We start from the raw sequence: 72,089 nt of genomic DNA on the forward strand, positions 1-72,089 counted from the left end.
CAGACATACCATCGAGGCCGGGAGCGTTGTCCCTTGGCATGGACATGACGGCACTTCTAACTTCCTCCAATGAAGGGTAACTCATCAAGAATTCGTTATCTGAATTAGATATAGAAGGCAGGATGGAATCAAAGATGCTGTCCAGAATCGATGTAGGCTCCGACTGAAATAGGGAGGAGAAAAACCGAATTGCTTCCTGTTGAATCTGCTTGGGATCAGAATTTTTTTCACCAGATTGCAGCTGAATTTCATCAATTTGAGCTCTCCTTATCTTATCAGTTGTAAACATGTGAAAAAATTTAGTATTTCGATTGCCTTCAATTAACTAATTATTCCAGGACTTTTGTTTCCAGAAAACTCTTCGGCCAGTTCCAAACGATCAAGGCGTTTCCTGGCTTCAACCAACTCCTCTTGGCTGAAATCCTGCAACTTTGAGCCTGTTCCTCCATTTAGGCAATGAATTGTTCCGCTGATTTGATTTGCTGGAAAATGTTGCCAAAAACCGATTTGTTCCATTCTTTCAGATGATTCCTAACCTTCCGCAATTTGAGCATAAAGTTAATGATTGGTTGATCAGAGAGATCTGCCCTCCAGGCCTGCAACATGACAGTTGGATACTCCTAATGTAAGGTCCACATTTGCTGAAAATGAAAAGGCTTCGGAGAGGATTGCATTGCTGGGGGAAAAAGAAGTAGGAAAGGACAATGATCGGAGTTAACACGTGGGAGATGCTTGACTTGGAAACGAGGAAAAACATTAATCGAAGAGCCGTTGCATAAGACCCTATCCAGGCGAGCCCAAACCCGGGAATTTCCTGCTCTATTGTTAGTCCAAGTAAACCTATTCCCGCTGAAGCCTGCATCCATCAAACCCGCAGATTCCATAACATCTACGAATTCTGTGTAGCTGTCCAAATCTTGATTCCTATTACTCAGCCTTTCTGCGGTGGATAGGACAGTGTTGAAGTCGCCGCCCACTGCCCAAGGGCTCGGAATGCGCGTGGCAATGGATAAGAGATCCGCCCACTGCGATTTCCTCTACATTCTAGAGTATTTTGCATATACAATAGAAAGATGGAAAAGAAAATTTGAATTTAGAAGTTGCAATTGGACAGTTATCACCTGATTGGATTTGTGAATAACTGAGACGCTAAGGTTGTTGTTGTGAAAGAACCAGATCTTCCCATCTTCATCCACATTAGATAGAGATGAATGAAAACCCAGTTTGAGCCCCACAGAGGTTTGTTTATGTTCTCTAGCCATAGGCTCCAAAATCGCTAGACATAGAGGTTTATGAAAACATAACCAGAGGCTCCAAAATCGCCAGGCAAAGAGGTTTATGAAGTCTCACAAACCTAGCCACTGATCTAAGGGTAGCAGAATTCGCTACCCCACGAGCATTCCAAATGATTGTACTATCCATCAAGAATTTTTTCAGCTGAACTGATGTCCCTCTTCTTAAGTCATCTTAGTCTCTCTCCCCATTGTTCTTGCATGTGGCCTGTTCTTGGTTTGACTATTTTCCTGACGACCAATCTTTTTCTTCCTCTCTTAGGTGGGGGGTTTGACTGTTTTCCTGACGACCAATCTCTCTCCCCACTTGAATGTATGTTGTGTTGCATGAAAGTAGGCCAACTTAGTATTGTTGTTACATCACTTCATCGCTTCTCGAGCAATTTCAGCTATAAGGGTCTCTTCTGCATATTGCTGTAGTGCATTGGCTGAATCTCTCTCTAACCATGGATGTATGTTGATCGTTACCATTATTAGCCGCAAGCCCATCAAGTAGTGGACTCTATTACGGGAGCAATATATGTGACACACATTGCTATGACAACCACTAGTCAGCCTTATTTTTATTAGGCTAGCTACTCATGACTTTTCAAAGTCTAATGAAATTTCACCATTAGAGCAATAAAAGAGATCTTCGTGTTTCATATACATAGCTGTCAAACAACATCGTGTCAATAGATCTGATACGGTTAAACTACGTATAAACAATTCTAACGGTTGGAAATGGGTTTTGTCACTGGCCTGTTTCATTCTTCTGGCGATAATCACGGTGAGGTTAAGTGATCCAGAGGCTGATTGACTGGAACTTGTCTATAACTTTGGGTTCTTCAGTACGGTATAATATGGACGGCAGAAGCCAAAGGCTATGGACGAACGAATTGTGCCGAGCAGCTGCACAGGTTAGTCACACGCAGATTTTTCCCACACAGGATCGACCTTGTTTTCAACGCCAAGGGGACACATATGAAAAGGTCAAAATGACGGTGGGCTCATCTGGTTTCCACTCGAGGGGATCACGGTACCTTTTGCAAGCAAACAAGAAATTCAGATGGTCCCATGCACCTGCTAAAAATTCTCTGCACGTGTGCACAGTGGAGATGATTGGAACCACACTTATGGTGTAGCCTGCGGACTCGGTTTGGCTAGTGACCTTAAAACAAGTCAACTAGCTAGCTGGTGTTAAAAAGCTCTAAGCCCCACCATGATGTATGTGTTTTATCCAAGCCATTTATCAATTTCTTTAGCTCGTTTTAGGGTATGAGCCCAAAAATTGAGGCAGATAAAAATTCTAAGATGGACCACATCACAGGAAATAGTGGGGATTGAATGCTTACCATTGAAAATTTTTTTGGAGTCTTCAAAAGTTTTAGATTAATTAAGTTGATATTTGATCATTCAGGTATGTGTAACCTTATCAATAGACTAGATGCCAGATAAACATTACAGTTGTTGGTAGGAAGTTTTTAAGTATAAATGTTCATTCAACAATGTTTTCCTACGGCACGGTCTACCTAGGATTTCGATCCGCCTCCTTTTTGGAATCGTCCTCTAAGGTGAGTGAGGAAAATGGATGGATGCGGGGGATAAAACACGTAAACATGGTGGGCCCACAGCGATTTGACATGGAGCTAGCTGGCCGGTGTTGGGTCACTGGCCAAACCCGTCCGCCTGCCATATACTGACTATACATTTATTCTTTTGTCAATTGTCCGGCCGGCAATGTCATTTTCATCATAAGCAGCTGTCGATTTAGGATGCGGATTAGCCGGGAAACGGATTGGGTACTCCCCTGCCACCAGCTCCGTGCTGGTGATCGGTGTTGTGTGGGCCCCACCATGATACATGTGTTTCATCCATTCTGTTTATCCATTTTTAAAGATCATGATATGGTTTGATATCAAAAATGAGAGGAATATAAATCTCAGGTGGACCACACTACATGAAAACAATAGCAATTGGATATCCACCATTAAAATCCTCTTAAGGCTCACTATACTGTTTATTTGACATCCAATATGTTGATTAGGTTATACAGTCACAGATGAAGAGAAAAAAGCAAAGATCATCTTGATCCAAAACTTTTATGGCCCCCAAAATATTTTTAATGGTCTACCCTCATTCAACACTGTTTCCTGTAATGTGGTCCACTTGAGATTTGGATATTTCTAATTTTTGTATTCATAGTGTAAAATGATCTGAAAAAATAGATGGACGGCATAGATGACACCGACCACCAGCCATTGGCTGTAAGGGGGAGTAGCCAATCCGTTCCCGATTAGCGGGTGTACCACACACCAGCAACGTAGCTGGTGTGGGTACGTGATGTGGGAAGTCATGCGCCGATACTCCTCGAGCTCCGAGTTGTACAAACGGTTCAAAGGAGATCAAAGTTACATCGGCACCACAATGATGTATTTATCATATCTACACCGTTCATACATTTGGAAAGATAACTGTAGATCTTTATCTCAAAAATGAGTCATATCCAAAACTCAAGTGGACCACACCACAAATAGCAGCAGGGACAATGATTCTCACTGTTAAAATATTTGTAGGGCCCAACATAATATTTATTTTCCATCCAATCTGTTCATAAGGCCACCAAGACCTGGATGAAGAGGAAAAACAAATATCATATTGATCCAAATTTTCTATGACCCCAAAAAGGGTTTTGATGGTATACATTCAATCTCCCACTACTTTTTACAATGTGGTTCACTTGGTATTTTGTATGTCTTATTTTTGGGAACGGATTGGCTACTCGCCCTGACACCAGCCCCGTAGCTGGTGGTCGGTGATCTGTGGGCCCCACCATGATGTATGAATTTCATCCATTCCGTTCATCCATATTTAAATATGATTTTAGAGCTTTATTCCAAAGATTAGAGGGATATAAATCTCAGGTTGACCACACCACAGGAAAACAATAGTGATTGGATATCCATCATTTAAATCCTACTAAGGCCCACTGTACTGTTTATTTGACATCCAATCTGTTGATTAGGTCATAAAGACCCAGATGAAGGGAAAAGAGAAAGATCAGCTTGATCCAATACTTTTATGGGCCCCAAAAAGTTTTTAATGGTTGACATTCATTCAACATTGTTTCCTATAATGTGGTCCACTTGAGATTGGTATATACCTCATTTTTGTATAATACCATAAAATGATCTAGAGAAATATATGGACGGCATTGATGAAATACATACGTCATGGTGGGGCCCACAGAGCACCAACCACCAGCCATTGGCTGGTGGCAGGGGGAGTAGCCAATCCGCTTCCTCATTTTTCGGCTCCAGCCTTAAGGTGAGCTCTCTAAGTGGAGTAGATGGACGGTTTGAATATAACTCATACCTCATGATGGGACCCACAGAACTTGGTGACGTCAACACACCCGCTGGGTAGGTGGTTTGTGGTCCAGAAGCCCATCCGCTTCAGTTGATTTACATGTGAAAAAATAAAAAATAAAAAGAGACGCCTTTCGCATTGATTTGCATGTGAAAAAAATGGACGCAGGCGGAGTAAACCTATGTAGAGCCCACGGTGATGTTTTTGAAAAATTCACTCCCTCTGGCTGTTTTGTGAGCTTATTTTAAGACTGGAAACTAAAAGTGAAAAAGATCCCAGACTTAAGTGGGCCACGGTGAAGGAAAAGATAGGTAGGGAAATTTTCACCGTTGTAACCTTCCTAGAATCGCCTAGAATCGGCAGTGATATTTACATGCCATTCATACCATGCATAAGGCTCTGTTGAAATGAACTGTAAGCACAAATATTAGACTGAATCAAAACTTCTGTGGTCCCAAGAATATTTCAATAGTGGAAGTTCAATCTTTACAATTTCAGCCCACTTGAGTAATGGATTCGGCTCTTTTTGGCGATATGCCTTAAAATGAGCTAAAAGTATGGTTGGACGGAGTGAATTTCTCACGAACATCACATTGGGCCCCACCTACGTAGTCAGCTATGGAAATTACTGCAGAAGCCTTTTGCAGGAAATCCATGACTTAGACTAGCTAAGGGTAGAACGCAGCCACGCCCCTTAGTACTGTGTTAACGTGGCAAACTTCTGTCGGCCACCATCGAGAGTGGATTACATGAAATCCGGCCTTACCCAAGACGGTGAGGCCCTTACCGTGCATGGGGCCCACCTTGATGTATGTATTACTTATCCACGCTGTCTATCCATTTTTCCACATCACGTTAGGGCATTATCTCAAAAAGATCCAATTATGAGGTAGATCCTACCATAAGAAACAGTGGTGATTGACTGTCATATCATTAAAACGTTCTTAGGTCACACCTTAATGTTTTAAGAAGAAGGGGAAAAATAAATATTAGCTTGATCCAAAACTTGTGTGGCCCATTAATGGTCAATCACCACAATTCCTTATGGTATTATCCATCTAAAAATTGGATGTGCTTCATTTTTGGAATAATGCCTTAAAATGATTTGGAAAACTGGATGAACGTGCAAATACATAGAATGCATAATACATACATTAAGGTCACCCCACAGTAAAGGCAACACTGGCTTATGTGAGGCCGATGTCTCACTTAATCGGCTTTCGCCACCTTGATACATGTGCTATATCACATGTCCTATCTATTTTTTTTCATATCATTTTAAGGCCTCAGCTAATAAATGTGACAGATCTAAGCTGAAGATCAAAGTGGGTCACAGCACAAAGTAAAGGAACAGAGACACCAACCATTGGGCCTACTAAAAATGTTTATTTCAAAATATCATCTTCATTCAAAACTCCGTCTGAATGGCAAGCATTCCATCTTCACTATTTCCCCATTGTAGGCATGCACTTGAGCTTTGAATCTGTCCTATTTTTGTGCTCGTGCCCTAAACTAATATGAAAAAAATGGATGAATGGCATGGATATAATACATACATCATGGTAGGACCCACGTAGCTTTGCCATGTAAATACATTATGGACCTGGTTCAGCTGGGGTGACCACGCATCATCTAATGCTTGGCCCTACGATCCAAAACTCAGTGAGGATCACCGTAGGAAATAGTGTAAATTGGATGTAGATCGCGTGGTCACCGCAACACCAGGTAGTTTAATGGTGTCTGGACTCTGTTAGCCTACGGTGGTATATGTGTTTTGTCCAAGCCCTCTATCCATTTCTCTTACTCAGTTTTAGAGAATAAGCTTAGAATTGAAGCATATCTAAATTTTAAGTGAACCACGCTACAAGAAATAGTGAGGATTGAATTTCTATCATTGAAAACTCTTCTTGGGCAACAAAAGTTTTGAATCGAAGTTGATATCTGTATTTTCTCTTCATTTAGATTTGTGTGACGTCACAAGCTAGTTGAATAACAAATAAACATTAATGTGGGCCTTAGGAAAGTTTCAACAGCCTACATCATCATTTCTACTGCTTCTTATAGTGTGGTCCACTTAAGCAAAATGGATCAACAGCGAAGATAAAAACATGCACATCAAAGTGGGCCCCACAGTCCTGAACCCTTAGCCGTGTTGAGGTCACCACGCAATCCGCGTCCATGTGAAATTACGGCTAGACCCTGGTTTGTCCTACCTCTGTTTCAGGAGGGCATGATTTTTGTCAAGTCCATTCGTCCTGTTGATTGATGTGAAGATTGGATGGCATGTGGTGGGTTCCAAGCTGAACTCTTGGTGGACATCCTGTCCTGACTCTTTCGTACCGTGTGGTCCACCTAAGTTGTGGACCGTCCTAATTTGTGGGTTCGAAAGTCAATATGAGGTAACGACTCGATGGACGGGTGGATTTGATGCATGTCGTGTCGTTATTCCCCCACACGCCGCTTGCAGTTCTTCAGAAATGGTAGTTTGCTACGGAAGCGAATTGCCTGTGGCACACGACACACCGACACCTGAGCGGGTTAGATGCGGCCCGATAGCCAGGCGCTTTTTCTTGGCCCACATTGATGTATTTATTCTATATCCAAACTGTCCATCCGTTTTGCCAAATCATTTTAGAGCATGACCCCAAAATTGAACCACACCAATTAATAAACAGTGGTTATTGACTATTAATGGGCCATAAAAGTTTGGATCAAGCTGTTATCTGTTTTATCCCTTCATTAATGTTTATGTGACCTTACCAACAGTTTAGATGAAAATAAACATGATTACAGAATATTATAGTGGGCACTAGGAAGTTTTTAATGGTATGTCATTCAATCACCAGTGTTTCATATGGTATTGTCCACATGAGAACTAGATCTGCTTCATTTTTGGGCTCATGCCGGAAAATGATTTGAAAAAACGGAAAAACTGCGTTTGCCATAGCAAGGGTCTCACCGTTTTGGCTTAATCCGCTCCCTACTGCGGGTCATGTGACATGACGTGGCAAAACCCCTAGGAGCCTACAGTGACGTATGTATTTATCCACACCGTCCATCCATTTTCCCAATTAATTTTAAGCCATAAGCAGAAAAATGATGTAGATCCAAAGCTCAACTGGACGTAACCACAGAAAATAGTGAGGATTGAATGCTAACCATTGAAAACCTCCTGCGGCCACAGAAGTTCTGGACATGTTATTTGGCAAATAAAACATCACAGTGGGACCAAGGAAGTTTTCAACGGGAAGGTGGTGCACATGTGCAACATTCGAGCAATCCATCGTTTGGGCCTCATCGTCTATATAGGTGTCAACTAGTGGGCTGGGCCAGGTCCAATAGGACCTGTCCCAGGACTGATCGGGTTCTATTCTTGCCAAGATTCGGTCGTGTTTCTTAAGACTCGATCAAGGTTCGAGCACCACGAGTACCCATCAAGCCTTTTCATCTTACTTTCGAGTTAGACTCACGTCAGGTCATGATTAAATAGGCACGTTTATATGGTGGAGCCCAGCTATTGGATGCATTAGATCTCACACACGTCTGCTACTTCGACATGTGCATGATTTATAAATAGGGTGTTAGATATCTTACACGCAGGAAGCTTACAAGAACCGAGAACCGAACCTAGCTAGACCCGGTTTTTAACCAAGCCAAAAATGTTGGACCCGGACCCAGACCCAGCCTGATTTTGAAGCTCGTTTGGGTATCAGACCTGAATCCATTATCGGTTCGGGTCCAGCCAGTATCCATTAAATTCATCAAGTAAGAAAATTAAATAAATAAAAAAAGTGACCCTGAACATCACACCGATCCAAAGGTCATGTGGGCCTAATCGTAGGAAACTGTATAAACTCATGCCTAAAGCTTCCAAATGCCCGTGGCATGGCCCACCTACGTTTCAAGACGGAGTGATTTTTGGAATGTCGATTCACCCTGGTTATCCAGATCAGATGAACGGATTGGACGGCATATATAAACCACGGTCAGCCACACACTCAGCTGATGGTTGGCGTCCCATCCTACCTCTTCCCTAAGTGTGGCCTATTTGAGTTTTGGACTGGGTTGCTTCTGGGTTCCGAATGAATACGAGGCAAAGCACCTGATGGATAGGGTCTGCTTAGGATTGCCTTGTCCCCACAATCACCATTGTTGGACAACCACAGCGCTATGGTATTAAGAGTGGGGATTTTGACAAAAATAACCTCCTGGTATGCCCAAACACAGTAAATGGCCTCTCTTACAAAGCTTTACCTTTTTTAGTCTTTAGACGGTAATTGAAAATTTTAAGGGACAAGACTTGTCCGTGTGCATTGAGCCCGGCAATTGTCAGGGCATGATATGGGCCAAATCATTTTATGACATGAGCCCATAAATTCAAAGATCACATGAGCCATGCAACAGAAAATAGTGGAGATCATAACCCTATAGTGGAAACATCTATGGCAGCTGTAGAAGCTTTGCATCAGGCTGATATTTTTATTCTTTTAGTTCATCCCAATGGTAAGAACCTTATGAGAAATATTTACGTGACTTTATGAACAGTTTGGATTGCATATAAATATCATGGTGGAGCCAAGAAAGGTTTAAGTGATAGGTAACCCCTTCTAGTGTTTCCATTCGTGTGGGTCAGTTGAGTTTTAGATCTATTTAATTTTTTGTCTCATGTCTTAGAATGATCTTCCAAAACGAATGGACGAAGTGGATTTCCTACAAGCATCATGGTGGCCCAATATAACTTCCAGTGCCATAAAAAATATACTATATCTAAGCCCAGCCACATAGAAATCCTTAAATAGGCAACTAATTGTCTAATTTATAAAAATAAATCATATTAGGCTAGTTGTCTAATGTACAATAATAAGCCAAGTAATAAGCAATGTAATCCATAATTCATAAAAATAAACAAATACTTGTCTAATTCATGAAAATAAACCGTATAAGGCTAACTATCTAATGCACAACGGGTTAGGGGAATAAGTGTTTAGGTTTAGGGTTTAGGGTTTAAAGATTAGGTTTAGGGTTTAGGTATAGGGTTTATGGATTAGGTTTAAGGTTTAGGTTTACGGTTTAGGGTTTAGGTTTAGGGTTTGGGTTTTAGGTTTTGGATTTAGGTTTGGGTTTTGGGTTTAGGGTTTAGGTTTAATTTTTAGGGATTAGGTTTATGATTTAACATTTAGGTTTAGGGTTTACGGTTTAGGATTTAGGGATTAGGATTTTTAGGGTTTAGGGTTTAAGGTTTAGGGATTAGGATTTAGGTTTAGGGTTTATAGTTTAGAAATGGCTTAGCCTGAGCCAACCCAACTGCACCCAAGTTGTCCCGGACACACCATAGCCAACTCAACCGCACTCAAACCAGCATGGACACACCATAGCCAACTGGACACACCCAAGCCAGCCGGGACACACCACAACTATCCTGGACTCACCTGAGCTAGCCGAGACCAAACAAGCACTTAAGCCATTCTAATTTGTCCATTCAATCCTATCAAACCCCAATTTCACAAAAACCCCCCAAATTAGAATAAATAAAAATCATGATATAAAATAATAGAAGTCTTTTCGAACACAAAATTACATTGATTAGTTGATTTGGAGAGTTGTATGGCTATCGAGAGTCGATAGCGAGCGGGTGGGCCAGGTGGGTCCGGATGAATAGCTTAGTCAATACGAGTAGCCAAGCTGTGGTGCCTGTCAAGTGGGACAATCGGGTGCAACCGTGCGGGAGATGAGAGAGAGAGAGAGAGAGAGAGAGAGAGAGAGAGAGAGAGAGTGGCATGGTGGTGGTGGGTGGCTGTCAGGCTTGACGGAGGAGGAACAGAGAGAGGTCGGGTTGGGTGCGAGCGTGTGGTGGGTAGGTTTTATATATATATAAGCACACGCACGCGCGCGCACACACACACACAAACACACACACACACACACACACACACACACACACACACACACACACACACACACACTACCTGAACCTGAGTCGAATTGGGTTTTGGATCGAGTTAAGTTGATACGAGTTGGATTTCGGGTCGAGTCGAGTTACTAGGTGAGCCAGACTCGACTCGGTTTGAGTTTAGATTGGGCAGAGTCTACTTGGTTCGGATTGACTCACCCACTTAGTTCAGGTCAAGTCGGGTCTGAATGAGTCGAACGAGTCAAATTTGTCGAGTCGAGTCATCCCGTGTCCAGCTCTAATCATTAATATCACATTGCAATCTTACATGCATACCAGCCCAAGCACTTGATGCTTCTAAGAAAGGTTTGCATGGATAGGAACAATCAAGATCTTATTTGTCATTGATATACTCATATGCGCACAACTTGATACAGTATCCATGAGGGACTTTAATCATGATTTCAAGCAAACTATAATTTGTTGATTTCAATCAAACTATAATTTGTTGGCGCATCAAAGTGGGGTGTGAAAGTGGATCTATTTGTTTGCATATTGGGGTTAGTTTATTAACATGCTAGCAAGGGATTATCAAATCTCATGAAGATGTTAGACTCTATGCGGAATTGCAAGGACCTTGTTGTGCATCGGATATGGATATCAAAAGGACTGAATAGCATACCTTGTTGAGATGCCATTACTGTAAACCGGATGCCACAGTCTTCCTCTCCTTACACCCTTAGAGAAGCTTTTATGAGATTCTTTCTTTTGTCGATTGTGTTGGATTAGGGACCCAAATTAGTTTTATAGTTATTGAGGGCAGATGAGTTTGAAACCCATTGAAACTCCTCTCCCTATAGCTCCACATAAATCGGCAATCCCAGTTCTACTTAGATAATGTTTGTGTTATAGTTCTAACATCTCACCCCTTATATGAATTTTAAATGCGTCACAACTTAGTGGGGTCCACAAGTACACCCGATCACATTATCCAACCCGTAGGATAATCCTGACCGTTGATCAAGCCATTAGTATTTTTCACTCTAGCATCCTTGCAATCCACAACACACAAAGCTATTAAATTCGATTCCTAATTTCCCAATTCATTGTCATCATCATTTAAGTGTTATTCCAATTAATTGAGATCAATTGCACAGATCTTAAAATGTTTATAATCTATTACTTAAGTTATTGGTCATTTCGTCAAAGTTGATCCTATAAAATTATAGGAAGTAAAATTAATTTTGCCTATATATGTCTGGAAGTAAATGCAAAAAAAGGGATATTATCAAGGGAGTAAAACTAGTTTCCTTTTTTTTGTATTTTTAATAGGGTTTTTGTGGATCCCGCATCAATAATAAGGTATTTGCAAACATACATGTAAAAATATATCATTTGTATACAACCACATTGTTAATTCATAATTATTGTGACTACTTGCATTTCGTTAGCTTTTCATGACTTCCGATAGCAACTGTTAGAAAAATGACAAAATTGCATATATGGTACATACCATAATTCTTTCTTCAAGGGAACATAAATCATTTAATTCCCCTCCTTAAAAAACACACCACAAAATAATGTTAATTGAGAATTTTAAAGTTATATAGATAGAAAAAGAGGTTTTAGAGTAGGTGTAGTTTTATCTTCTTCTCTTTTTCTTTTTTTCCTTTTTTTTTTTCTCAAAATATGTCTTTAAAAAATAAAAATTTAACAACCATTAAAAAAAAAAAAAAACTAACCAAAAGTTGGTATATATGTTCAATAACCACAAATAAACAATGTGCTTATATATATATATATATATATATATATATATATATATATATATATATATATATATAGACACACACAACTTTTATGTGGCCATTTGTAAATACCCAATTATTTAGCTAGTTATTTACAAAACTCATTTTTAATATTTTATATTTTTTTAGACAAAATTGCTTGTCTACTGGGTCATTAATTTGCTTGCAAAATCAAATGCATGAGATAATATGACCACTGCACATGATGATTGAGTTTCATTCCACCTGCAAATGAACCAGATCACCTGGTCTTATGTGGCCATTTGCAATTGGCTACAAACAAGACAGACCAATTCCATATTTCTCTGTGTTTCTTATATTTTTTTAATGTATTTTTGTAGAGTCACCGGTCAACTAGTATAGGCTGTCAATCCATGCAACCAGCCAAGATTTCAAGCGATTGAAGTTTCATTCCACCTGCAAATGAACCAGATCACCTGGTCTTATGTGGCCATTTGCAATTGGCTACAAACAAGACAGACCAATTCCATGTTTCTCTGTGTTTCTTATATTTTTTTAATGTATTTTTGTAGAGTCACCAGTCAACTAGTATGGGCTGTCAATCCATGCAACCAGCCAAGATTTCAAGCGATTGAAGTTTTCGAGTTTTTAAACACTAGTATAAAAGCCTTACCATCTCCTCCAAATAATGTTAAGAAATCACAAGACTCAAGGCTCACAGCCAACTAGAAATGCTCAAGATTGGCAAAGAGAGTTTTAAACTAAGCACTTTGATGTCCTGGAAGAGTATATGTGCATGCGCCCAGAAATTCAACATCTGGCATATAATGAAATCAATGACCTTAACTAAAATAGAAAATTATACGGCTTGGATTTACCAATTGGCTAATTAGTGATGGAACCAATCAACGGTCCACATTTAATGAGCAAATGCACATTAATCAACCAACTCACTCTAGCCGAGTATCAAAAGCTGCCTTTTACCTTTATGCCACCATGGCACACGTGTGATAACAATGGCCATTCATCAAGTGGGCCCACTGAAATGACTAGTGTGAAAATCAATCGAGCTGCTCCAATGTTTTTTTTTTTTTGTTTTTTTGTTTTTACCAACCATTCACTTTTCTCGAAAGGTTGACCTGGCTGGCTAGTGGATGGTCCGATTTTTGAGGCAGGGGATTTTTCAAAGTGCGCCCTGCCTTGTGAGTGACCCCAATGTCTGTCCTGTTGTAATGGCCTGAATGTCTCAAACACGTTTCATGCCAACACGTGTGTCATGGTTTCACCCGCCCAGCTCAGCGAGCGTGGATTGTCTTATCTGCTACATGCGGGCCCAGCCTGGCGTGAATAGCTCACCAATGCTTGCCTGGAAACGGATTGCGTCCTGCCCCGCCTGTATGATAATCCGTACCGGAAGGACTCTGTGGGGCCCACCATGATGTATGGGTTTTATCCACGCCATCTAACCATTTTGCCAGATCACCATATCTAACCATTTTGCCAGATCGTTACAGGGAATAAACCGAAAAACGAGGCAAATCCAAGGCTCAAGTGGACCACACAGTGGGTATTGAACGCCCATCATTATAAACTTATTGGGAGCGGCATAAGTTTTAGTTCACGCTGATATTTGTGTTTTCCCTTTATCCATGTCTATATGACCTTATGAACTAGTTGGATGGTAAATAAACATAATGGTGGCCCTAGGAAGTTTTCAATGGTGGGTTCCCTTAGCACCGCTAGTTCATGCAGTGTGGTCCACTTGAGCCTTGGATTTATCTCATTTTTGGGTTCCTATACTTTAAATGATCTGGCAAAATGGATGGACGACATGGTTAAAACACATATATCAGATGGGCCTCACAGAGCCCTGCCAGGGCAGGACCTGCTTGCCCAGCCCGCAAAATGATTACTAATACCCGTAGTTAGGGTTCCAATGGACGGCATTGGGCTGGAATACTGGTCCCGAGGGCTGGACCCAGGCCTAACTACGTCCATTTAATTACCACGCTGGGTTCAGGCTTTGTTTAAGAGCCCATTAGCCCGCCATTACCAGACCACGCAATCTAGTTTAAGACTTCAAGGGCATTTTTGTCATATATCATGCATGATGATTGATGGGGCATGATCAATGAAGAGCCCAGATATTGCACAAAAAATGGGTCATCTGGATCGGGCATGGGCCGACTTGGACTCAAGCTGTGTACTACTATGTTTGGGCCTACTTGTTTTTGCTCGTTACCGGCTCAGGACTAAGTTCTACTATGTAGGCTGGGCTCGGACAGACAGACTACAAGTTGACAGTTAGAGCTGTACACAAGTTGAACTGAGTCAATCTCGGTTCAGCCATTAGCTAACCCTAACTCGAACTTGGCTTGGCTCAGTCGTCAAGCCTGACTGACCAGCTCGGCTCAATTCGATCAGCAGCTCAGGCTAGTTGGAGCCTGCGTGACATTTTCTAAAACACATTGAGTGCATCCATCTTCAATTTCTCACCAAATGCAAAACAGTAACAGCTAACAGGTATTTCATCAAACACTCCACCAGCAACATCAAACTCAAGATTTGAAGGTAGTTTTATAACGTAAAGTTTTTTGTTTTTTTTTGTGGTCATTTGTTTCATATCCATTCCTTCCTCAACATTAGCCGATACCGGGGAGAATGTATGCACCCGAAACAACACTATTTCATCAAACACTCCGCGAGCAGCATCAATATCAAAATAATGGAGTCACCACGTCGATTCGTATTGAGGTTCGATCCGAGTCGAGTCGAGCTCGGGTAAGCTCAAACTCCGCTGAAAAATTTTCAAGCTCCAAAAACTAGCTCAACTCGGTCCGAATCCAATCTTGAGCCCAAGCGAGTAGAGCTTTTCCGAGTCTAGTCGAGCAAGCTGACGGAGCTAACTTGAGTAGTGTATAATGACAGCCCTAACAATAATGTTAAAGACGTTGGGCTAGACGGGCCTTTCATGTTGGGCTTCGGCCATTTCAAAGAGCAAGACCGGGTCTCAAACTCATGCCCAAGCGAGCACGCCGGCTTTTAGCCTTGCCACAGAACACGCTCTACATGAGTTAAGGCCTTCTCCCAACCCAGCACACTTTTCACCCTACTTTTAATCATGAAGAAAACGAGATCGCCCTTAACATTTGCTTAATTTACCATTTGTACCACAAATTCAACTTCACTATTTCTACAAAGAACATTAAAAAGAAATAAGAAATAAACTTAAGAAAAAGAAAGAACCAATTCTACAGTTTCTCTTTGGAACAAAGAGGGAAACAGAAACATTCATTGCGCAAATCCACACAGAAGGCGAAGCTAGCCCTGCGTCTATCGCCGTCGTTCTGGGGTCCACTTAGGGCAAGCTAGGCTAAAATGCGTAGAGAGAACTCTCGAGTCAAGAAGCTCAGTGATTGGTGTGAAGTTCACGCACCTCGGAACCTTGTACTGGTTAATCGATGCACCCCTCGAAATGGCGTAGTCCATCAGCTCTTCAAAGGTGCCATTTTTCACCACCCTTATCTCCAAAGGCCCAATTGAGTTGTCTGCAACCCGGCACTGCCGGTAGACCGAATTCATCGACTCTTCCATGATCAAGCAACACTGATTCAACACTTCTTGACTCGGTCCCTTGGAGGGGTCCTTCACGAGCAATTCCCAATAGATCACGTAGTGCCCTGGGATCGTCTTAGTGTCTGCATAGCTCGTGTACTCCACCACACTCGTGTCGAACTCACGCAGGAGCTCCGATGCATTCTCCACTGCTTTCTGCAGCTCAGACTCGTCGGTCTTATCAGAGTCTATGCTCAGGAGCACGTTCTTGCGCCTAATGAATTTGAATTGTGGTGCTGAATTGTGGAACCCAGTGACTCGGAGTATGTCACCGACTCGGTAGCGGCAGAGTCCTGCATAGGTTGTTATCACAAGCTCATACTGCTTGCCGACTTCTACATCGGCAAGATCAACAAGACGGGGAGTTGAATTGCGTATCTGATCGGATGATGATTCGTGAGGGAGGAATTCAAAGTAGCCCATGTTGGGCATGATGGTGTAGGAGACATCTGAGGGCTTCGACATGGGATTGAGGTTAAGCCCAAAGTAGCACTCCGAAGAGGCATACATGGTGCAAGCCATTGGCAGACTTCCACTATAGTATTCGAGGGTGGGAATGTACTGAGCCATGGCACCTGTTACAATAACATCAAGATACTTGGTGTTGGGCCAAATTCTCTTGATAATCCCATCCAAATTCCCACCTGAGCACTCATTGGTGATGAGCTGCGCAAGTTGGTGATTGGGTTTGAGGAGACCTGACACAGCTTCTCGAATCGAAGAGTCTGTGATCTTGTGGCTGAGAGTCCCAGTAGCAATGTCATGGGCCAATTCTTCCCAGTGTATCTGAAGGAACCGAATGGCTCGGAGGAGGCCTGATGCGAACACAGCCCCAACTCGAAGTACTTCCATCCTTTGATAGAGGCCACATAACATTTGAGTGTACATGCTTTGGAAAGAGTCAGGGCAGAGAATGGCCTCGTTGGGGCTAGTGTAGACATTGTAAGGATCATATGGTCTGGTCTTGAAGTGGTCACTCTTGTAGTAGCTAGTTAGGACTGGCCGTGCCAGCAGCCCTCCTGGCGTCTTAGTCTCTGATTTGATGAACAAGAAGTACAGACCCTTCCCCATATTAAGGCCCGGCACATACCTGTAACGTAACGGGCAAAAAGGATCAAACACGGGTTCCATGTCGTAGAATGGAATAAAATAATACACCCAAAAGAAAGAGAATTCACTTACAGATTCATTACAGGCATGAGAAGGCTGTAGAGGAGTTGGCGACGATCAAGCTCTGCTCGAATAGTCGGCATCAGTTTCCTTTCACCGGCCGATGTTCCAGAGCTGCATGATCAGTGATATGGGTGTCATTTCTAAGTCATTACAAGAAAACCCAAATATGGAAATTTCAAATAGAGAGAGATGCAAACCTTGTGAGGAATTCTGATATGGGATGAGCCGATAGGATCGGTGAGCGGTCGCCGTTGGCGATGCGTTGGATATCGGGCTGAAGATCTTCGTAGGTGACTACCGGAATCTTTGATTTGAACGTGTCCCGGTCGGTGGCCCCGTCGAGCTCGTATCGTTGAAGGTACTCGGTTTCGGCGTTTTGGCTCAGGATTTCGGCCAGCACCTTCTCTTGAACCATGTCGGTGTTTCGTGTCATCTCCTCGATGAATTGAAGCGCCTTCGCATCTTTCTCGCAGGCCGCTGGACCAAGAGAAGATGGGTTGCAGGATTCAATGGCCATGATGGGAGAGATTAGAGAGAGAGAGAGAGAGAGAGAGAAGACGAGGTATTTGTGGCAGAGGATGAGGAGTGTGTGCACTGAGAGTGAGAATTTATAGGGGGATTTGCCGCGGTATTTTACTCGAGTCCACGTCGACGTGGGGCCCACTTAGGATGTAAGGATGAAAGTGCTGGGCTGGTGCAGGTGATTGGAGAGGGACGTTCCTAATTGCCGTGCGTGTAAAATGTTGTCTTTTGCAGGAAATGTAGGGACGGGATCCGGCAAGGCCTGGCCCAGCTTGCGACGTCTCTCACTTTCCGCCCCGGCAAGCGGGTCCCAGCTGCATGCCAAGTTGGCAGATTGGATGAACGGGATTTTGTCCGGTACTGAACGTCGTTCCGTCCAACGCGGCTGCTTTTAGTACACGTTGTTGGTCCGAGACAATGATGTGCGGCCGGCGCGTCGGCAGGTTCACTACTGGCTGACGTGGCAGATAGGAGAGCCGCTTAAATAAGAGAGACAAACGAGTAAAGACGGCAAAAGCCTAGCCATCTATTGTACGATGCTCGGCCTGAAATAGTTCAGCTGTGGAACACTGAGATGTCTCCTATCAGTTTGTTCGGATCAGGGAGATTTTTTGGTCTCTTCCTTGTCACCGTGGGACCCATCGAATGGACGGCTTCGGTAACAGTATTACCTCTAATGCTTCTCTTTAAATATGCATCATTTGCAGACTTGTCGGACGGTCCCAACTGTTTCTCTTCCGTCTACAACTGTGATTGGGACATGATGCATTGGTAATGCCGAAAGGATCATACCGACCGTTGATTTCTGATGTAGAGTGGGTGAAAGAAATTCCCTGGCAAAGATGTACAGAGAAGGTCGGCGGAAATGATTGATCGTCGGAACCTTAAAACATTCTTAGTTCACAAAGTGGATGAGTTTTTTTTTTTTTTTTTTTTTTCCAATGTATCATGTATGATTTTGGGGGAAACGGATTGGCTACTCCCCTTGCCACCAGCCAATGGCTGGTGGTCGGTGCTCTGTGGGCTCCACCATGATGTATGTGTTTCATCAATGCCATCCATCTATTTTTCTAGATCATTTAATGGTATGAGACCAAAAATGAGGTATATCTCAGTCTCAAGTGGACCACATTACAGGAAACAGGGTTGAATGAACGGAGACCATTAAAAAAATTTTGTGGGCCATAAAAGTTTTGGATCAAGTTGATCTTTGTTTTTTCCCTTCATCTGGGTCTGTATGACCTAATCAACGGATTGGATGTCAAATAAACAGTACAGTGGGCCATAGAAGGATTTTAATGGTGGATATCCAATTACTATTGTTTTCCTGTGGTGTGATCCACCTGAGATTTATATCCCTCTCATTTTTGGTATTAAGCCCTAAAATGATCTGTAAAAAAGGATGAACGTAATGGATGAAACACATACACCATGGTGGGGCGCACAGAGCACCGACCACCAGCCACCGGGCTGGTGTCCGGGGAGTAGCCAATCCGTTTCCGATTTTGGGTAAGAGAAGCTACTTTAGCTAACCAACCCCGTTCCACCAGCTGTCCACGTCGGATTTGCCGGATTCGATAGATCAACTGTCAAACCTTTTATTTTCGTCTTTATTGTAAATGGTAATTTTTAGTTGGATTATAACTTTTGATCCCTGGGAGTTTTTAACAGGAGTGTCTTACATAAAAAAGGCTTAGAAAGATTATAAGAATAACATGGTTAGGCCTAATTGAACACTTACAATTTTTTGCCCAAAACCATAAAATCTAGGAGTGATGACTATCCATAAATAGCAAGTTTACTATATATAATTTATATTAAGTTTGGTTTCAGGATGTTTGTGTTAGAGTTTGAGTCTAAAATTTCGTCCTAGGTTTGAGCTCATTATTTAAAGGATTGAAATTTCATTTTTTATCAGCGATTTATTTATTTCAAATTTATTAGAAATAAATTATTTCTAATTTTATCCCTCATTTCTGGCTTTCGGCAAAAAATAATAAGTGTTCAATTTGGCCTGACCATAAATAGTAAGTTTACTATTTATATTTTAAATTAAGTTTGGTTTCTGGGGTGTTTGAATTAGAGTTTGAGTCTAAAACTCCATCTTAGATTTGAGCTCATCATTTAAAGGATTGAAATTTCATTTTTTATCAGCAATCAATTTATTTCTAATTTATTAGAAATAAATTATTTCTAATTTTATCCCAAGTAAAATCGAGGAAGCTCTGTGACGAGTCCAAAGAACTCCGTGGATTCGGAGTAGTTATTTCCTGAGTAAGTCAATGATCGACCTCATCACGTTCTTACATGTGTTAATTGATATCAAAGCGAAGACTCATCTTAAACCGATGACAACTAACAATGGAATGTGTAAGTGCTATGTTAGTGCCAAAACCTCTTGGAATCTGTATCTTGTTTAGTGCGTTTTCAAGTTCAAAAAGTTCCATTTTAATATTCAAGTACAAGTTCAGGATGATTCATTTCAAGATTCAAGCATCACAAGTATAAGAGTTCAAGTAAAACATCAGTTGATAGTTTAAGCTTTCAAAACTTCATCTAAGTCAAAGACAATATACTCTCATTGGTACTTAAAGCTCAAAGTGAAAAACAACTCAAGTACTTCAAGTTCAAGCTACAAATTCAAGTTTCAAAGTATCACAAGTTCAAGCTTTAAAAGTACCTCACGTTCAAGATTCAAAGTACGTCAAGTTACCAAGCTTCGTGTACTTCAAGATCAACAATCAACCAAAGCAAAAAATGTTTCAATGTTCAAGCATCGCTTATAAGATATGAATGACCCTAGATTGACCATAGGTTAGGTCATTGTTGATTGCATACTTTAATTGGGTCATTACATAAGTGTATAGACTGTTTCTCGACTAGTCTTAGACTATGTTCGACTAGTCCTAGTACTGGCTTGACCAGTTTAAGAAATTCCTCGACCAATTTAAGGTTTGTTACTAATTTTCAGGATTTTCTGTTATTGCTTCGACCAGTCCTGGAGACTGCTCGACCAGTCGAATGAACAGTGCGCTCGACCAGTCGAGCAGGCTCGACTCAAAGTTCAGCAACTAAATTGGGTCCCACACGACCAATCATGAGCAGGTCTCAACTGATCGTGGAAGCCACTCGACCGGTCGTGGAACGGCCTGATCTTAGCGCGCCCAAATTTTTAAAAGTTTGTTGGTCCTTCGACCAGTCGAGCTAACCTCTGGGCCAGTCGAATGGGTAGTTTCTGCACTTATAAATAGAGCACGATTTTCAGAGTTTGATATTCAATTCAAGAAAAATCAAGACACCACTCTTAGAGATGAGTTAGTGATATTCTTAAGCTATTTAGTGCTAATTTAATATTATCTTTTATTAGTTTTTTTGCATTTGATTTTTTATCCTACATTCCAATCTTATTTGAAGAAGGGATTGAAGTTTTCCCAATTCTTGGAATCAAAATCAAATCAAGCTAGCCCAAAGTGATTTAATCTAAAAAAATTCATTTAGAACTTAGAACCATTATACAAGTGTGGACATTGAACATCTACGCTGAACTTCTACTCCGAATTGGTTCTACTGGGCTGCATCAAAGGAGAATATCCAGATAAGTATTTTACAATTCAGTAAATCTATTCTTTTGGTTTCTTTGAGATTGTGACAGAAAAATCTCTTTCTTTTTGGTTTGTCTAAGGTGATCCAGAAAACTCAAAGTGTGAGTTTTTTTTTTTTCGAATTGTGTAAGCCCACTTGAAAGACACAATTATGAGGGTTTTAGGTGAACCTTGAAAAACTTATTTTATAGTGAACGCCAATATCCACTGTGTGAGGATATTGGGAGTGGAGTAGTTGTGTGGCTGTTTTCTAAACAGTTGGTGTACACACAAGCGAACCACTATAATTTCTAGCCTTGTGGTGAATGATTGATTGTAACATAATTTCCTTTTTAAGCATTTGTGGAGAATGTTGTAATCTTTTTAAGCAAGTGTGGGAATACTGTAACAACTTAATTTTATTTTTTGTTATTTTATTCTTTATTCCTCTGTATCAGTTTGGGATTTTGATACACAAACTGTTCTAGAAATCAGGTTGTCCTACCATAAGCCATTAGTTTTTGGTGTAAGGTTGTCCTTAGAACAACATTTGTATCAACCTCTCAATACTTGTACGTTTGAGGTTGTTATTTATTTCTGCTTTATAAGATTGTTTAAGTGCTATCTGTATTTATAATTATTTATTTCCACATTTAATTTTTAATTTGGCATAGTCCTATTCACACCCCCCCCCCCCCCCCCCGACTCTTAGCTCGGCCTTTTCAGAATGAACCAAAATCTCATATACGGTAATTTAGGGATTTGTCACTTATTGGAAAGAATGGAAACTTTCCATCAGGAGAGTCAATTGACCATGCAAGGGTTGCAGGCCTCGACCGTATTGCAGATGCACTAATTCAGCCCTGACTCCGAGGCGATGCTCAGCCACTCGTGGTCATTGTACGGCATAACTCCGATTTCCGTAGAATACTTCTGGAGGTGAATCGTAAGGCTACCCCAGATGAGTCGAGCTCTAGCAATGAGGACATAGGTGGCGTTGTTGTTTAAAAACTTGTCTATGGAGACAATTGACCAGATCGTGTTGAAAGAGACTATCGAGATAAGGCCGAACTTTTCAATTTTAATGACTTATTATGTATAGAAGACTTCCTCGATTAATTAACTAAAGTAAAGCGGTATTTTAATTACATGGACGTATATGGACATAAGAAAGTGAAATTGATTACTTTTAAATTGAAATCTGGTTCTTCTGCATGGTAGGAACAATTACAACTCTCACTTGCCGGACAGAAAAAGGCGCCCATTCGATCACGACAGCGAATGAGACGCCTTCTTCGATCTCGATTCTTCCTCAATGATTATGAGAAAGTAATGTTCCAGTAATACCAAAATTGCTGGCAAGGGAACCGAACCGTCACATATTACCCCAAAAAATTCTAACGGTTGTGAACGTGGAATAATTTGTCTAAGACGGAATCGCAGAAGGTAACACGGTTTGTATGCAATTTACGACCAATAATTGAAGACCAAGTTCAGATGCACCCTGTCAAGATTATGGATGAAGCGATTCAGTTGGCAGGTAGGGCAAAAATGAAGCTTATAAAAGGAAAGGAACCAGATGCACCCTACTCGGCCTTATCCTCTAACCCCCCCCCCGATGGGTCCCCACGTAGGATTCAACGATAGCCAAAGGAAAGGAACCAGTATGAGGACATCCTTAAACTCCTATAACCGCAAATCATGACATAGGGAGCTGTCCATCTAGGCCCCAACATGCAACACCCACAACAACAGGTTCGAGTAGGATTCCAAATCTTTATGTTCGACCAAGGCCGAACAATTGTTACCATTATGCCCAACCAGGCCACTTATTAAACACCTACCATCAGCGCCAAGTAGCCCACTTGGCCATTAACGAAGGGGGCACTAAAGGTGAGGTAGCGAAAGAAGGTCGTGGACTTGATGAAGATGAACAAGCCACTGAAGGAGCTGGTGACGAAAAATGGTTAACCGAGAATCATGGTGAATCCTTAGTCGTGAGGCGATTATTATGCACTCCAAGGAATGAAGTGCACCAATAGCGACACAATATATTCCACGTGCGGTGTATCGTCAACGGTAAGGCCTGTGATATAATTATAGACAATAGCAATAGCGAGAACATCGTCTCAAAAGTAATGGTGGACAAGTTGAGGCTACCTATAACAAAGCATCCTTCCCCTTACTCAATTAGGTGGATAAAAAAGGAGAACGAGACCAAGGTAACTGAAAAATACACTGTCTCATTTTCAATTGGAAAGAATTATAACGATAAATACCTTGTGACGTGGTTGACATGTAAGCATGTCATATGTTACTCGGTCGACTATGGCAATTAGACCATGATGCAACCCACCGAGGATGAGACGATATTTACGTCTTTGTCAAGGACGGTTGAAAAATGATCATTGCCCTTATGACACCAGATAACCACCCTAAAGCTTCTAAAGTAGATGGGATTTTTCTCCTGACCATTCGAGATTTCATGGAGGAATCCAAGGAAACCGGTGAGGTATATGTCGTGGTGGTAAAAGGGCGAGGAATCGGAGTCATTAGACATTCATCCAAGTTTAAGGTTGTTACTGAATGAATTCAAAAAAATCTGGCCTGAAGAGTTACCTGATTGATTGTCCCACATGCGAGACATCTAACATCATATAAACGTCGTACATGGGGCAAGCTTGCCCAACCACCCTCACTATTGAATGAGTCTGAAAGACTATGAGATACTTCGAAGTAGGTGGAGGAATTGATCTGTAAGGGTCTTTTGAGAGAGAGCATGAGCTCATGTGTCGTGCCAGCTTTATTAACGCCAAAGAAATATAGGAGCTAGCGCATGTGTGTCGACAATCGAGCAATTAACAAGATTACCATTAAATATCGATTTTCGATACCGTAGTTGGATGACATACTTGATATACTAGAAGGTGCCAAAGTGTTCTCTAAACTTGATCTAAGGAGTCAGTACCATCAGATTCATATCCGGCTCGGTGATTAATAGAAAACAGCATTTAAGACCAGGGAAGGGTTGTATGAGTGGTTGGTCATGCCCTTCGGTCTATCGAACGCACCAAGCACTTTTATGCGTCTGATGAATCAAGTAATGAAACCATTTATTAGCCAGTTTGTAGTAGTATATTTTAATGACATCCTGATATATAGCCAAGGTGAGACGGAGCACATGGAACATCTTAGGCACGTGCTACATGTCCTAACAATTAATAAGTGGTACTTCAACTTGAAAAAATACAGTTTTTTAATGGAAAATATATTGTTCTTAGGATTTGTTTTGACGTTCACGAGTATTCATGTAGACAATGAAAATGTGCAAGCCATCAGGTAATGGCCAATCCCGACGAACATTCATGAAGAAGTTTCCATGGGTTGTGACCTTCTATCATCAATTCGTGAGGAATTTTAGCACTATAGTCGCACCCATTACAGATTGTATGAAAAAATGCATGTTTCGGTGGACCAATGAGGCTGACAAAAGCTTTGTTGAAATCAAGAATCAATTGTTTACAACACCGATCTTAATTCTTTCTAATTTTAACAAGCCGTTTGAGTTTGAGTATGACGCTTCATATGTAGGAATTAGAGGAGTCATATCACATGAAGGCAAGCCAATAGCCTTCTACATTGAGAAGCTCATCGAAGCCCAAATGAAGTGGTCGACATATGAGCTTGAGATGTACGCAATGGTTCAAGCACTACGATATTAACGGCATTATCTGATTTAGAGAGAGTTTGTTCTTTACACTGATTATTAATCCTTGAAATTTATTAATAATCAGGCTAACGTGAATCGTATGCATGCTAGATGGGTCGCATTTTTATAGAAATTCACATTTGTTCTGAAGCATAAGTTATGGCAGCAGAATAAAGTGTCTGATGCACTTAGCAGTCTTACATCACTATTTGTAATCATAAGAAATAAGGTGGTCGGTTTTGACTATCTCAAAGAGTTGTATGCCAATGATGAGGATGCATGGGTGAGGCGCCAAGAGGGTCATCACAATGACCTACATATACAAGATGGTTTCTAGTTCAAAGGGAATCAACTGTGTATCCTCTAAAGTTCCATAAGGGAGTAGATTTATCCAACAGTTATATAGAGGTGGCCTTGGTGGACACCTTGGGTGAGACAAGATGTGGGCTTTTGTTAAGGAGCGATAATACTGGTCGCAATTGATACGTGATGTGGATAAAGCAGTGCACAGCGCTGTTATGTTTGTCAGACCTACAAGGGGCAGTCTTAAAAAATGTGCTTCTACACCCCATTACATGTGCATGATGGCCGTTGGAAGGATTTTTCTATGGATTTCGTGCTTAGTTTCCCACGAACGCTGCACGACATGGATTTGGTGTTCGTGGTACTAGATTGTTTCTCAAAGATGACGCACTTTATCCAATGTAAGAAGACCCTCAATGCAACACACATGTCGAATATATTTTTCTAAGAGATCGTGTGACTACACGGGGTTTCTAAGACTATTACTTCTGACCGCGACAGGAAGTTCATTAGCCACTTCTGACGAACTTTGTGGAATCGGCTCAGTAGGCAACTTTAGTTTGGTAATGCCTACCATCCACAGACCAATGGGTATACTAAAGTTATGAATCACACATTGGGAAACCTCTTTCGATATATTTCAAGTGACAAACTGAAGTGGTGGGATTTGGACTTGTCTTAAGCGGAGTTTTCACTCAACAATAGGGTGAACCGTTTAACAAGAAAGTCCCCATTTCAGATTGTTAAAGGTCAAATGCCCCGCCACACACTTGACTTGGTCCCTTTGCCCAAGCTTCCGGGCATGAACATTGGAGCAAAACATATGGAGGACTGGATTATGGGCATTCATGCGGATGTGCAAGCATGTTACAAGCTTCGAACGACGAGTACAAGGAGCGAGCTGACAAGCATTGGCAACAAAAGGTGCTCGAGGTGGGTGACCATGTTATGGTGCATCTACGCAAGGAGAGATTTCTGACTGAGACCTACCATAAGTTGAATAACAACAAGATTGGATCAGTACCAATCCTCCAAAAGATCAATGGTAATAGTTACGTTGTTGATCTTCCGGATGATATAAAGATCTTGCATACTTTCAACACTGTGGGCCTGACCAAGTATCATGAACTAAAGCTAGACAAAAACTCGAGGTTGAGTTCTTTTGAAGTAAAGGGGACTGATGTAGAGCGGGTCGCAGATAGTTTCATGGCAAAGATGGACCAGAAAAGGCCCGATCGGTGGCGAAAATAATTTGGACTGTCAGAACCTTAAAACAATTATATCTCACAAACCAGGATGAGTTTTTCGACATATCATATATGATTTTAGGGTAGGAGAAGCTACTTTAGACAACCAGCACCCTATTATGTTGGGTTATCCATGTCAGATTTGCGAGATTCCATCAAATTGACGGTCAAAAGTCCTTTTTATGTTCGTTTTTGCCATAGATAGTAAGCTTTATTTCGATTATAACTTTTGATCTTTGAGTTTTAGGAGTCATGCCCAAAATGAAAAGGCTTAGAAAAATTAAGAGAATAACATGGTTAGGAAAAATTTAACACTTACTATTTTTGCCCGAAAACCATGAAGCCTAGTAGCAATGATGACCAGCTATAAATAGTAAGTTAGTAAGTCACCTTTTTAAGGTATTTGAGTTGGAGTTTAAGTCTAAAACTATGTGTGAGCCCATTATTTAAACGGTTATAATTTCATTTTTTATTATTAATTAATTTATTTCAATTTTATTAGAAATTATTTTTATTTTTATCACTCATGAATTCGAGGAAGCTCTATAATAAGTCCAAAGAGCTCCATGCATTCAGAATAGTTATTTCCTGGCAAAGATGACGATAGATCTCATCACGACGTCCTTACCTGTGTCAATTTCTAAATTGGATTTTAATGTTATTTTTGTTTTCATCTACACGCATTCAATTACACATATCAACGGATAGAACCTTCAACGTGAGTTCTAAAATGTTGACCATAAATAATAGCGCCTAGAATATCAATAGTCCCTATAATTTGTCTATCTCACGTGGGTCCCTTGGGGTGAGGAATGTTCGTTGAACATCAGTTGCCATAACATTTCTAAAAAAAATATAATTTTTTAACATTTTAGATAACTATTGATTAATAGATGAGGAGGATCTTGGGTCTTGTTTCAGTGATCCAAACCGTTTATCGTGTGGGGCTCACTTGATTGGAACACCATCGAAAAAGTTCCCATATTGCAAAGGTTCGATCTTTTAATCTTTTAACTCGTTTTCTTTTAACATAGGTCATCTCCTTAGTCTTTTTGTTTTTTTGTTTGAACCACTGATCAAAAGTTTACGATCTTCCAACCATCAAGATTTCTTGAGCTGCCAACAGCATCCATGTATAATGTCAAACCAATGGTCTAGATCATCGAACAGGAGCCAGCCGTAGGCCAGACGAATCCAACAACAAATTGGATATATTATGCACATTAACACGTAGGCCACCACGTGTACGGTGATCTAGATGTGAAGAATGACGACTTCATTGTGGATGGGCCATGGCCCGAAAGTTGCATCCATGGGATGGTTGTTACCATGGTATCTGTGGTTTTCCAGCATATGGATTTCAATTCTTTTTAATTGTCCCTACTGCACGCTAATTAAAAAACAGACAAGATGATCTGATCCTTCCTATTCTTGGATTATGATTAATACACATTGAGCCTTATATTTAAATAGCAAGATGAGTGCCCATGTGTTCCATGCGAACCTCATACCACATTATCTCTCCAGGGACGTGGATTGCATACTCGCTATTGGATGGTGCTCTGTGGATCCCACCGTGATGTATACTCTAATCCACCCCGTCTATCCATTTTTCCAGTTCATTTTAGTGCATGGACTCAAAAACTTGGCAGATATAAATATCAGGTAGACGACATGACAGGAAATAGTGGTGATTGAACACCCACCATTAAAAACTTCTTCGAGCCACAAAAGTTTTGGATTAAGCTAAAAGTTTTGGATTAAGCTGATATTTGTGTTTATCCTTCATCCAGATCCATGTGACTTAATCAACAGGTTGGATGGCAAATAAACATCACAGTGGGCCCTGTGAAGTTTTTAATGGTAGGCGTTCACCCACAACAGTTTTCCTGTGGTGTAGTCCACCTGAGATTTGGTTCTGCCATATTTTTGAGATAGTGCCATAAAACAATGACCCAAAATGGATAAACGGTGTGGATCAAGCATATGCATCATCGTGGGATCAGTATGCAATGCGGGTACTTTCCCCTGGGAGAATCTAGTGCTAATATTATCAGTTAGTTATCAAACATTTAATATTGCTTCATGCGGTTCACATGTAAACGACACGTAAACTCGGATGTTTCCTTTACCTTAGATAGAGTTACAATTTAATATTCGCACAAGCACCTACACACGTGTAATGAATAGCCTTAATTCGGTTATATATGTATGAGTATGAAAGTATCGCACATGCGAGAATACGACTTAAAATTAACATAACACGTTGTGACCTCATGCATTAATATAGACTAATTAAGACCTAATCTATACTAATCAATCATATATTCATTATTCATTCAACGATTTGTAAGGAGATCAGACCATTTGCAAATGGGAGGATAAATTCTTTGGATGATTTTTTTATTTTTATTTTTATTTTTATTTTTATTTTTAACATTAAAGATTAAAAAAAAAAAATCTACGGCAATAATGGCTTGGTGGCGTTCATCAACAAAAGTAATATGAAAATGGAAAACAAAATACAAAGGCTACTTGTCAATTTTATTAATTTAGATGTAGGTGTGGTAAAATTGGCAACTAAAATAAAGAAAACAAAATAGATTATGATGGCAGTTCAAGCTGGCTAGACGATTGTAGTGTTGATGGTCTTCGAAGCCCAGATATTCATAAGGAATCGTGAGAAATGTTGTTGGTCATGGTATTTAGTCAACAAGTCATGACTAGAGAATCATAAAAGTGAAGACTTTAGGATCGAGGATATCCCACAGTCGTAGATGTTTAACGTAAACTAAATTCGCTTGCTGCAATGATGCACTGGACAGAAGCGGGAACTAAACCTAAACTAAGCTAAACAATCTAAAACTTGTTGTAACATAGAGCTGGACAGAAGCAAAGAGGTTTGAACCAATCTAATTGAGCTATGCGTCCATGAAGGACAGAAAATAGGCAATGTTGAGCTAAGGGAATTGTATTATTTGTTTTGGTACGAGGCTTAAAGCTCTTCTTTTTATTCTGTTTTTATGGATTTGGGTAAAGCGATGGGTATGAATAAAATTTTGTATCTTTCACATATGGTCTTTGTCACGCCTCAAACTCAGAAACTGGGCTCACAAAATTTCTGATCGCCGAATCCGTTACCGACAGCCTTCTTAATATCTCATTCTCGGCTCCCAGCGCGCATACGTCAGGTTCCGATCCTGAGATCCTATAAGGAGGATTTTCTAACATACATTAATCTCGTAAAAAGCATAACCACAAGTATACCCAAATCACAAAGGCAACATCATCATCACATATCCACTAATATCGAAAGTTGAGTACAATACATAAAAGGAAAATACAAGATAAATGTCAAAAGCTCCAGAAGCTCTGCCACACGTTCCTACCTTAGCTCAATTGCATCATATTGTTACCTACACGCATCTATCGTGCATAAGCTTATAGAAAACTTAGAGGGTGGTGTGAATATGTGAGCAGTATATGCGTGCTTAGAATGTAATATCAGAGTAAACGGAAATGCTGGTAAGTCTACGAACCATATAATATCAGAGTGAGCAGAAATACTGATAAGTCCATAAATCATACAATATCAGAGTAAACGGAAATACTGGCAAGCCTATGAATATCATAAGCCAATATCATATACTGAGGATACAATGCAATATGTAAATCCTAACGAGTCCACGAATACCGTCAACGTCATCTAGGCCATAAAAATGCAGAAATATAGTAACCCAAAATGCCATATGATGCGGATGTAATGCACTATGCAATATGTGGTGCAAATGAAATGACCAAGCTATAGTATGAAGTTGGGATGATAATACGTGGTATCGCAGGCTATGGGGTCTATCACAAAGGACTTCTATCCAAACCAGTCCCGTACCTAAATTTGGATAGTCAGACTCAATGTGGTAAACTCCTGATCTCAGGTTAGTCACACGCCCCAACCGAAATCATGGTCATTGCGAAGGTACACGTAACAAATAGTTACGCACCACCAGTCCGAGTGGATAGTGAATGAATAAATGAATGAGTATGCAACTTCTGCTCCACAAATTAGTACTGTATATCTCTTGGATCATCACCGGGGTCTAGTACATTTTACATGCAATCGCCACTTACTGGATATGCAATCATGCAAGTGGAAGAGACCTCACTATCCATCTGGCCAGTAGTCAGCCAATATCTACTCGGCACATCACTAGGGGACCGAATCACAAGTTGGTCAAACTCAGCCTAGAACGACCACGACATAGTGAGGGACGTGGCCTACTGGTATTCGGCACTCGGGCGCTCATGTATCTACTCGGTCTCGATGTTGGGGCGTCTCTTGGCCTTAGAGGTTTAGTGATTTTCACCCAGGGTTATCTATGACAACCTGATACTAATAACATATTTTCGGTGTCTCATCTGACCATCCACAATATACATGTGGAGGCTATGGCCCTGATGTCGCTAGGGCGTACGGTAATCACAACACACAATGCAAGATGCATGAGTCATACAATCTAGTCATGCATCAATCCTACGCATACCGTGTGCTCATGTAAGATAACCTCCGCCTATCAGGGAGTCTCATATCAACCTGCCCAATGACATATGGGTCAACCACATCTCATAACAAACACGCAGATGATACGTATAGGCATCTATCATGATGCTATGCTGTCACATACTTATAATCGATATCAACAATCGGTCTTGATAATCAGTATCGGCCGCAATAATCGGAATCGGCATCGACAATCGGAATCGGCCTCAACAAATCGACATCGATAATCGGCCTCGATGATCGGCCTATCAAAGGGGCCTAAGGAAATGTCACAATGTGGACATTTAACCATCATTGCCAATTAATGTGGACATTTAACCAACATTGCTCCCAATGAGTGGCCCACATAGAGCCAAAGTCAAACATAAGTAGGCCCATGGCCTCACATAAGTGCCTAATGTATATCACCATGAGCCTTAAATACGTTACATCGGGCCCCAACAATGGCCACAAATACATCACAACAAGCCCCATACAATCACGATGGGCCACATACAATCTCAATGGGCCACATATACATCACATCAAGCCTTGCCCATGGGCCTCAAATACATCACATTGGGCCTCGCCCATGGGCCTTGAATACATCGCAAGTGGGCCTCAAATATACTTCACAGGTGGGCCACATACATGGGCCTACTACACATCACTATGGGCTACATCACATGGGCCTAACACACATCACTATGGATCGCTTAAATGGGCCTAATACACATCACTATGGGTCGCTCAAATGAGCCTAACACACATCACTATGGGCCGCTCACACGGGCCTAATACACGTCACGGTGGGCTGCATCACATGGGTGTAATACGCATCATGATGGGCCACAACCCATGGGCCTCAAATACAGCAAGTGGGCTGCATCAATGGGCTGCACCAATGGACCTTATATACACAACAGGTGGGCCCTGCTCATGGGCCTCAAATACATAACATGTGAGCCTTACACAGGGATCTCGTATGCATCAAATGGGCCACGTATCTAGGTCTCGAATACATCAAATGGGTCACGCGTCATGGGCCCAATACATATCACAATGGGCCTTGCCCATAGGCCACGAATACATCACAATGGGCATTGTCCATAGACCTTGAATACATCACAATGGGCCTTGTCCATAGGCCTTGAATACATCACAATGGGCCTTGCCCATGGGCCTCAGATTCAAGCAGGTGGGCCCCATCATATAGGCCTTAAATACAAGGTAGGTGGGCCCTATCACAAGGGCCTCAAATATACATCATGATGGGCTTCATGGATGGGCTGCACCAATGGGCCTCAAGTGGGCTTGGACCACATCAAAAATCATTTCAATAGTTGTAGGTGTAATATGTGTATCACTGTACACTATTATTGCAAATGGTGGGGTCCACTTGAACTATGGATCTGACTCATTCTATCTCTCATGCCATAAATGATCTCTCAAAATGGTTAGATGGTATGGATACAATGCATGCATCATGGTGGGTCCCACCGTCCAGGGCCTGGACAGTGTGGATCCACATAGCAAGTGTTGCTGCTACACGTGTAGCAACAGTTGGAAGTGGCTGCTGGCCCACATCACACGAATAGACAGTGGAGATAAATATATACATCAAAGGTGGGCCCCCAACCCACACGTGTTACACGTGTGGGTGGGTCCCACTTGCCAGAAACGGACGAGCGGTTTAGATGAGGTCCATGCAGCAGCTGGCCCCACGCTACTACTGCTTTAACGCAATGGGTGGGTCCCACGTAGGGCCCACCATCATAAATATTATAATATATTATATTATAATAATATTTTATTTTATTATATTTTTTTTGTTTGTTAGCTGTTTAATACACCCCATTGCCAGTTCACACTTCACTGTATAGACACGTCCAGCGTCCCTGGACGCTGGACGGTATGGATATGCATGTGGGTCCCACGTGTGGGGCCCACGGCTGGTGGGTCCCATGAGGATGTGGCCCACTTGATTTAGATTAACATCACATTTGTGTTTTCCCATCACCATTAAGGTAGGGCCCACATGGCACCATCCAACACATCCATCAGGTGGGTCTCACACACTCCAAACTGCTGGATGGTGTGGATGTAATATATTATCAAGGTGGGCCATCAAAATAGGGAGAAGAAAGAGGGAAAAGAGAGAGAAAGAGGACGGATGGAGGAGAGACCCTTCCACTATGGGCCCCTCTAGACGATACAAACCGTACATCAAATCGGTCCCACCACAAGTGGGCCCTCAAATCATCAAATCTAAGCAAAAGAAACAATTCTAATCCTAAAAAAAATACCCACCTTTAGATCTTGGACTCCTCCTTCCACCAATGCGATCTAGAGCTCCATGGAATGCATTTCAACGGTCGAGATGATCTTTGGAGGGTAGGATTGGGTGGTAGGAAGGTACGCCACACAAGCTCTATCCATGGAGCTTGGAGCTTGGACGTTTGGCTTTCATGGGTTGCTTGAGAATTGGTTTGAAAGAGAGAGAGAGAGAGAGAGAGAGAGAGGTGATGTAGTAAATGGAGGGTATGGTGCTTGTTGACTTGTTAGTAAGAAAGGAATGGGATGAGTATGGGTGTTGTTAACTTTGGGTGAGAGAGAGATGGGTAGGGTATGGGTTGTATTTAACTTGATTGATTGATGAATTGATGTGATGGGTTATAAAAATTCTCTCGAAATTCACAACGCACGGTGTTTTTCTGAAATATGTACAAACCCACAACTCCTGGCCTAGGTATTGCCTCGGCGCCGAGACGTGGCATCAGAACCGCGGCAATGACGCGGTCGCAAAGAGACAAGTTTCGAGTCGAGCCGACTCTGATATATGGGACATGACTTAGGATTGCACACAAATGTCAATAACAGATCATGGGTGGCCGAAATTCGACCGGGAGGATCTAACGAAGTAGGAGGTCGGTCATGACAATGATAATGTGAGCTTGAAAGTATGGCCGAAGTCGTCATGAGGAGACAACTAAGACTAGGGCCACCTTCTCCAGAGGCAAATATCTGGTTTCTGCCAATAGTAATGCTTTGCTAACGTAATACACCGACAATTATTTTCCTTCATGCTCGCGTATTAGAGCCGAGCTTACGGCTGCGTCGGAGACCGCCAAATATAATAGCAAGGCTTCCCCAGGTTCGGGTTTTGATAGGAGAGGTGGAGATTTGAGATACGACTTCAAATGCTGGAACTCTACTTCATACTCTTTTGTCCAATCTTCCGTCTGTCGTCCCTTCAATTGTTTGAAGAACGAGAGGCATTTATCGGTAGCTCGGGAAAGCAAGCGGTTAAGTGCGGCTACTCGTCCAGTTAGTCTTTCTATGTCTTTGATCGTTTTTGGGGATTCCATGTCGAACAATTCTTTGATTTTCTTCAGATTTGCTTATATTTCTCGCTGGTTGACCAGAAATCTGAGAAATTTACCCGAGCTTACCCCAAAGGCACACTTGCTCGAGTTCAACTTCATCTGGTATTTACGAAGGGTAAGAAACATCTCTTCTAAGTCGGCAATATGATCGGTCGTGTGTATACTTTTGACGAGCATGTTATCAATGTATACTTCCATGGTCCGACCGATCTGCCGAGTAAACATTTTATTTACTAATCGTTGGTAGGTTGCTCATACATTCTTTAAACCAAATGGCATCACACGGTAACAGTAAAGACCTTTGTCAGTGACAAAGGTAGTTTTATTATCTGAATGATACATTATAATTTGATTGTATCCAGAATAAGCATCCATAAAACTAAGAAGCTCATGTCCTGTCGTGCTGTCCACCAGCTGATCGATCCTCGGAAGAAGAAAGTTGTCCTTTTGGGCAAGCTTTGTTTAAGTCGATATAATCAATACAGACTCGCCACTTCCCATTGGCTTTTTTAACGAGTACAACATTTGCTACCCATTCCCGATAATATATCTCTTCGATGAACTTAGCCTTGAGGAGCTTGCTGACCTCTTCTTCAATGATGGCGTACCTTTCAAGCCCAAGCGGTCGTCGTTTCTGTCAGTTCGGTCGGTAGGTTGGATCGATGTTGAGGCGATGAGTCATCACCGAGGGATCGATTCCATGCATATCTTCATGGCTCCATGCAAACACGTTGGCGTACCGTCAGAGGAGAGAAATCAGCTTGTCTCTCAAGGGTGACTGGAGAGACGAGCCAATCCGGACCGTTTTGAGTTCGTCTGTCTCGGTCAACGGTATCAGAACAAGGTCTAATGATTCAATTGTGGTTACCTCAGCAGGGACTCTAACGGTCGTCACATGACAGCGTCTTGCATTGTGTTGATCACCCTTGACGACTCCTACTCCCGACTCAGTCGGGAATTTCATGGAGAGGTGATAAATTGACACAACAGCTTGGAGAAGACACAGAGAAGGCCGACCGAGGATGGCGTTATAAACTGAATGTTGGTCGACTATCAGAAAGTCGACCATAACTGTCGTCTGATGCGGGGCATTTCCGCTAGTGAGAGGCAGCAAGATAATTCCTTCGGGATGAACTTGTCCACCTGAGAATCCGATTAATGGGGTCTAAAATGGTCGTAATGCCGATCGTTCGATGCCCATTTTATCGAATGCTTCAACGAATAGCACGTCTACAGATGATCCTGTATCGATGAGAATACGGAACACTTTGTGGTTTGCTACAATGAGGGTGACAACTAAGGCATCATCATGCGGATAATGAATACCTCGAGCGTCCTCATCAATAAACAATATACAACACTTTTCCTTTTTTCTCTCTTTTAGAGGCCGAGCTAGAATTAGGATCTCGGATTCGGGCCGACTGATGCTCCTCGTGTGATTTTTCTGAGCATTGTTTGAGTTGCCTCCGCCTTGGGGACCACCAACAATAGTTCGGATTTCTTCTGTAAGTCAGTTGTCACCTGAGCGTTCTTCCATCGTCCCGGTTTTTTCGACATGCTCTTTGAGATGACCTTCTTGGATGAGCCTCTCGATTTCCTATTTCAAGTGGTAGCAATTACTCGTATTGTGCCCATGATCGCAATGATAATGACAGTACTTGTCTTTGTTCCGTCAGTTGTAATTACCGCGAAGCTTGTCGGGCCAATTCATGAACCTTTCATTCTTTATTTCCATAAGGACTTGCTCTCGTGACTTATTGAGCAGAGTATAGGTTGAAAACTTGTTATCGGGCCGCTTACTTGTCTTGCGATCGTCACGGGACTGATCTTCCTCACGCTTCTTACCACCAACCGAGTCAACTTCCTTTTTTGCTAGCTCTTTGGCTGGGGTTTTTGCGTTTTGAGCGGATCCGAATTTCTTCGACGTCCGCATATTTATCCGACCGAGCCATGAATTCAGCCAAAGTAGTGGGCGGATTCTTATCCAAAGACGCAAGAAAGGGCCTATCTCTAACGCCTTGCATGATCGAATTAAGGGCTGTCTCGTCCAAATGTTTCCGGACTTGAAGTTATTCGAAGTTGAAGCGTTTGATATAATCCTTGAGTACCTCTCCCTCCTTTTGGATTATATTGTTCAAGTGCACGGACGGCTTCAACTTTTTCTTCCCGCCGATGAAATTGGTGAGAAAAGCGTTGTCGAGCTCTGCAAACGAGCTGATAGACTTAGGTTTTAACTATTTGAACCAAAGCCGAGCCACGCCGGCTAACGTGAGGGAGAAGGCCCGACACATCACAGCGTCCGAGGCATTGTGCAATTCCATGTACATTCAGAAGGACTCAATATGCTCGGTCGGGTCAGTTTTACCGGTGAAAGGAGTGATTTGTGGGATGCGAAATCATTCCGATAACCGAGCTTGCATGATCTCTTCCGTGAATGGGAATGCTTTTGCCTCGGGCCTGGTCTGATTTACGTAGCGATTTTGTTTCATATCTGCGATCTCTTTTCACATTCCTTCCGAAGGTCCTGTAGTTCAGCTTTCCAGGGTTCGTCGCTGTCAGCTGTACCCTTGTCCGGGAATCTGTTGCGCCTCCTCTAATCTATTTCGTGTCGAAGATCGGTGGTAGGCAGTAGGGCAGTTACGAAAATATAAGAAGGTGTTGGCTCAGTTGGACCTTGGTGCTGACTGTTCTGAGGAACAAAGCGTGGAGTGATGGGCGGAGGATCACGTGGAGTGTTTGTCCAACCATCACCCTACTGGGGCAGTTGAACCTACTGGCAATGGATCTGTTCCAGCATTTGCTTCATATAGTTCATGTCGGACCTAAGTTCCTGAACTTCCTTATCTAACCGTCCGTTTCCACGATTCCTTTGAGTGTTTCTGGTTGAAACAGAGGTCGCTGGTCGGGCCGCAGAACTTTGTCGATTCTCGGGTTGGTTCTGAGCCCCTTGGGCTCCATTCGTGCCCGTTGGGCCTTCTGTCACCGGTAGTCCAATGACGGGGACCTCATTGGGCTCGCTCTGGATGGTTCTCCTTGTTCTTGCCATCAGAACTGCTCAATACCCGTGGAGAACGACTTTTTATATCGCTTCCCACAGACGGCGCCAATTTGTTGATGCAAAAATCCGGTTCGTTCCTCCTACGACCTTTCACCTACACAAGAAGGAGACAATGGAGACCCTAGCTTGAGCCGGGGACCCTCCGATGCTAAAGTCAAGGACAGGATCATTTAGAAGGGTTTTTAGGGAGAGTTTTTGCGTACCTTTCACCTTGGAGGTCTCCGGTATTTATAGGAAGGGGAGGATCCCATCGTGCCAGGATTCACATCCTGATCTCTTGGAGATTTGACATCAATCCGTTTTAGGACTCCAGCAGATTCCGAGATCTTCGTGATCGGGGGTCCTTTTACTAGATTTTTGGGAAAGGTATTTTACTTTATACCGTCTCTACCTTGCTTGGATTGAGCTCGGCCGACTCTACTGGCGAGTGAGTCTCGGCTGACTATAAAGGGTGGAGCTACTTGCCTTCTGTTAGATGAGAAGGAACTAATTCGTAATCAATGTACTTCATTAATCCGATAACAGACCTTATAATTGACCTAAAGATGAGTCGGTTTTATGGTCGGTCAAGTGACTTTTGAGCTTCGGGCCTTAATCGGCATCTTTGGACATTACTACCTCATTTTCCGAGTCCACTTCATGCGTCTCACAGATTCTGCCTTATGGCTCTGGGCTTTATCAGTCTTGGTTGAGATTCATTTCCTACAATCCAAGCTAAGTCACTCCTTTAGGCATTTGATATTCTTGCGTCGGCCGGGCTTGTTGCCTCGGTATCCCGGGTGATGTCAGTAGACTTGGTCCATTCCATATCTAACTCCTTGGACTTGTACTATTTTTTCCCAACAAATATTATTATAATACTTTAATTAAATACTTAAGGGTACTAAACCTGGAACCTGTATCGGTCAAACACCTATCACATAAGGCAGACAGCGGGGGCCGTTAGGGATCTGGTTACGCGTATATTCCTGACCGCCTAAAGACGTGTGTCTTTTGTCCGTAGGTTTCATGCGAGTCCGTCCACACAGGGTCCCATCTCGCTTGTTAGTTTTGGCTGGACAGGTGTTCCAATACCTAGTGTCATCTCACTCACTAGTTATGGCCACGTCAGGCCAAGTGTAAACAGAGGGAGCACACCCAAAATATCAAAATATCGCTGGAGGAAACGGATTGGCTACTCCCCCTGCCACCGGTGCTCTGTGGGCCAACCATGATGTATATGTTTCATCCATTCTATCCATGTATCTTTGTAGATCATTTTATGGTATGAGACCAAAAATGAGGTATATCGAAATCTTAAGTGGACCACATTACATGAAACAGTTTTGAATGAACATGGACCATTAAAAACTTTTTGAGGGCCATAGAAGTTGTGGATCAATCTGATCTTTGTTTTTTTTCCCTTCATCTGTCTTTATGGCCTAATCAATAGACTGGATGTCAAATAAACAGTACAGTGGGCCTTAGGAGGATTTTAATGGTCGATATCCAATCAATATTGTTTTCCTGTGGTGTGGTCCACCTGAGATTTGTATACCTCTCTCACTTTCAGTATCAAGCCCTGAATTGATCTGTAAAAATGGATGAACTGCATGGATGTAACACATACATCATGGTGGGGGCCACATAACACCAACCACCAGCCTCCCGGCTAGTGGCGGGGGAGTAGCCAATCCGTTTCCATCATGGGAGCCTTGGGGTCGTTTGGCACCTTGGATTGGACGGGATTGGAGGGGATTAGAGGGGGTTTCAAATCCCCTTCGTTGTTTGGTAGCATAAAGCAACTGGGATTGCCAATCCAGGGGGTTCCCAATCCCTTCTTTGAGGGGGTTTGTAATCCAAAGTGAGAGCTTGGATTACACCTAAAATCATTTCAATAGTTGCAGGTATAAATGTATGTCACTGTATACTATCATTCTACTGGGCACATGGCCTACTAACGATGATCAGCACCGTCCAAACATTGTTCATGTAGATCAGCACCGTCCAAATATTATCCAGCACCATCCGAACATTGTCCATATTAATCAACGATTAAAAATCGTTGGTTAGTCACTCGGACATGATCTTGTGCTTGCGGTCCATCTGAGACTTGGAATTTCATCATTTTTAGGCAAAGCATATATTTTAGCAGGCTTATCACAACCATAGTGTCAAAATTTATATATCTCACTAATTGGGGATATTAAAGTTGATTTAGTAATTAAATTCAAACCCCCGTAAATATACCATGTATAGGTATTTTTGAATTAAAGTTGATTCACACTTCAGGGTGCCAAACACATCGAGAGGGTTGCCAATCCAGGGGGTTTCCAATCCTGGGGGTTGTGAATCCAGGGGGTTCTAAATCCACACTCCCAAACAGGCCTTATCGTTTCTATTTGTTTCCAAACCTCAACAGGCGTGTATTCAGCCATGTTGAACCTCTGTACCTACACGTTGCATGAAACTCAAATCTAAACCGTCCAAGTGGCATGGCATACAGTGGATTGCTTTCCCAAAAAATGACACTGAGAGCACGGCCATAACTTATCTACTGATGGACATCTAATGGACAGTAAAAGTGGAGGAAGTAGACGGTTCAAATTCAAAAATAAAAATAAAAAAGGCCCCATTAGGCTAGGATCGTTAACTATCTGATTTAGAGTACGTAACAAATCTTCAGTGGGCCCACTTTTTGTGCTGCTTGGAGTTTCGAGTACGGACGTGTCGCATATATGTTAGGCCTCCTGTTTATTTTTAACATACCACGTTTTATTTCTCGCTGATGTGTCAGTTCAGTGGAGCATCCCAGCCGCGAATTGGTGGACCATAACACGGAGATCACCTGGAATCAGATTGGAATAATCCAATTCATCAAGGGGCCCACACACACATTGACTCGGGCGCACTGATTGGGTACTACTCCCACCAGGACATAGCTTGAAAGGGACAGTCATCGCAGGGATTGTGGGACCACTATGATGTATTTGTTTTATCCCCACCCTCCATTCATTTTGATAGATCATTTTAGAGCCTTAGCCCAAAAAGTAGGAAGCTAAGTGGCCAGGCTAATCCTACAGTAATTAGGAGGGATGGGATCGCGATATCTTGGGATATGCACGCCGAGCCAAACAGAACCGGTGAACTTGTCCCAGGATATAAGCAATCCCATGGATCTTAAAACAATCCACTAACATCACCATCATTACCTTAAAATTGATCCCATCCATTAGTTGGACGGATTAGAAGGTAAAATTTGAGAATATACCAGGCGTGCCAAACAAACCCAATGAACTTGTCTCGGAATATAGCAATTTCATGGATCTTAAACCAATCCACTGACACCACCATCATTACCTTAGGGTACGTTTGGATGGGCCGATTCCATAGGATTAGATTGTACCAGGGTGGATGGCAGCCATTTCAAGGTAATGATGGTTGCATCAGTGGATTGCTAGGGATTACTATATCCATGGATTTCACCACTGAGTTTGTTTGGCATGCTTAGCCAATCCGGGGATTATGCCCGGCCAATCCTTTCCAATCCATCCAACCAAACACTTTCCTGGCAAGATAGACAGGATTAGGAGGGATTGGGTGGATTTCAAGGTAATGACGGTGATGTCAGTGGATTGCTGGTTGCTATATCCAGCAGAAGTTCAACGTGCCTATTTGGCACGCCCGGCCAATCCCAGGATCGCACCTTCCAATTCCTTCCAATACAATCCAATCCCTTTCAATCCACCTGTCCAAACACGCCCTTAAAATCCATCCCATCCCTCCTCGTCCCATGGGATTCACAAGGCCAAACAGGCTGTAAGGCTCAAGTTGACCACACTCCGTGAAACAGTGCAGATTATATTTCTGTCCTAAAGCCCACCGTGAGGTTTACTTGCCCTCCGACGTATTTATAAAGTCCTATGGAACTTTATGGACCGGAAAACATAAATATCAGTTTGACCCGAGAAGTTTTCAGGAGTTAGCTTTTAATTGCCTCTGCTTCCTAACTTGAGCATTCAATCGACCTCCTTTTTGAACTCTAACCTAAAATGAGAAGTAAAAAAATGGATAGACTGCGTGTTTTATATAAAACATATACGGGCTTACATAGATGCGGTCTCTAGTCCCAAATGGGCAGTTCTGTGGGTGGACCCATCATGATGTATCTGTAGATCCAAGCTGTCCATTTTTTTTCTCAAATCATTTTAAGTCATGAGAAAAAAAATGAGACAGATCCAATAGCCAAATAGACAACACCACACCATGGATGACTCTTGCATTAAATGCAAATGGTGTTTAATGCAACCAAGCTTATTATGGAAGCGGATTGGCTAGTGCACCGGACACCACCGATATAACTAGTGTATTGATGTCAGCAAGTTCTATGGTCCCATCATGAGGTATGTATTATGTTGGGGACAAAAGATACAGAGTTCGGAGACTCGGACCTAATGCCTCGGGTCGCCAAAGGATGTGTCAGATCCGAGGCATGGTTCACTAAACCGAGACAGAAGTTAAGTCGGTTCGGACGACACATCAGCGATCCGGGCATGCATCGGGCCGATCTTCCTATCAGATCGGCCAGCGCAAGATAAAGCCTCATCCCGAATATCTTGGGATAAGATCCTCGACTCCGAAGCTCACGGGATCGGATGAAGACTGAAGATGGACACGATCCTATCTCCGTGATACCAGGAGAGGATCCCGCACATGATATCAGGAGGAGAATCCTCGTACGATTAAATGCTCCAGCAGCTATAAAAGAGGAACCTCCATCGTCTTGGGAAGGAGGTAAAAAAAATTCTTTCTCAAAACCCCTCAATACATTTAGACCCAGAATTCAGGCCTGACTTTGGCATCGGAGGGTCCCCTGCTCAAGCCAGGGTCTCCTTTGTCCTCTTTCCGTGCAGGTATACGAAGGTCTAAGAGGACGAACCAGATTTTTGCATCAACAGTTTGGCGCCGTCTGTGGGAACCGTACAAAAAAAAGTCATCTCATATTTCTATATTGAATTCCATGGTGATGACTAGTAAGACGGTCCCAGAAGAAGATTTGAATGAGATTGCGATTACAGGGCCGGCGGGTCCAGTCGCGGTCCCCTCAGCCCAGAACCCACCTAACAACCGCCAACGAGGAGCGACCAGAACAAGCAACAATCAGCGGGGTCGCAACGATGGGCGGTTGGACCAGGAGGTTCAAAAAATCCGGTCTGATATGAATATGATGAAGCAGATGCTGGAACGAATGTATCAGCAGCAAATGCAGCCACTCCCGCATCCTCAAGGGGACACAGCGCACGTACCGACTGCGGCGGTTGATCCTCAACCTTCCGCGCTGCAGTCTTTCCGGCCGAGCCAACCCTAAGGCGAATCAGAACCATCTCCAGCGCAGTCGGCCAACGCTTCCCTGCCCCCGACCGATCTTCGACACGAGATAGAGCGAAGAAGGCGCAACCGCCCTTCCATGGAAGGCACGGCAGAGAGCAGTGAACCTTGGAAAGCCGATATTCAAAATTTTAAAAGAGAAGTGCGGGAAGAAATGGCGAAAGAGATGGCGGACATGAAGCATGGCCGGAATATATATTCGACCAGATCCGAAGCAAAGGCGTCCCCCTTTGTGGACTCGGTAATGAAGGCTCGGTTGCCTGAGAGGTTTCGATTACCTCAAATCACTCCTTTCACCGGCAAGACCGACCCGACGGAGCATATCGAATGCTTCAGAACCTATATGGAGCTCCACGATGCCTCGGATGCAGTAATGTGTCGGGCCTTTTCTCTTACATTGACCGATATAGCTCGACTGTGGTTCAAACAGTTGAAACCAAAGTCCATCAGCTCATTCGTTGAGCTGAGCGACGCCTTCCTCACCAACTTCATCGGTGGAAAAAAGAAATTGAAGCCCCCTGCACATCTGAACAACATAGTTCAAAAGCAGGGAGAGCTATTGAAAGATTATATCAAGCGTTTCAATTTCGAATCCCTTCAGGTTCGAAAACATTCAGAAGAAACGGCTCTCAATGCGCTCATGCAATGAGTTAGAGATAAGCCATTCCTGGCATCTCTAGACAAAACTCCGCCCGATACTCTGGCAGAATTTATGGCACGGTCGGATAAGTATGCAAACGCCGAAGAAACGCGAATTCTGCGTGAAACTAAAACTTTGGTCAAAGAGTCGGCCAAAAAGGAAGCCGACTCGGCCGGAGGAAGGAAACGCAAGGATGATCAAGCGCATGATGAGCGAAGTTCAGGCAAACGACCAGATCGAAGATTTTCTACATATACCCCCCTGAACAAGACTCAGGAACAGGTATTGATGGAAATCAAAAGCGAAGGCTTTGTCAACTGGCCCAGTAAGCTAAGGAGTAATCCTAATCGGCAGGACAAGGATAAATACTGCCATTATCACCGTGATCACGGGCATAACACAAGTGATTGCCGTCACCTAAAGGAAGAGATCGAACGACTCATAAAGGACGGCCGACTCAAAGAACATGTGGTTAAAGCTGGGGTAGCTGAGGGACGTCCGACCGAGAGTCAGCCTATGGAAGAAATCCAGACAATTATCGGCGGTTCGCGAGGTGGGGGCGACTCAAACAATGCTCGAAGGAATCATGCGAGAAAACTTAGTCAGCCTAAGTCCGAGCTTATGATTATAGATCGGCCACCAAAGGAGAAGAAAAGGGAAAGATATTGCATTTCATTCACAGAGGAAGATGCCCGAGGTATCTATCACCCCCACGATGACGCATTGATTGTCACCCTGACTATCGCTAACCGAAACGTGTTCCGGATACTCGTCGATACGGGGTCATCTGCAGACGTGTTGTTTACTCAGGCGTTCGACAAAATGGGGATCGAACGATCCATGCTACACCCAGTTCGGACCCTGTTAATCAGTTTTTCCGGAGGACAAGTACTGCCCGAAGGGATTGTCTCGTTACCACTCACTGCTGGTAGTGCCCCATATCAGACGACGATGATGGTCGAATTCTTGGTCGTCGATCAACCCTCAGTATACAACGCAATACTCGGCCGACCTTCATTGAGCCTCCTCCAGGCCGTGGTATCCACATACCATCTTTCACTGAAATTTCCGACTGAGTCGGGAGTAGGAATTGTCAAAGGAGACCAGCAAGATGCGAGGCGTTGTTACATGATAGCTGTAAAGGGAACCGTCGACAAATGTCCGATCAACATATCAACGATCGAATCATTGGACCCTCGGGGCGAGAGTCATGAACGAGGGCAGCCGGTCGAAGATCTTATCTCAGTCCCCTTGGTCGAAACAGATGGATCCAAGACGGTACGAATTGGCTCGTCTTTACAGTCCCCCTTGAAAGAAAAGCTGATAGCCCTGCTCCGTAGGTATGCAGACGTATTTGCCTGGTGTCATGAAGATATGACCGAGATCGACCCCTCTGTGATGACTCACCGACTCAACATCGATCCGTCATATCGACCGATCCGACAGAAGCGACGACCGCTCGGCCCTGAACGATACGCCATCATTGAAGAAGAAGTCAACAAACTCCTCCAGGCTAATTTCATAGAGGAAATACACTATCCAGAATGGGTCGCGAATGTCGTGCTTGTAAAGAAATCCAACGGGAAGTGGCGAGTCTGTATTGACTATACTGACTTAAATAAAGCCTGCCCGAAGGATAGCTTTCCGCTTCCGAGGATAGACCAGCTAGTAGATAGTACTGCCGGACATGAGCTCCTTAGCTTCATGGATGCATATTCAGGCTATAATCAAATTGTAATGCATCAAACAGATAAATCAAAAACTACCTTTGTCACCGACAAAGGCCTTTACTGTTACCGAGTGATGCCATTTGGTCTAAAGAATGCCGGCGCAACTTATCAGAGATTAGTTAACAAAATCTTTACTCGGCTTATAGGCCGAACCATGGAAGTATACATTGACGACATGCTCGTCAAAAGTATACACGCGGCAGATCATGTGAATGATTTGGAAGAAATGTTTCTCATCCTACGGAAGTTTCGGATGAAGCTGAATCCGAGTAAATGTGCTTTTGGGGTGGGCTCTGGAAAGTTCCTCGGTTTCTTGGTTAGTCAGCGAGGAATAGAGGCAAACCCTGAGAAGATAAAGGCTTTGATTGATATGGAATCCCCTAAAACCATTAAGGACATCCAAAGGTTGACTGGACGAGTCGCAACACTTAATCGGTTCCTGTCCAGAGCCACGGATAAATGTCTCCCTTTCTTCAAACAGTTGAAAGGAAGACAAACAATGGGTTGGACGGAAGAATGTGAAGCGGCATTCCAACAATTAAAATCATATCTCGGTTCTCCACCTCTCTTATCAAAACCCGAATCAGGGGAGTCCCTGCTCCTTTACCTAGCAGTATCCGAGGCAGCGGTTAGCTCGGCTTTGATACGAGAATCCGAAGGAAAGCAACTGCCGGTTTATTACGTCAGCAAAGCATTATTGCCAGCAGAAACGAGATACCCAAGCTTGGAAAAAGTGGCATTGGCTTTAATAACTTCCTCTCGCCGACTCAGGCCGTATTTCCATGCCCATACCATCATCGTGATGACCGATCTTCCGCTTCGCCAGGTATTGCAAAAAGCTTCCGGCCGACTCACGAAGTAGGCTATCGAACTGAGTGAGTTTGACATTCAATACAGACCGAAAGTAGCAATCAAAGGGCAAGCCGTAGCTGATTTTATTGCCGAGGGAACACCACCAACCGAACTCCCGGTCAACGATATGCCAAAGGATGTTGCAGTTCCAGCAACGACCACTTCCCCGACCCTTTCCTGCCCTATTCCCTAGAGGCTGTTTGTCGACGGTTCTTCCAACTCGAAGGCAAGTGGGGCCGGGGTTGTGCTGGAGACCCCGATCATACCTATATACAGTATGCCTTACGACTTGGATTCCAAGCGTCGAACAACACAGCAGAATATGAAGCATTGTTACTCGGCCTCCGACTCGCCGCTAGCATGGGAGTCACGCACCTAAGTGTTTTCAGCGATTCTCAGTTGGTTGTTAATCAAGTTACCGGTGTATACCAGACACGGAAAGACCAATTAAGAGCATACATGGAGAAAGCGAAAGAACTTATCAATGGATTTCAACTCTGTCGTGTCACTCGGATCCCTCGTACAGAAAACGGCAAAGCCGATTTATTAGCAAAGCTCGCCTTCGCCGATGAAGATGATATACCCAGGTCCGTCCCTGTCGAATACGTCGATAAGCCGAGTATAAATGAACCAATTAGCAAGGCCGTCAATACAATCGACTCGGAACCATCCTGGATCGATCCAATCCGCCAATACCTTGACAAGGGAAAGCTACCTGAAGATCGTGCCGAGGCTCGACGAGTTAAGATCCGAGCCTTCCGTTACACCATACTCAACGAAACCTTCTATAAGAAAGGTTACTACGCTCCGTTGCTGCGGTGCCTCAAACCCAGTGAGGCGAACTATGTATTACGTGAAATCCATGAAGGAATCTGCGGAAACCACTCTTGAGGGCGATCTCTCGCCCATAAGGTCCTATGACAGGGATATTACTGGCCCACTATCCAACACGACGCTCGCAAGCTCGTCCAAAAATGCGACAAATGTCAACGGTTCGCGGCAATTCCGAGGCAAGCCCCCGAGGCACTGACGCCGATGACTGGTCCCTGGCCCTTCGCACAGTGGGGTGTCGACATCATAGGTCCACTCCCTATGGGAAAAGGTCAGACCAAGTTTGCTGTGGTAGCAGTGGATTATTTCACGAAGTGGGCCGAGGCAGAGCCATTAGCTAAAATAACCGAGCAGAAGATCACCGAGTTTGTATGGAAAAACATTATCTGCCGATTCGGAGTACCCCGTACCATTATTACAGACAATGGAAGGCAATTTGATAATAGGAGCTTTCGCGAGATGTGCGACAACCTCGGAATCAGAAACGTTTATTCTTCACCTCATCATCCTCAAACTAACGGACAAGTTGAGGCGGTTAACAAGATTATCAAGCAACATCTTCGGACCAAGCTTGACCGGGCCAAAGGAGCATGGGTCGAAGAGCTCCTGAAAATTCTTTGGGCTTACCGAACTACAGCTCGAACCGCCACAGGAGAAACTCCCTTTTCACTCGCGTATGGCTCGGAAGCCGTCACTCCCGTTGAAATCGGATTACCTTCGACTCGAATCACTTCGTTCAATACGGAAGAAAATGAAGAACTCCTTACACTCGGGCTCGACCTTCTGGACGAACAAAGGGAAGTGGCGCGGCTGCGCACGGAGGCACGACAACGACAAGTGGCTCGGTTCTACAATACCCGAGTTAAGATCAGGATGTTTCGAATGGGAGATATGGTTCTCCGAAAAGTATTTTTCAATACCAAGGAATTTGGATCGGGTACGTTGGGACCCAATTGGGAAGGATCCTATATCGTCTCGGGCACCATACGACCAGGAACGTATCGGCTAGAAGATCTAAACGGACAATCATTGCCTCATCCTTGGAACGCTGAGCACCTCAAGATTTATTATCCTTAGCTCGGTACTCAATGTTTAAAGACTCTGAAGTAAGAAAGATTAAAGCCAAGTCAAATGAATAAAACTAAGCGTTTTCTTTCATTCATCAACCACATGCGAGTACAACATGTGAATACATCGATTTTAAAAAAAAAAACAAACACAAGGGGCCCTGGTTACTGTCCTCCGGTAGAAACGGTACCCGAAGCATTCTCGCATGTACCGGCCTCATCCCCAGCAGTGACTTCAGCAGTGGCGTCCGGATTCTCGGATTCCAAGGCTCCTCCACCCTCGATTTCTGAGAAATCAAGGTCAGGGAAAGATTTCTTTATGTCTTTGACACATTCCAGAAATCCGCTTTGGAACAAGCGATCCCTCTCATCCTCGAACTCCGCTGACTCAAGAAAAGCTTGGACGGCTTGGTCCCTAGCCTTCTCAGCCTCCCGAGTCTTCTCATTGGCCTGCTGAATATGCTCCGCCGCCTCAAGTTTAGCCCGAGCCAAGTCATCTGCACAAGAAGCATGGACTGCGAGAACTCGTCGGTTCTCTTCTTCAGCTCTGGAAAGGAGAGCCAATACTCGAGTAACCTCGGCTTGCACTTCATCAAGGGCTCTCCTGGAGAAAGACGCCTCTGCTTTTACGTCTTCGGCGGCTTTCCGGGCAAGGGCCGCTTCGCCTATCAGAACGCCGACCCGAGTTTCGGCATCCTCACGTCGCCCTTCGGCTTCCGACAGAAGAGTCTGCAGCCGATGAGTCGAAGATAACTCTTTGCTGGCCTTAACCAAGCAGGGAGCGAGTTCAAAAAGCACCCTTGCTGCATGGCCGATGGTTTGCGATGAAGGAGCGTTGTAGAGACTGATGAACTCTTTTTCGCTCCCATGGGCTAAGGCCCAGGGAACCATCCCCGACACCACCTTGTGCAGGACGGACGGCCCTTCTTGGTTCGTTTCCTCCCCTCTGGAGGATGCAGTCCTCGTCTCTTCTTCCCCTCTGGAAGACGCAGCCCTAGTCTCTTCCTCCTGTCTCGGAACATCCGTCGCAACGTGTCCCGAGTCGGGTGCCGCCTGAGGTTCCGAGGCTGCGGCCACCGTCACTTCCACCCTTTCTTCCGGGTCAGAAATTACGACGACAGTAGGGGCAGAAGAACTCGCAGGCTCCTTCTCCTTCCGCACCACTCTTTGTCTCTTCGGCGGCCGAGGCTCCGACAGAAGAACTGATCGCGGAGGAGCCTTTAACTTCGAAACCGCCCTGAGAGGAGGACGAGCTCCAGTCATTTCCGAGGGGGCCGATTCGGGAACAATCCTGAGATGGGGTCGAGCTTCGGGCAAATCTAAAAATAATAATGAAAAAAAAAATGAAGTAAGTCAGGAAAAATTCAGAAGATACATGAAGATACTTTTTCAATTACCTGTGACGGCCAAGTCTAGACCTGCGAGATGAAGACGCTCCGGCTGTAAGAGCACCTTCCAGGACCTATCTGCCGGATCCAACGTCCTCAACTCTTTGATCCGAGCTGAAGCACTGGAGCCGAGCTTTTGCCGCTTCTTTGGAATATCTGCCAGACACAAGCCCGTCAGACTCAGAATATTACAAAAATAAAGAAGGGCAAGAGAGAATACCCGAGTCACCTGCTCTCTGGAACGCCCGAGGAACACGAGCCTCGCAGGACCCGGACTCAGCCGTCTCCCAGCAACCACAGGCCCAAAACCAACGTTCTCTCCAATGTTTGTTGGAAGTGGGAGGGTCAGTTATTAGGGAGCCGCCTCCGCCCCGCCAAGCAGCGAAGACATAAAAGCCGGGGTAATTCGGGTTCACGCGTACTTGGTATAAGTGGAGAAATTCGTCGACTGTTAGCGGTGGCTGTTCCATCTCAGCCCACAACACCGCACACCCGAATAAGTTCCTCCACCCATTCGGAACTATTTGCCCCGGCAATGCGAGATAAAACTCCCCGGACAATGGCCTGAAGGGGCAGACGCAAGCCGCATTGCATCGAGACTTGGTAGATCGCGACCGCCCCAGCAGGAGGATGATCCGGCAAGTCATTCGGACGGGGGAGATAAGTGATAACCGATTCGGGGATGTGATACCCGATTCGGATTCTGTCTAAATCCGCCTCAGTTAAAACTGAAGGAACCGGGCCGCTTAGATCATCCCCCGATCCTTCTCCTTCAGACTCGGCGTGTGCCGACCTATCAACAGGAACCGGCCTAGAGGTTCCCTCGGCAATCAATATTTCTTCTTCCTCCTCCTCTTCTTCCTCCATGCTCCTTGGAAGATTAGGCCTTCCCGGGCGGGTTATTAATGACGACCCACCACGAGAAGGATCAACGGAAGCAGGGCGCTCCGCCGGAGCTTCAGTGACCCTCTCAAAAAGAAAAGCAACGTTCGCATCAACCGTTATCTCTGTTAGTAAGGAAGGCGATTCCGCAACATTCCAAAAACGTTGCGCTTCGCCTTCATCTCCGGAAACTCCCTCCTGGGGACTTCGAGAACCTCTAGCCGCCATTATCACTAAATAAAGAGGAAGGAGAGACTCACCGGAGGGAGGAAGGAAAACGGAAATGGCGAAAAGAGCCGCTGACAGTTAAGAAAGAGGAAAGGAAGAAGACGAAAGACCAAAAAAGCTCCAAAGGAAATGCAAAGCGGGAATGGCAGTAGAAGTTCGAAATGCGGGACCCCCACCATTTTATAAGATTGCCATGTGGCGGAAGCAATTAATGGGAAAATGATTCGACGCCTGCATCGACTCCCCCACTCGACATGTGGCGCACGTCGACTGACGACAATAATACCCTTGCTACGTGTCCAACCCTCATTGGCGGGGTGAGCGATTTGACGGCTGTCGGCGCATGCGATGTCAGAAACTAAACCGTCTCCCGTCGAAGGCGACACAGAATGCATTAAATGACTACTTATTATATCACACTTGTGCAAAATTTTTAGTCATCCAATTTTCTTTAGAAAGAATCAACTTCCTCTTTTCTTTCTTGTTGGGGACAAAAGATACAGAGTTCGGAGACTCGGACCTAATGCCTCGGGTCGCCAAAGGATGTGTCAGATCCGAAGCATGGTTCACTAAACCGAGACAGAAGTTAAGTCGGTTCGGACGACACATCAGCGATCCGGGCATGCATCGGGCCGATCTTCTTATCAGATCAGCCAGCGCAAGATAAAGCCTCATCCTGAATATCTTGGGATAAGATCCCCGACTCCGAAGCTCACGGGATCGGATGAAGACTGAAGATGGGCACGATCCTATCTCCGTGATACCAGGAGAGGATCCCACACACGATATCAGGAGGAGAATCCTCGTACGATTAAATGCTCCATCAGCTATAAAAGAGGAACCTCCATCGTTTTGGGAAGGAGGTAAAAAAAATTCTTTCTCAAAACCCCTCAATACATTTAGACCCAGAATCCAGGCCTGACTTTGGCATCGGAGGGTCCCCTGCTCAAGCCAGAGTCTCCTTTGTCCTCTTTCCGTGCAGGTATACGAAGGTCTAAGAGGACGAACCAGATTTTTGCATCAACATATTATATTCAAACCGTCCATCTATTTGGGGAGCTTGTCTTAAGGCTTGAGACAAAAAATAAGACAGATCTAAATATCAATTGGACTACACTCCAGAAAGAAGTGGGGATTGAACATCTACCATTAAAACCCTTTTGGGCGGTCACAGGAGTTTCAGATCAATATGAAATTTGTTTTTCCTCTTCATCCATGTATTTGTGACATTATTAACAGATTGGATGGAAAATAAACATTATGGTGGGCTCTACAATTTTTTTAACGGTGAAAATCATTATCCTCACTGCTATTTTTGGTGCGGTCCATTTGAGATTTGGATGTGATGTAACTTTTTTTTGTAATTCTCTAAAATGATCTAGAAAAATGGATGAACAGTGTGGATATGATAAATACATCATTGTGGGGCCATGTAACTTTGATCTCCGTTGAACCGTCCGTAAAACTCACTCGGAGCTCGAGGAGCATCGGCCTCGTCTTCGCAATACACGTATGTACATCAGCTATATAGTTGGTGTGTGGTACACCAGCTAATCCGCTTCCGCTTATTATTTGGTGTGGTCCACTTGAGCGTTGTATCTGCCTTATTTTTGTGTCCCATGCATTAAAATGATCCGTGAAAAGGGATGGACGGCTTCGATGTACAGATACAACACGGTGGGCCCGCCCACAGAACTGCCCGTTCGGAGCTAGAGACGGGCGGGGGTTGGACGCAATCCGCTTCCCCGGTTGAGGTAGTACTCAATCCGCGCGCCATTGACTCAAAACCATTAGCTGCCCGTTGATTTCAAAAAGGTATAGACCTTGCTAACGAAACGACCAATCGACATTCCCCCACTTGCGCGAGAAAAGTCGATTGGTTAGTGAAAGCGACCGACGGTCCACATCCAACACGCATATACGTGTGACCGGGCGAGTATACCAGCCCGATTATTGTCATGGGGCAAGGTCACAGTGCACCGGAACCTACGAACGACACGGATATTACACACGTGTACCATATCATCACATAGTCCGTGAAGCCCTCTATCCATCTCAAGCAAGGCAAGGACGCAAACTACAGTAACCGCACCTACTTGAAGCACGTGACTCACATGAAGCAGCATCCGACCAAGACTCTGTGGTCACCTGAGTCGAATGTCGCTCTGACTGATGCATCCAAGATGTGGTTGGTGGGTGGGCCACGTGAAAAGCAAATGGGCCCAACATCTCTCTAAAATTTATGCACGTGATGTCAAATCCCCGACGACGATTGACGAGTCAAAGGACGAGGCAACACCGCGTGGAAAAAGTTGAGCTTTTCGGCCATCGTGCATGCGACGCACCTTTGACGGGGTTTCGGTCAGAAGAATACGGCGTTGTTCCTCCCTCGTGCATCATCTCCTTTCTCAGTCGTACCAACTCCATCCACCACCAACCGCAACCATCGTTGAAAATTACAATTGGCGTTTCATGGGTGATAAGATCAGGGCAGACCACTGTTGAGGTTGACCGTGGAATTGTACGGTCAGGATAAGCTGATCGGTGTTCTGTGTTCAATGTATACTTGTGGCCCACTGATGAGTGGACCGATTTAAATCTTGCGCATAGGGGTGTTCTTGGTGTGGCCCGCCTTATGAACAGTGTGGATGACGCCAGCATGTTCCGTACATGAGTACGGTTACATTTAATGTACTTGTGGTGGCAGACTGGCCTGATTATTGGACGCGGATTAGCTAATGCAGTAGCTATCTTGAAGCGACGTGACCAAGTTATGTGGGCTCGACCATTGTATCCACACCGTCCATGCATTTGTGGGATAATTTTATATATGAGCTATAAGAAAAGGCAGCTAAAGCTTAAGTTGATCCATTACAGAAAACAGTGGGACAGTGACACAGAATGGTTGAAACCTTCCCAGGGCCCTCCACGATGTTTATTTGAGATCTAATCTGTTCTTAGGTTCACACAGACGGAGACATTTGGAAAACACAGATATCGACCTCATCAAAAGCTTGTGGTCTTACGAAGATTCTAACGGTAGTGATTCAATTCTCACTGTTTTCTGGGTAGGTACGCTTGAGTTTTGGGAAGCTGATTGGCTGGTGTACAACACACTAGTTCCTTGGGTCCCATCATGCGGTATGTATGATATCCAAACCGTCCATCCATTTGGAGAGCTTGTATTAAGGCTTGAGCAGAAAAATATGACAAATCTAAAGATCAAGTGGACCGCACTAAAAAAAGCAGTGGGGGATTGAATGTATACCATTGAAACCCTTTTGGGGGTCACAGAAGTTTCGGATCAATATGAAATTTGTTTTTACTCATCATCCATGTATTTGTGACCTTATTAACAGATTGGATGGAAAATAAACGTTATGGTGAGCCCTACAAATTTTTTAACGGTGAAAATCATTATCCTCGCTGCTATTTTTGGTGTGGTCCATTTGAGCTTTGGATATAATTCAAATTTTTTTTTTTGCCTATATGCTCTAAAATGATCTCAAAAAATAGATAAACAGTGTGGATATAATAAATACATTATTGTGGGTCTATTTTTGGTGTGGTCCATTTGAGCTTTGGATATAATTCAATTTTTTTTTTTCCTATATGCTCTAATATGATCTCAAAAAATAGATAATCAGTGTGGATATAATAAATACATTATTGTGGGTCTCATATAACTTTGTTCTCTTTTGAACAGTTCGTAAAATTGGGAGCTCCAAGACCGTTGGCGCTCGTGTACCAGCCAATCTTCCTGAGTTTGGATAGCCTCATCTTTTTGTCTCATATCTTAAAATGATCTCTCCAGACTAATAAACGTCACCATGACGCCACTTATGTAGCTAATCCCCTTCATGATTATTGGCCCATGGAAGTTAGGCCGTGTCCCATACGGATGGCATACTGAGCTCAGTAAACCTTGTGGGCTGATAGTCATGTTTGTGTCTCATCTACGTTATTTATCCGTTTTAACACTACATTTTAAGAAATGAGCTCGAAAGCATATTCAAATCTCAAATGTACCACATCACAAGAAACCGTGTGAATTGAATGCCTTCAGTTGAGAACTTCGTAGGAACCACGTAAACTTTGGGCCAAGCTAATATTTGTGTTTTCACTCCATTCATATATATGTAACCTTAAACATCATCTTGTCCCTAGGAAGGTTTCAACCGTGGATGCCATCATCCATTATTTCATATGGTGTGGTCCGTTTGAACTTTGGATGAGCTTGCCATGAAATGAGCTGGAAAATGGATGAACTGTGTGGATAATACGCATATATCACAGTAGGCCCTGCAGAGTTTAGTCAGTTGGTTATAACCTACTATAACCTACTGAGCTACTCGGTACGCAATCCGCTTCCCAGCGGCCTCGCACAGGGCACGTGTGGATGCGAGTCAGCTGAGTAAGTGCGATATTCCTCCACAAGGCATGCACACATGTCGAATTACGGAGCACGTTTCTAAGATCTGTTTTCATAAGTGATGTTTTCTGCCTAGGGCACATTCGCTGTGGGGCCCATATGATGAAAGGGTAAGATCTTGCAAAGGCCCATGCTTGAAAAATGTGCCCGTAAATTCATTTTGCATTAACGTCTTTGGCGGGTCACTGTTTCATTGAGATTTACATGACCGTTGACCCAACTGGCTTATGTTGGAAAAGTGGGCCCACCATTTGGTTATTCAGACTCTTGATCTGAGATGCCTTACTGTGATGAACCATTTCCCAAGAATCTTTTATAATGGAGAATCATGACCCTTCGATGGATGGACGTGGATTTCCTGCGCTAGAAACTTAGGTGGGGCCCGCCGTGATGTTTGTGAGAAATCTATCCCGTCTATCCGTTTTGTGAGATCATTTTAGCACTTTAGATGAAAAATGAAAATGATCCAAGACTAGTATGCTGCACTGAAAGAAAAAGTGGGTAGGGAAATTCCTGCCGTTGAATTAAACCTCCTTGGGGTTGACAGTGATGTTTACATCCCATCCATACCGTTTGTGACGTCATTCCTACTTGGATGAACTGAAAACACAAATATTAGCCTGATTGAAAGCTTATGTAGCCCCACGAATATTTCAACTGTGGACATTCAATCCTCACATTTTGCGCCCTTTGAGTGCTTGATCAGCTCTTTTTTTGGCCCCACTTCCTAAAATGATCTTAAAAAATGGATGGACAGGATAGATTTCTCACAAACATCTTGGTGAGCCCCATCTAGGTTTCCAGTGCAGAAACTTCCTGCTAAAGCCTTTCTATGAAATCCACGTCGTTCGATGGATGGCCTGCGGATAAATTATTTAGTGGAAAATGGCCAGCTTTTGCGTAGTTCTTCTTATCTGTGAGAATTTAGGGCATGGCCCACGAAAATCGCTAGCCTTAATTACCGAACCATGAGCCCTCTTCCATGGACGTGGATTTCTGAGAAAGCATTTTGCAGGAAGTTCCTACGCTAGGATTCTAGGTGGGGCTCACCATGATGTTTATAAAAACTCCAACCCCTTCATCCGTTTTTAAACATTATTTTAGGATAAAATACCAAAAATCAGGTAGATCAATAATGCAAGTGGGCCGCACCAGAGGAAATATTGGAGATTCAGTGACCATCGTTTAAACATCCGTATGGCCACAAAATTTTCATATTAAGCTAAGTTTTTTGTGTTTTCACTTCATCCCAGTGGGAATGAACTTATAAAAGGTTTGGACGGAATATAAACATCAAGGTAGAGCCTAGGAACATTTCAACCGTGCGCGACTCTTTCTCCAGTTTACCTCTTCGTGAGGCCTTATTGAGTCTTTGATCCACCTGTTTTTTGTCTTTCGCAGGAAATCCGCGTCCCTCTTCAGTAGACCAACGGCACCTATACGGACGGAAAGCTCATCAGCTTGACCGTCTGATTAACCAAACCAGTAGCCCATTTGTTTTGACTAAAGACCCGAGGACAAGTGTGGGCCCCACCGTGAGGATATGTATGGTTGTCCTCGTTCATACCTAATCAAGTGCTTGAAACTCGTTCTTGCTCAAGATCGAAGACATTGACCGTAGACCGCATGATTCCTTTTTCAATTTGCAAGAGAGGAATTCTAGGGTCCAATTAGTAAATGGGCCAGGCCCAATCTAAACATAGTCAAAATTTGAAAATGTAGGGCTTGATGGATCTGACCATACCAGTTCCAAATCCAGTTTGGCCCACACAGACGCCGGACAAGCCTACCAACAGCCTTATGTTCAAGGGCACTCATCAGAAGGCCACATGATGGCTCAAAGCCAACGAATTCAATATATTTTGAGAATTTCCATTCCTTTTTTTTTCTGATTTTTTAGTCATTCAATTCATTTATGGTGATGAAATTGGCAGCTTAACATTTGGTAATCATATTAAAACTAACTACCTCTTTAAGTTGCTATTATTATTATTATTATTATTATTGTTATTATTATTATTATTATTAGGAGGAGGAGGAGGGAAGCGAATACTGCAAGACTTCAATTAGGTGGGCTCTGTGTGATCAATGGTTTGGATGATATGATTATTAGATATTTATAGGGCCTAGTTGATCAGAGATAAATAATGGTAATAAATAGTAAAAGCATAATGATAGGTTTTTTTCCTCCAATTCCACCTCAAAATGGAGCAAAATTCAACCTCTTTCCAAGGCAAAACTCTGTGGGCCCTACCAAGATGTATGTGTTACATCAACATCATTCGTTCATTTTTTTAAAATCATTTTAGAATAAAAGCCCAAAAATGAGGTAGATCGGAAGTTCAAGTGGACCACACCACTAAAAATAAGGGGTTCAATGATGGATGCTATTATTTTAGCATGAAATCATCACAAAAATACAATGATATGACAGTTTGGATTCAAGATTTTTACGGTAATACTTACAAAGAAGTGTAATGATTACAAATTTATTTACCGGTCTCTACATGTGCACTTGACTGATGATTCCCTTATTTGGTTGACGGTAGTAAAATTGTAACAATGGCACATTTCCTTTCTAATTACTGGGGTAATTAGTGAAATAAATAGGCTTTAAGATTCAGTTTCCTATCTTCATAATTAATGCATAGATGATTTTTCTTCTTCTGAGTTTAGTCTTACAACTACTTATAATCATGGTAAAAGTTATCTGTTCCTTGCAAATTTATACGGGTTTCTACTGTTGAATAAATTCCACAACATGGGTGGTTTTGATCATCGAACAACTCATCATGTGAGCCCTTAGTGAGGGATGAAAATAGGAGGACCGTGAGGCTTGACGGATGGAAATAAAAATGACAGGGGCTAGAATACATAGTGAAGCTGGCTGCATGCCTATGGAAACAGTGAACACATTGCTAACAAGTACACATAACAAAACTACACAATCTTCTCCGTGAGGGTGGTGGGACATCTTAAGACACGTGTGCATGATGGCCCTAGAGGTTGAACCCATACACTCACCCTTTATTCAATTTCCATTTTTTTAAAGGGCACAGTTTCTCTACCAGCTCCTAATGTAAAAGACTCTAAGATTCAATCGTTCTAATATTGATACGGAAAACCCATCTCTCTCTCTCTCTCTCTCTCTCTCTCTAACATCTTCTATATGAAAGGACTCACACACTCAAGTACTACCCTGGCTTCGTACAAAATGCCTTGTAAGAACTTTCTCTCTCTACACACAAATAAGATTTCCTTACAACTTTACAGACGACCCTAACTAATTTCATTATTGATGTAGGGACAATCTTTTATTAGGAATTCAATTATAAATGATGATGAAATTGGTAGCGCAACCTTTGGTGAACATATCTGATGCAAGAAAGGACATGAGGTCAAGTGCCGTCTTTCTCAAGAGGATAACTATTCCGAATCCACAGAACTTCTCTGGACTCCTCACAGAGACTTCTCAAATCCGTAAGGAAAGAAAACAAGAAGATAGAAATAAATTCGAAATTGATTGATGAATGAAATAAAATGAGTTCACAACCCTTTAAATAGGGATACCAAGCAATGAGAAAGAAATCAGAATCATACTACGACTAAAACTCCTAAAATTCGCGACTTACTATAAATAGTAAACTTATTATTTATAGATAGTGGTGATGTGTACTAGTGTGCAAGGTTCTCGGCCAAAAATAATGAGTATCCTATTTGGCTTCACCAAGCTATTCTCTTAATTTTTTTTAAAAGCTCTTTTCACATTGGACGCAGCTCCTAAAGCCCAACGGATGAAGAGTTGTAATCAAACTAAAACTTACTATTTATAGTAAAAATAGAATTAAAATAGAGAAACGACCGTCGATCTGGCATTATTTTGCAAATCCAGCTTAGGTAACCCGGCGTAGCAAAATTAGTTGGCTAAAGTAGCTCGTTCTACCCCAAAATCATATATTTTACGTCTGATAACTCATTCTAGATTGCGAGATACACCTGATTTAAGGTCCAGTGGTCTAGATCACTTCTGTCGTCGACCAAGCCTTTTCTGATCCATCTTGGTCATGTAACTGTCCGCGACCCGCTTTACATCAATATCAAAACTAACTTCTTTAAGTCACTGTTGTTGTTAGGACAGAAGTGAATACTATATGGCAATTTTAAGTTTACTACAATACATTTTGTTAATAGATGCGTTTAAAAGTTACGTGCCCAAAGAGAAGTTTATAATCTTTTACTTTAATATGGACTAAGAACACCTTTGTCAAACATTCATTAATGTGTACCTTAATATCCATGTTCAATATGAAAATACTGATGGTTGCTGACCTTTCATATATTCACTTCAAAGTGGGGGAAAAAGTAAAAAAGACAAGTGTATTGCCTTGACTCCTAGCATAAGATTTACTTCAGTTTATTTCCTGTTTTTGGTTGATCTAGCACTAAGATTTACTCCTAATTAATAGTGCCTTGACTACTTTTTCATTACGTCAAGTGATGAGACTAGGTGAGATATAGCTTGAATTTACAATCCTGCATGTGGAGATTTTTCCAAAATTTCCTCTCTTTGGATGGGCCACACCTATGACCTCCCGCCCAACAGCTTAAATGCCACGCAATTAAGTTTATTTTAAAATTTTGATAGCTCTTGTACTTTATCAACGAGGCATCCCATGCCATCCCATGCCACACCTATTTTCCTAATGCTGATGCGATGACCTATCATCGCTAGCACTGCATGCTGCACAATTCTTGGTTTAAACATTGCCGACTAAATAGTTAAACTGATCTATTAGGTTAACTATATTCATTCAAAGTCTATTTGCACAAATTCCTCAATGTTTGACAGCTACACAAGACTTCCTTAACCTACCTATTAAGATCATTATCACTTGTTAAATTGTACCATCTTAGATTTTCATTATTTAAGATTTTCAAAAAAAAAAAAAACCTTAAAATTTTTTATTATAATTAACTTATGTTGTAACTTACTAACCATTAACACTCGATGTTAGCATATACATGAGTAGTAGTAGTAAAGAACAGCACAAATCTGATTAATCAACCGTAGGAAGCCAACAAATCCACCCAATCACTTAAAATCGAGTTTAGCCACGCGATTTGTTTACATATAGTCCAAATCTAGCCGACCTAACTAACTAATTAAGGCAACCATAACTAAATAAAGACCTACCTAAAGTTGAGACAACTAGGGGTCAAATCTTAATTAACAAACCAAACCGACCCGGTATCCTTTTAGCCTAAGAACCGACGATTTATAGTGATTATAATCAAATCATCATTTTTACTAGTTACGAATAGGCCACACTATGAACTTAGCTAATGTCAAGCTTGTGTCCTAGTGACCATTCCATTCCGTAGGATCCCGCAGTCCTCCTAGTGAAATTTCGGCGACGCGCGACCTATATATATATATATCGTTTACACGCAACCTTAAGTCGCACCTTTTAAACCCGAGTCGACTCAACCCAAGACCTATGTCACTGTGACCACGCCATTGCCATGGTTTCGACGCCTCGTCTCGTGTGCCAATCCGACTCTTAAATCGTGAGATCCGGCCCACACATTATCCCAACCATCAATCGTGTGATACGGGTCCCGAGGTATCCAAGTAGATTCTCTAGCAAGCAATCATCACCCTAACCTACCTACCCTAGCCACCCTAGCCCCTAGATCCCTTACAAGCCATGATAGCTTCTTGTTTCCATGCCCTCGTAATGACCTTACAACCATCATTAGATCTCTTACAAAACAATCATTACAACACTACAACTCTCTGTCCCTCCCTCTCTCTCTCTTCATTTCCCTTTATTGCTAGCCATGGACGTCCAAGCAAGGTCCTAATTTTCAGCCCCTGCATGTTTCAATAACCTCCCATCCAACCCTCCAAAATCAATCCCAACCCTTGAATCTCATATCTTGAAGCTCTAGAGCAACATGGTGGAAGAAGAAGATCAAGAAGCTTAGGTGGGTGCTTCTCTCTCTCTTTCTCTTTTCCCTTCTCTCTCTCTCTCTCTCTCTCTCTCTCTCTCTCTCTTCCCCATCTTTTGGCCCACCTTGATTGTATGAGTTTTATCCATGCTGCCTAGACCTTGGGGCGTGTTGCTGTCCACTAGCCGGTCCACCTTGCTGAACCGTTTGGACGGGCTTGGATAGAGGGAAACATAAAGATCAGCTTGATCCCAAGCTGGGTGGCCCACCTACGCGGACCCCCCCTCTGATGCATGTATTTTATCCATGCCGTCACCTAGTGGCCTCGCCTTGCTGCCATCATAGGGCCTGCATGACCAGCCGGTCATGCAGGGCTGTCTGATAGGAAAACAGAAATATCACCTTGATCTAACGCTAATGGGCCATAATGGCATGGACCCCCATCTTGATGTATGTGACCTAAATCCACACCGTCCAATTGGAGAGCATGTAAGACGTGGCCCAGGTGGGCAGTGGCCAGCCGGACAGGCTGCTGTCTAGGCCGTCCAGTAAGTCTAGACGTCGGAAAAACACAAATATCAGCTTATCCCTTAGCTGGTGGCCCACATGCGTGGACCCCACCTAGATGTCCGTATTTCATTCAGACAGTCCAACAAGTGGACTGTCTTGCGGTTGAGCTGGGCTTGCACAACTGGTAGGTCATGCAGGACCATTTAGTCAGGATAACACCCATCTCAGCTGCGTTTTTAGAGAGGGGTGGCCCACTCACGCGGACCTCACCTTGATGTATGTACCTGATCCACACCATCCATCCAATTTCCCAGCTCATTTTAGGCGTTAAGCCGAAAAATGAAGCCAAACCGAATCTCTGGTGGGCCACATTGTATTAAATAGTGGTTTTGGTGATATAGACTGTTAGGGCCAGCTGTGACGTTTCTATACACCAAAAATATTGTATATTGGACTCATTAGACCTGTTACGAGCCGAAGAGACCAATAGTCAGAGTAGATTGTCCTGATGTGGACCCCACCTATGAAAAACAGTAAGATTACAAAAATAAAATAAAATAAAATAAAATAACGGCAATAGGTTGAGGACGCTTTTGCTGCCAAGTCCAAAGGGCACTGTAGCAAGCAGCGTCCAACTTCTTGGAAATGGCTGAACAGTGGGTCTCACCACAGGTCCCACCGTGATGTATGTCGAGCATCTACACCGTGCATTTGATGGGTCCCCTCCGGTTAATGGGCTACCCTAAAAATCAACTGTACACAGAACTTAGGTGGCCCACACCATCTAAAATTATATGAAGATATGTTAAATCATATAAAAGCACTTGTTGGGGTCCATCTGAGATTTGAATGCATCTGAAACTTGGTCTGATCCCTTAACCAAGTGGGCCACACATAATGGATGGGCCGGATTCGTGAACCACGCCTCGGTGGCCCAACAAATGATTATGAAAGTTTTAATGGAGGGTAAACCTCACAACTGTTGTGCATAGTGTGGCCCACACAAGCCACAGATTGACTTGATTTTAAGTCTTAGGTCCCACCATGATGTGTGTATTATACACACACTGTTCATATATTTTCTTAGGGCCGTGGGCCCCATTGTCTTGAGAGGTCCACCCTACTTATGTGCCCTAATCATGGACTGCCTTAGGCAAGCCCACCATGATATATGTGTTGTATAAAGGCTGTCCATTTGTGGGATGCCACTAACCAAAGCAGCAGCCCATCTACTGGACGCCCAGGCAAGCCTAGCGTCTAGCAGGGCTAGCCATACCTAGTACTGTAGGCCCACCTTAATGTTTATTTTATATCCACGCCGTTTCCCATCGTTGTGGCTCACCTGTACATGGAGCCCACCATGATGTAAGTGTTGTATCCACACCATCCATGGGACATGGGAGCCCACCTTATGCATGTATTTTATCCACACCGTCCAGACGTTGGGACAGTGCTCGATGCCCTTGATGTATGTTTCTGTCCACACTATCCATAGGACAAGGACCCCACATGGCGTATGTGTTTCATCCAGCCATCCAGCCCCTGGACATCCAGCCTTAGTGTCTCTCCACATGATAGTGCTGCCCATCCATTGTGTTGAGCCTTATGGGCTGATTATAAGCCCAATATGATGTATGTGAATAAATCCTTGCTGCCCATCCAACTTACCTAGTTTTAGGCTGATTTATAAAGCCCACATTGGTGGATATTGGTTATACCTTGGCTATTTAATTGGGGCATATAGGTTGTCCATGAGGCCCAACTTAATGCATAAATAGAATGTTCTCTTTGGCCATGATGTTTTTGGGCCATAGGCTACAAGCACCCCCAACCCCACCCCCCCATGTAGCTATTTTGATATATTTAGGCTTTGGGCTGTTACTTAAGGCCCATCGTAATGTGTGAAATATTGTGAATGATATCCATTTATTTTCTAGCTATTGTGTGGGCCATGGTCTGTTTCATGAAGCCCATGGAATGTGGCCCAATGTGATGTATATGAAGCCCATGGGATATGGCCCAATGTGATATATATGAAGCCCATGGGATGTGGCCCAATGTGATGTATATGAAGCCCATGGGATATGGCCCAATGTGATGTATATGAAGCCCATGGGATGTGGCCCATTGAGATGTATTTGAGGCCTATGTGGTGAGGTCCACTGTGATATACATGAGACCCTTGTGCGAGGCCCTTGTGGGAGGCCACGGGTCTACTATATGTTAGGTACCATGCGGACCACTCCTTAGGAGCAATTTTGGTTAAATGTCCACATTGATGGGCGATGATGGTTAAATGTCCACATTGTGACCTTTCCTTAGGCCTTTGTTAGACCTATTCTCATCCTTCTATAAGTGGGTTGACCCTAATCATTGGGCCCCATTGGTGTTTGCATGACCCATCTATTCATATTGGGTTAACTCATAATGTTGGGCCCCCATTGGTTGCTTGTAAGATTATTTCCTTTTAATCTTGGAGTCCATCTAGGACTTATTTGGGCCCCCTAGGGCATCTCGTGGGCCATATGATAGTATGGCGAAGGAAGCTCATTCCGGATCCTTAGGAATATAGGTAGGCCACCTAGGCCCAACCTTAATATGAGGAGAGTACAACATCACTGTAGATGGAGGGATCTGTGCTATCTGATTTGGTATATTCATTGTCAAGGACCGATCTTCATATTATGGATTAGATCTACTGTCCTTCTATGGACCACACCATATATATAGGCTGATTATCGATTACGACTATGTTGGTATACACACCGAGTCTATGTTATCATAATATTGTGATTATATAAGGCTCACTGTGATTATATGAGGCCCATTGTGACCATATGAGGCCCATTGTGATTACCTGAGGCCCATTGTAACCATGTGAGACCCATTGTGACTATATGAGGCTCATTGTAATTGTATGAGGCCTATTGTAACCATGTGAGGCCCATTGTGATTGTATGAGGCCCATTACGATGTGTGAGGACCATTGTGTTGTGATGATATGAGGCCCATTACGATGTGTGGGGGCCATTGTGTTGTGATGATATGAGGCCCATTGCGATGTGTGAGGACCATTGTGTTGTGATGGTATGAAGCCCATTGTGATTATATAAGGCCCATTACGATGCTATGAAGCCTATTGTGAATGTATGAGGCCCATTGTACGAGGCTCGTTGTGATTGTATGAGGCCCATTGCGATGTGTGAGGACCATTGTGTTGTGATGATATGAGGCCCATTGCGATGTATGGGGGTCATTGCGTTGTGATGATATGAGGCCCATTGCGATGTGTGAGGACCATTGTTTTGTGATGGTATAAAGCCCATTGTGATTGTATGAGGCCCATTGTGATGGTATAAAGCTTATTGTGAATGTATGAGGCCCATTGTACGAGGCTCGTTGTGATTGTATGAGGCCCGTTGCGATGTGTGAGACCCATTGTGATTGTGTGAGATCGATCATTGTTATGTTCGCTAATCATGCACAGCATCATGTTACATGCCCATACGCATCATCTGCATGTTTGATATGAGATGTGGTTGACCATTGCATATGTCATTGGGCAGGTTGTTTATGAGACTCCCTAATAGGTGAAGATGTCCCACATGAGTGCACGGTATGCACAATATTGATGCAAGAATGGATTACGTGACTCATGCATCTTACATTGTGTGATTATGATTACTGTATGCCCTAGCCACATCAGGGTTGTAGCCTCTACAGATATAGCGTGGATGACAAGATTGGACACCGAAAATCTTCTCTTTACATGGGGCACGATGGATGTCACTGACTAAAAGTCCCTAAACCTGACGGTACCGGAAGATGCTCCAATGTCTAGACCAATTGAACGTATGAGCACATGAAGGTTGAATATCAAGAGACCACATCTCCCATGGTGTTGTGGTCGGTTGGAAGGGGGTGTGGCCTTACCGCCCAAGGCTAGGGGCAATACGAGGCTGAGTCTAACCAGCTCGTAAATGGGTTCGCTATCAACATATCGGATAGATAATGGAAGACTATTGGCTAGGCAGATAATGAGGTCTCTTATGTTCACTTGGAGTGTGTGCCTGGGGAGGGGCAACGCCATTTGGAGTATACTAGACATCGGTGGTTGTCCAGAGATGAACTATACTGATATGAGGATTCAAATGCGAACTAGCATGACTTGTAATTACATCTTGCATATGACATTGGCCATGTAGGCCTTGCACTGCATAGCCTTGGTATGGCTGACAGCATTGTACTAGACCCCGGTGATGATCCCAGGAATGTGCGGTACTGATATTATGTCACCCCGTCATTGTTACACACGTGGGTAGACACTGATGTGGGCGGGGCCTAAGGGCCTGGGCAAGCTACTAGTGTTTGGCAAGCTACTATACTGGCAGGCTACTGTGCAGTAGTTGCATACTCAGCATTTGACTCATTCATTCATTCATCCACTATCCACTTGGGCTGGTGGTGCGCAACCAAATTATTATGTGTATCTTCACAATGACCAGGATTTCGGTTGGGGCATGCGACCAACTTGAGATCAGGAGTTTATCACATTGATTTTGGCTATCCAAATTTAGGTATGAGACTGGTTTGGATAGAAGTCCCTTGTGATGAACCCCACAGCTTGCGATACCACGTACTATCATCCCGACAACACACTCTAGCTTCGTTATTCTCTTGCATTGCATGTTGCATTACACCCTCAGTACATGACATTTAAGTTATTATGATTCGGCATTATATGGCCTAGATATGTTATTAGCCTATTATGTTTTTGCATCACACAGCCCGAATAAGGTTGATGGTATTTATGGACTTGCCAGTATGCTAGTATGTTTTCGTTTTACTCTGATATTGCATTCTTGCATTGCTACCATATGCACACACTTACACCACTCTCTAAGCTTTCTATAAGCTTATGCACGATAGATGCTTGCAGGTGACATTAATGTAGTCGAGCTGAGGCAGGAGCGTGCGGCAGAGCTTCTGGATTTTTTATACCTATCTTCTATTTCCCCTTCTGCATTGTACTCAAATACTTTGATTATAGTGGATATGTGGTGATGTTATTTTGTGACTTGGTTATGCTTCGTATTACAAAAAATTTATGTTGAAAATCCTCCTTGTAGGATCCCAGGATCGAAATCTGGTATATGAATGTCGGGAACTATTGAGGGTCGAATATTACATATTAGACCCCAATTATTGTCCGATTTTACAAACATGATACTGTTTAACGTCCTATTTTAATCGTATTTGTATTACAAAGTGAATTTAGGAGTCTGGACGAAAAAATGGTACTAAAAGCATGAATTTAACGCTCAGAAATCACCAAGGCAAGGGATAGATCCTAGGAGACCGAGATCAAAGAATTTACACGCCAGAGATCTCAAAAAATCAAGTGATCAATAATAAAGAGGCTTGAAAGTCATCATAAATGCAAGATCATAAGTTTTCCACCATCCGTTTGGCTCGAAACTTTATATCTGGCCTGAAGACTTTAAATTAACCATACATGTCAAAATTCAGCCATTGGATCCTTGTGGAAGTGGCCCAATGGACAGATCAACCACTAAATCTCTAATTGGGGCCCACCTGATATCTGGATATGCCTTAATTTTGGTCTCAACCCCTTATTGAGGTGGAAAAACAGATGGATGGAGTAGATTTCTCATATACATCATAGTGGACCCCACCTGGGGCCGTGCGAGTGCACAGTGCGGTGCACTCCCACACCGCACCGGATGATCAGCCCGGTTAAAGCCGGGCTAACCCGACTCTTCTCTGTGTAAACGGGCAGCGGGTGGATGTTGTCAGCCGTGTGATCAATAGTGGGCCACCACCGTGGACCATATGAATGATCCAGACTGTTCATTGCTTCCAAGACGTTGGACCTACCTTAGCTAAGGCGTCTTCTTAGACTCATGCACGTGTACACACATAGATCGACAGAAAACGCAGGATGAATGGCGAGGTGAGTTGAAAAGGTGAGTTGCACCAAAACTCGACCAAAACTACTCCTTTCCGATTGAAAAAGCGCCAAGAATCCAATGAACGGGGTGGATCTCTCTTAAAATATCACTGTGGGGAACACCGAGCATCTCAGCATAAGAACCTTCTTAAAATGGATGTACGGATGCATCCGAGATTTACAGGGAGTTGTGGGCCACGATCATTGATCGGTTCGGTGATCTGAACCATTCAGACGACGCACCAGGGAGCCACGACCCTAGCCATGGAGAGAAAATGGGTTTTCAACGCTTCCTTTGGTTAAAAATCCCACCCAAACGCAACTTATTGCATTTCCTTTCCCTGCAAAAGGTGCTGCAAACGGTGCTGCGTAAGAGAGAACGCACCGACTCCAAATTTCTCCACTGACCAACCCTGCTTAGTCTATAAAAGGGAGAGAGGCATCCAGACGTGGGAGGATCATCCGGGTAGCCGTGGAGGCGTGGAGAGAAAGATAGGAACGAGAGAGAGAGAGAGAGAGAGAGAGAGAGAGAGAGAGAGACGTGTAGCGGGCTAGCGTGGAATTTTCTTCTCCTTCTCCTTTTCTTCTTTAGTTTTTTTTCTTCCTTTAATGCTTTCCTTTGAGACTTAGTCAATCATGTCTATGATCGGCTAAACCTCTTAACTAGGGCTAAGAGGTAAAGCTTATAGCGTGATTGGGATGTTTGCTTGGCTTTGATTCATGTCTTGTTAAACTTTATGGATTCTAGTTTGATTATTAAGGAATATTTTTAGTATTTAATGGTTTGTTGTGACTCAAATTACAATAGATCTGCGATTACTTTGAATATCTTCTTTTTCTGTATTGAGATTGTGAAATTAGGCAATCCCATTGTCTACTATTGTCTCATGGGCATGGTTGGGTGATGGAATCCTCCTAATCCTCTCAATTCTCTTATGATTGTTTGTGGGTTTGGTAAATTGTTGTTGTTTGCCTTGTCCCCTAGGCATGGTTTGGTGATGGAATCACTTCCAAATCTTCACCACTCTCATCTATTGATGATTAGATCCATGAGAAGTTCAGAGATCTGACAAATCTCTTCTTATCAATTGAATAGGATAGGACTCTGATTCTAGTTATGTCCTTGAATCAATGCAAGGTAGCTTCCCGATTGCTACAAGTGGATCCTTGGCACCCTAGTTTCCCACCTTTGAATTTCTTAAGTTTTTCATTAAATCTCTTACAATTACTCTCTGTACTTCCAGATTTAGGTTTTCATCTTTTTCTAGTTCTAGTTCTAGTTACTTTCAGATTACGTACAAAGTTCAGTCCTTATGGATTTGACCCCGGTCTTACTGAGATTAGTACTACATCGCGACCCTACACTTGGGGTTTTGAACAAGTTTTTGACGTCGTTGTTGGGGATTGACGGTTGCGTTTTCCTGAGATTGACTAGTTTTGGAATTAGTTTAAGATTATGGTTTTTATTTTCTATTTAGGATTAGGATTTTTTCTGTTTATTTTAGAAACTAACCTAACTTTCCTATTTTATAGGAACCTAACATAAAAACTTTTGATTTGGTAATCTCTTCCTAATTTTTCTTCCTTTCTATTTCTAGATTAGGATTTTTTGATGTATTTAGAAACTTTCTAATTTTAAATTTTCTATTTTTAGAAATTGACTTGTTTTGTTTTCTTTTGCAGGATCCTAACATAGACCTCCTCCAATCTGGTAACTTCTTTTTAACTTTTCCTCTATCTAGATCTCTTATTGCTATTGGAATTTTCTTTTATTTTCTTTCAGGATTAGATTTAGAGTTAAGACTTCACCGTGCAAGAGTGGGAATGTGTGTATGCTGAGATAGCTAAGAAATCTTGGGAAAAGATGTATGATGATTATGATGGGAAGCAGCCTATGCCTTAAATATTTTCTGAAAATTTCTTCAACCAATCAAAATATAATGCTCCATCGATTAAGAAGTCCTTCGGTGATTATCTGCGGGAAAATAATTGCAATCCATGAGTAAATAAAACAGTACATGATTATTGGAATGATGACACGTATCAACTACCAACCTATGACCCTCATGATTATGATCAGTGGAAACAGAAATATTTCGAAGTTGAGTCAGTAAAACATCATGGTGAAAACCCTCTTAGATCACCACTTTTGAATATTCACCAAAAACGATTTAAGAGGAGTCACCTCAGAGTTACATAGACTATGTTACTGACATGAGAAAATTATTAGAAGCACTTGAATCACGCTTCGATAGGCTAATGGAGCCTAATTCATCCCAACCGCAACCCAAATTACAAATATAGTGCAAGGAAAGTGATTTCAACTCGACACATTAGAGAGATGAACTGCCAATTGATTTTGTTGATTACTCTTATGTATTCTCTACTTATGATGAGATAATGGAAGCTAGTTCGTCTCAACTATAACTCCATCCAGAAACACAATATAAGGAGAGTGATCCTAACTTGCTTATGGAAAACTCTGAAATTTGGAATAAAAAGTTGGAATCTATTAATGAGTATATGACTCAATTTCCCGATGAGTCGATCTCGATGACGGTTCAAAGGAATAATCAAGAGACATTATTGGTTTTCAAATATAATTGTATTGACACACTTCACTCACATAACACACCTGATTTTAATGATGAGGAAAATGTTAATTTATTCAAACCTCAACCTAATCTAAGAACATAATGTGAGGAAAGCGATCCCATTCCAAGTGTGTACTGCATTGAATTAGAAGATGATGCGTATTGGGATTCAATCTCAAGTTTGGCCTATATCAATGATCAAGAGGTTCAGGAAGTTGTAGATCATAGTGATCTACTCCACCTATCTAACATGGCTAATTTAAATATGGAGGATGAACCACTTTCACCTAAACCTTCCAACCTTTGTGATGCATGTTTAGACCACTCCCCTGAATTGACTTATAAGATAATTAGGGAGATGGACAAATTGCCTGATAATATTCTGGAATTTGAAACCACCTAGTGGAGATCACCATATGAATCGTTAAATTTTAACAATTCAATGCCTCTTTTGAGTAGTATCAATGAACAGAGTCCTCACATCAATACTTCATGTACTGACCCTTAATCTGTTTGTGTAGGGCTGGAGTAAGAGAGCATACCTCCATCTACTTTTAAAGATGATGGAGTCCTTGAGCATTTTATTATAGATTTCAATGTGGAGTTTTCCAACTCTTTGGATGATTACTTGGCATACTTGACAAATTCAAACGATTCTATGATAAAAGAAATAGTGGATGCCTTGCAAGACAATACTTCGGTGGTTGTCACGAACCGAGAGAACCTTTACTTTGAAATCCTTCCCTCCATAGATCTTGAATGCTTACTATTAAAGGAGGAGGAGCTGAAAATTGAACCGAAGTCTGAAACTTCAAAATGTGTTGAGACTATATCATCTGCTGAAAATTTTTCTGAATTTTATCTACCTATAGTCTCGGATTCAACATGGACTATTAACATTGAAACTTTTTCGGTCACAGGTGAATCATATATACTTTAGATACCTCAGGCGATGCAACGACAATTTTTTGATGAGGTGTATAGATTTCTTTGGAATTTCATGATCTAGGGCATCCAAGCTTATTGCAAAAAGGGCTTTTGGATGATCTTGTTGAGAAACTTACTGAGAAATTTATCAAGATATTGGCTGGAAGAGGTACCTTGCGGCATGACTGAGTAGCTTTTTCCCTGCTTTCATAGGACTAGGATTATTTGCTTTTCGTCGTTCTATGATAGTCGGCTTTATGCTGTTGGGATAGTTTACTCTTGTGCCGAGCAGCTTTCATACTGAAATCTCTTTGGAAAAGTCGTATAACTCCTTTATCAGGTACTATCTTTCCATCACTTCTCCTTCAATTTCGTTGCCTCATGTGTATTATATGCTTATATCTTTTACATTGAGGACAATGTAGATTTTAGGTCGAGGATGGGAGATTAAGTTACCTAATCAGTGTTTTCTCAGTCTTGAGCAAAAATTGTGAAAAATTTTGAAATTTTTTCTAGAAATTCTTGTGACTTCGAGTAATTTTGAAAGATAGTCTTTGACTTAGAAGCATCAGATATGTAATGTTGGTAATTTATGACTCTTAGATTCAATTATCGGTTAGATTTCACAATTAAGTTCAAATTATTAATTCATGATTCGAAGTTTTAAACATTGATTGAGTCATGATTTCACATGTCACATCTCTCTTACACATTAAGGTTTTAATTTGATATTGAATTGTTAACTTGGTGATCATTAAGCATGGAAGGAGGCAACTTGGGGAATTTGTCTATCATGTTTAATAAGAAGAATTGAAAAAAAAAAAGAATACCCAGCTAAAAAATAGTTGTTGTCGAAAAGGGCTACCTATTAAAGATCTTTTAAAAGATTGATATAGCGTGAAAGCCATCAATGGAAAACTCAAAAGTTGGAAGAATGAAAAGTTGAACTGTAAGGCAAGTTTTGGTTTAGGTTATGGTTATTCTGAATGCTCTTGTGATTATCAATGTTATCATGAAAATAAAGAATTAAGCCTTTAATTGTGATAAGTTTAGGTTTCACTATACACCCATGGAACTCAATATTTAGAATTGTTCTAATCGATGGATTAATACTTTGAACTTGGCCATGAAGTTTACTGTGTGCTTGAGTTTAGGAGAAGGTAATGCCCAACATTGATGTATCTTGAAATTCTATTGCTTTTCAAAAATCACTCGAGTTTATAGAAATTATCCTGTGGTTCTCAACTTGTTTTTTCGCATACTTTGCTCGGGACTAGCAAAATGCTAG

The 72,089-nt window shown here is 42.8% G+C and overlaps 1 protein-coding gene across 1 annotated transcript; it reads right to left on the reverse strand.

Moving 5' to 3' along the window:
• Positions 1-15,435: 15,435 nt before the first annotated feature.
• Positions 15,436-17,658, reverse strand: LOC131229338 (probable indole-3-acetic acid-amido synthetase GH3.1). The gene is made up of 3 exons (XM_058225277.1): positions 17,285-17,658; positions 17,097-17,198; positions 15,436-17,004 (listed from the first exon to the last, which is right to left on the reverse strand). Exons 1-3 carry the CDS (start codon positions 17,602-17,604, stop codon positions 15,633-15,635), a joined length of 1,794 nt encoding a protein of 597 aa, XP_058081260.1. The 5' UTR covers positions 17,605-17,658; the 3' UTR covers positions 15,436-15,632.
• Between the last annotated feature and the right edge of the window lie 54,431 nt (positions 17,659-72,089).

The sequence above is a fragment of the Magnolia sinica genome, chromosome 16 (genome assembly GCF_029962835.1).
Source record: "Magnolia sinica isolate HGM2019 chromosome 16, MsV1, whole genome shotgun sequence".
Taxonomy (NCBI): Eukaryota; Viridiplantae; Streptophyta; class Magnoliopsida; order Magnoliales; family Magnoliaceae; genus Magnolia; species Magnolia sinica.

What these genes read in the sequence shown, in the direction of transcription:
- LOC131229338 (XM_058225277.1), bottom strand. Translation starts at nt 17,604, where the DNA reads ATGGCCATTGAATCCTGCAACCCATCTTCTCTTGGTCCAGCGGCCTGC. An exon ending in ATATCAGAATTCCTCACAAG is followed by an intron (nt 17,199 to 17,284) that starts GTTTGCATCTCT and finishes CTGATCATGCAG; the next exon opens with CTCTGGAACATCGGCCGGTG. An exon ending in CTCATGCCTGTAATGAATCT is followed by an intron (nt 17,005 to 17,096) that starts GTAAGTGAATTC and finishes GTTACGTTACAG; the next exon opens with GTATGTGCCGGGCCTTAATA.